Genomic DNA, 72,089 nt, shown 5'->3' with positions numbered 1-72,089 from the left:
ATAAGCAGAGTTTTGTCTTTACCCTATAAGATTCAAAATTATTCTTAAGTAACACTCAGCAATATATTCTCAAGTAGCACTCAGGTATGCCGTCAGCGGGTTAGTTACGACGTCGGGAGCAGCTGGGAGAACAAAACGACACAGAGACTGTCCGGGTTGCTTTCCCAAAATCAACTCAAAGTTGTATTCCTTTGCGCAGCGGTATTTATAGACAGAAAGGTTCGTGTGTCAACAAGTTTCAAGTTAGAACCATATAAGGAAGGTCCCCCCCCCCCGCTCCGAAAGGGGCCTTCTACAATCGTATCTCAACATACCTTTAACAGGTCCGTTAAACACTTAGACAGTTAGAATCCTTTGTTCTACAATTGCAGTAAAATGCACTCTCAAGGCCTATAAATCTTATACAGAGATCTGCTACAACCTGAGTTCTGACACAATCCAGATGGTCTTTACATAAACATCCTCTGCAAGGGAGTGATAAGTAAAAGAGTGATTTGTTGGTGTTTTCCTTCCAACCTTAGTATCTACTTTCACACCATAAAATCTTCAGTTGACACAGCAAGAGGAGATGAGGTTCAAACAAAGGGCATTGCAGAAACAGGGTCCTTTGTATAATATCATCAAAAGAATACCCAGTACATGCTCCAATAATACTAAATTATCTAACAGACACCTTCTCTGCTTTTAAGATTAGGCTTCAAACCTTCCTTTTTGATAAAGCTTATAATTAGTGTTCAATAAGGTGATCCCGAATAATCACTTAGTTATGCTGGAATAAGCCCAGACTGTGGTATATCTCCATTCAGCTTCTTTCACCAAGTATGTATTTATGCACCACTTTCCTATTTTTGTGTCTATGTCTTTGTGAACCACTGACCTTTCAACAGGTAGACGACCTGCACAGCCACTTACTGTATATCATGTTTCTCTCTTTGTGTCCATCAGGTCACAAGGTGGTGTTTTTAAGTGGAACCTGTTCTGGTCACGTGGGGATAGAGCATGGCAGAGAAATCTACTGGCTCTCTGGGTCTAAAGAGACATGGAACCAAGAGTCTGCAGACACAGTGTGTCAGCAGATGCATTGTGGGAACGCTTCCAGGTTTTCTTTCAATTCTAGGGCTGATATGATTAATAAAGTTTGGAAAAACTCTTTTAGCTGCTCATCCAGAAAAAAGTCTCTTTTTGAGTGTAGCCGAACTACACCTCTGCCTCCTGACCACCATAATTCTACTGCCTATGTGAAATGTTCAGGTAATGTGAAATATGAATGAGTTAAAGTATAAAACTAAGAATAAGGTCATTATGGAATTGATTTATTGTGTCACAGAAGAGACAATTTATTTATAACAGACTTTACCTTTTAATGTCCATAGATGTACATTCACCTCCTTGTTTTCTCTCAATCAAATTTCTACTATTTTCTATTTTTTCTGAAACCTAGCTTGGTCTAAGAAGTTGTGAAATATCTGCTGATACTAGTTTCCTCTTAAATTTAACTTTTTCATGTCACAACAGGAAATATTAAGATGAGGTTGACGAACAGCTGCTGGGGAAAAGTCAGGATTCGTGTAGAAGAGAAGGAAGGAGATATGTGTGGAGACACCTGGACAGAAGACAAGTCTGTGAAGCTGTGTGAAAAGCTGAACTGTGGGACGCCCATAAAAGCCCACAACAGTCCCAAAGATGGTGATATCCTCTTTAAGAGTTTACACCCGACAAATCAGACTACTGACCTGACACAGAGCATCTTTGTCAAAAACCAGGACAATGATAAGTCCTGTAAACAAAAACCAGCCTATGTTGTTTGCTCAGGTAATTAATTGTTTTTAAAAAAAAACAACTATTTTTAGATTGCAAACATATAATAAATGTTGTGACTTTCCTTGGCAGAATGTTTCATTTTCAACTAATTTGCCTCCTTTGGAAAAAATTGCCAGTTTTATTGTTGCAGTTTATTGGATTGTTGAATTTTTGTCACTAAGTTACAGGATACCAGAATTTAAAAAACAAAAAGAGACTGATTTTTGCTTTAACATGAATCTGTTTTTAAATATTCCTTCAAATCCTTTTTGTGTTAAAGAAGCAAATTTGAATTTTTCTGAAGTTACCTTTTCATCTTTTCACTATGACTATGATGGATAATTAAAAATAAAGTGACAACATTACTAATTTGTTTCAGGTAGTGTCAAGCCCAGATTTAGCATTCCCAGTTACAAATGCTTTGGAAACGTAGAGGTGGAGTATGAGGGGAAGTGGATCCCTGTGTGCGAGGATGCTCTCAAAGACACTAACAATGGAAACACCATCTGTCAGGAGCTTAAATGTGGTGATGCTGTCGAGACTCTTCCCTACTTTGGACCTGCACCAGCAGATAAATTAGCCATTTCAAACCTAAACTGCATTGCAAATGCTAACAGTCCATTATCTGCATGCAGCAGTATTACTGCTTCTACAGCTGCCTGCAAACACAGTGGCCTCCGATGCTCTGGTGTGTATAATGATCTTTGTGTCAGCAGTTTCTGAATTATTCTTTGCTCCTTCAGCCTAATTTTAAAATAAAGGCTTTGAAACTGAATTGAAATTGAAACAAACTGAGACTAGTTTGTATTTCAGAAAAATGTTGAGATAAAAATAATGCTGCGTTCAAACTTTGACATGCTCACCTTGAAAGGTTACTTTTAGTGAAATAAAGGGTAGAATATTAACATCCTCACCTCCATTAATGATATTTGTTCTACTCAGTTTTACTCTTTTCTTTTCTGCTTGTTGTCCATGTCACCAGTACGGCTCTGCCACACAGTCTGACTCACTTAATGTCTGGAATCAGCTGGAAACAGCTGGCCTGTGCAGTCTGATGGTTATAGAAATATCGCTGTCATCAGTTGTCATCTCTTTGTTATCACTCTATAAAATCATTTTATTTACACAGCAGTCAGAAGGGTAGCTAAACTTCAAAAGTGTAAAACTTTAAGTTGATGCAGGATCATAATGTCATTTCTGTGTGCAGAGTGTGTTATTTATATCATTCAGATCCTGTTGGTTACATCATGTTTTGTGAACTTTTTATTTCTCTTGTCTGTCTCAGAATGGAGGACGATGGTACCTGACAAAAAGGCCTGTAGTGGAACAGTGTTGGTTCACTGGAGACAGGGACTCAGTGCTGTTTCCAGAGAAAACTTCAATGAAACTGAGAAGGAAAAGCTTTGCCAGGATATGGACTGTGGTGGATACCAATCAACAAATGAAATCCACCCCCAAACAATTGAAATAGATTCTTTTTGGAACAAAAGCTTCAGCTGTGGTGAAAATCCAGGAAGCATTTGGGAATGTGAAAATAAAACCACACCCTCAAGGAAGGAGCCTGTCTTTATTGAATGCAAAAGTAAGATTTATATCAGCAGGACTGATCTTAAATGATCACAGACATTTTACATTTGCACTGGAAACACTGAAGAGTGAAACAAGACACTCGGAGTGTGAAGGAGAATTATTCCAGATACACTGGATAAAGTAACAAACCAAAGCTAAAAGTGTTAAATGAACTATTTGATTATGGACTTGTGCTTCATATTTTGACTTTGCAGTGCAGAGAAGATTAACTGATCATTTCTACCTCAGTGCTTTATGTCTTTATCAATACTTGACTGCAGTGTTTATTGCTTTCCTTCCCAGAGGAGCCCAATGTCAGCCTTTCACAGGGCTGCCGTGGGGAAGTGAGGATAGATGACGTTCCAGTGTGTGCTAGTAACTGGGATCTATCCTATGCACACAAAGTTTGCCAAGAAAACCTTTGTGGCAATGCTGTCTTCATTGAATCCAAAGCTCCATCAAAGGGTTCAGGTAACATTTACCATGTCAGCTGTGAAAAGTGCCATTCCATCATTGGCCAGTGCAGGAGGACTAAAGGAAAGTGTGACAAAAATGTGGTGTTCATTACTTGTAGTGGTAAGTGTGAGTCCATACACCTCTCTTTCCATAAACTCATCCCTATATACAGTACATACATGTATGTCCTCTCTTAATTATGGTAGTATTTTAATTCATTATCTTTGAGTAATTTTTCTTTCTTTCTTTTTACAAAAGGAAAGTTGATTTTTTTTTTAAAAAATAAAATAAAAATGACATTTTCAAGTTGTTTATGCCACTGTTAAGGAACTTATTCCAGTTTCTGTAACAATGACCATTTGGCTGGTTCAGTAGAAAAGTCATCTCAGAAATTTTAAAAATGTACAAGTTATTTTTGTTCATTTTTTAAACACATTATGAACACAAGCAGACCATCTCTAACATCATATTTGCCAGACAGAAGTGGATGAGCTTGTTTCCTTCTTTAAACACAGTTTCTTTGCTTTTACAGAAAGTGTAAAGTTCCGCACGACTGAAAAACATGGAGGTGTCCTTTATGTCAATTATCGAGATAAGTGGGAAAGAGTATGTCCATTTAGGGCGGAAGAGAAAGAGTATGTCCAAAACTTAACGGCAAAGCTCTGTGAAGAAATTAATAATGAGACCCATAGCGGCTCTACGGAAGACAAACAGGTAAATCTTTACATTCTGTTTCTTGAAACCGGTCACTAATTTATCTCGTATGCTACAAACCAATATCATGGACAGTTTCCTGGCTCTGCGTTTCAGCTTATTTAAATCTAATAATGAAGAATGGAATGTGATTTTTATATTATTTAGGTTTATGAAATGGAAAGAAATCTATGGGAGGTTTAGCTGACTAAATACAAAATGCTCAAAGATTTTTAAGTTAAAAACTTACTGGACACTTTGCTGACACGTAATTTGCAGAAATATAAAATAAATTGAATGTCCCAATACTTTTGGTCACTTTAGTGACTTCTTTTGCTGTGTGTTGCTTTGATGCTTCAGTCAGGCCTGTTTTTCACTGCCAGAGAAATTTCAGTGTTTTCTATTCCGGCTGTATCACTAAATGTGAAAAAGTTTAAATTTGATTCAAGGTCAGCTTAGAAACAACACTGGAGTTCACTGATGTTACCATGGATGTCAAGCGCTCTGTCAAACAACGTTCCTGCGGAAACGTTTCTCCAGCTGAAATACTTTGTAAGACAAACCACAAATCCTTTCTCAATAAGTTCTATTGTTTTCAAAAATATTCATTCAACATGTTTTGCAGAGAAGAGATTTTTTAAAATGGGTAACTCTGAGCTTACTTACCTTGAGGTGGTGCAGATAAACAAGATGAGTCAAGTACAGCTCTCAGTGTGACTGAATCCAGAATAAATAAAGTGGTTGTTTTTGATTTCAGGCTACGAGCCACCCCCTACACCTCCACCACCTCCTTCTACACCAATAGCACCTATTATCGTGGGTGTGGGATTTCTTCTTGTTGTTGTGATCTTAATTTTGGTATTTTTACGATTCTATCTCAAGAGAGCCAGGAAGTCCAACGTTTCACGTGAGTATCTTTATTACATGACTTAAACACATGGCTTGTTTCACTTTTAATGAATTACTTTAAAAAGTGTAAAAAACCTGCCTGAACATGAGAACATAATCCAGAAAAAGGTGTTTGAGAGTTTTTTTTGCCACAAGAGGCACTATTTGAATTCAGAATTCAGTCAGTATGTTGGAGACTCAACATACTGACTGAATTCTGAATTCAAATAGTGCCATCGCTACTGCTGACAAAACAAGGAACGCATCATCTCATTCAAACATTGCTCACTTTAAAAACTTAGGGAAACATTGTGAAAACTACCCAAACTTGTGCTTGTGTCTTGTATTTCCTGCTCGCATACTCAGGACTGGACTGTTACAAAAAATCAGCCCTTAGTTTTTCTTTTTAATCTCCTTGCTAAAGTTGTTTTTGGGTTAGTTCTTAGTTGAACTGCACTACAGTATGTGACAATTAATAGCTAAACTTTATCTGTTGACAGTGGCTCATGGACAAAGTGGCCATTCATTTTACTTTTGTTGGGACTGCTGTCCCTCCCCCTGCACTTCTCCACGGCAGCCTCCTGTTACTGTGAGGGTTTGTTACTACAGCAGTTGTTGCTGGAACAGCAGCAGCCCCGATAACAAGTGGCCTAATATGATATATTTTGCTGCATTTATTTTTACGTTTCTTTTCCCTTTCTCAGCTTTTCAGCTCCACCTTTTTGCCACTTCGTCCATACTAAATTCTGTTCTGCAAGTTGTGTGAGCACACATGGAAAGTAGGGGAGGGCCTAGTTTAAAGATTTGAAAACAACAACCTGAAAGGAAAATGTAACCCTGTTTTTTCATAACAAAAAGTAATCTTATCTGAACAATAACACTGTTGCTTACATTCAAAGTGCCTGTATCAAAAATGAATAAATTGCCTGCTGACAGTGCTTTTATGGCTGATTCCAGATTAGCGCACCAGTCTTTTTCTGTACCCTGGTACATTGGTACATCACTGGTACATTAACACAGTGCACTGTTGTTATGTACTCTATGAGTAAATGTGTAACACTGTAACCTTTCAGCAAGAATGCTGCAAGACAAAGAAATGGAGTTTGAAAGTGGGGAATATGAAGATGTCATGAACAAAGAAAATGAGATGGAAGACTTAAGTCATGGCAGTGAGTCATTCATTTATTAATTTGTTTATTGATTGATTGATTATTTTTTTCATTCATTCATTCATGTTTTCTAAATACTTTATTGCTTCTGATCACAGTGCCCTTTAAATACTGTACACCATGTTTGTTTGTTGTAGGTCTTGCTACTTCTTATATTTCTATGTCCATGGTTATATTTTAAACAAATATTTCTTATCACTGCATATCAATATTCCATTTTTTCTGCTTTTGCAAGTTATTTCTGCTTAATCATACTGTGTCAAGAACAAAACCTTACCTCAGTTAAATCTGGATTTTACCCCGTCTGATGTCGTCTCTTTGTGCAGCCCTACTGCTCCCCCCTGCTGACTACTTGAAGGCGCACAATTTCAATTTCACCGTGGACTTGAACAGAGATATAAAACATATATGAAATGAAAAATTATCTTTCAAACTGACTTTCATGGCAGAGATCATTGGTAATAACAGTTAAGCCTCTGGATACAAAGAGCAGCAGTTTTTAGTGAAAGTCTATGGCTGTCAATCTTAAATTACATGGTAGGCCACTTACAGGAACCAGTAAAATCCCACTTTCTATCAGCCTAAAGAAATGTAACTACACATTTAAAATAATAATAAGGGCAATTTAAATAGTATTTCTTAGTTTTCTGCATGATAAAAAAAGAAATGCTGCCGTAGTAAATGTCAAATTTGAATTGCAATCATCAAATGTGTAATATTACAGAAAAATAGAAAGTTTCTATTAATTCACAGGAAATACCCTGATGGGGTTTTTTTTTTTTTCAATTTAGACCGACTGTAAAAAATGAAATAGTAAATCATAAAGACAGGAACTTCTCTATGATTTAATGGTTTATCTTTTGCAGTACTTAATTCATTTTGTGCGGTATAAACATCCTTGGGGGACCTATTTTTCAGCATGAGAAGCTGCAAAAATTAATTAATTAAATAATTGTTTTTCTAAAACAATTTGCCTGTCTTAGATTTATCTCAGATTGTTTCCAAGTGGGAGTTCTTTTTAAAAAGCCAACATGATGTAAGTGTTCTCTTGCTATTTTTCATTCAGGAACCAGATCAGAGGCTGAATTAATCTCAGAGAAGGATGGGCAGAATGTTTCCTCTTATGAGGATGTTGAAGCAGATGAGGCTCGACCCCTGACCTTTCAAGGCACTACTGTCATCAACATCAACACGCATGAAGGTGTCCATAATGAAAGCACTGGGGTTCTAAACTAGTTCGATCACAGTGTTTTCACATTTCAATAACAGTAAATGGCAATTTGGAAAATCAGTGAGTCTAATCTCTGTTTAACACATGTCATCTGTTTTTCTTTGTGACAGACGGGGTGACCTACGAAGTGGAAGATCCACAGGAGAATTATGACGACATCGATACAATCCCTGGAACCACACAGACTACAGCAGAGGTCCATGAAAGCCTTGAAACATCACATGACTTAAACTCAGCTGCCCCAGGATTGGTGGAGAGAGATGAGGACTACCTAGAGCCAGATGTGGATGGGTGAGCCGAATGTGGCTTTAGAAACTACTTTTAAAAATCAGTCTCAAAAAGTGGCTCATGTCCAAATTCACCTTCATTTCTCTCAAATAAATATCAAATGAAAAGCAATATTAAAATCTTTAAATTCAACATACATTTACTGAAATGGGTGAAGGAAACTTCCATTTGATGGAGGAACAGTGCAAAACGACTGAAAATCTATCTTTTGATACTGTATAGCAAAAAAACTTAAAATGTACAATGTTTTATAATGCCAGCCGCTTCTTCCTGCTTCTAGTCTATAGGCTTACCTAACTGTCTTGTTACTTTTATATTCAGCATAGAAATGTGTGTAATATCAATATTCTCATCAAACTCTGAGTATAAAAATACAAGTGTATTTCTCACAATATTAAGCTATTGTTCTAAATATAGTATATTCTTTAAAGCATAAATATAAAGAATTCAATATCTTGTGGTTGTCGTCTTTTTGTGATATTGTTTCATTTTAATGCAATGTGTCATTAAATGGTCCAACATGAAATACCAATGCAGTTGGTATTTCTTAACTGGTCTGTTAACAGCTTATCTTAACGATGCTCAACTTGACAAAAAAACTAAACAAAAAAACCCAACACCCAATTATTATTATTATTATTATTATTTTTGATTATTTCCCCCATGACTACAGCTTTTTTGTGGCTAATTTTCACATTCCTGACAACTGTTCACAGTGCACATTTTTCTATAACTCACCCAATTTGTGTATTGTTTGTATTGAGACTTAATTACGGCATGATTAAGGTTGTGATTGATGTGAATGACATGTTTCATCCTGTTTAGCTTCTCTGGGTAGGTACATTTTGTTTTGAAACTAGTCAACAGTAGCATGTGATTAGAAATCTCTGTGAATTATGGATGTACATTGCTAACAGAACTAACTAGCTAGCATGACCGTTAGCTACTAACTCATTATTTTGTTCTTACCATGAGTCACTGGAGTGATGAATAACACTGCTTTACTCACAGAGCTTTAAATTATTGACATTTTTAGGTTTAATAATTAAAGAATATCTAGTGAAGCCTCGGAGACTCTGGGATTTTGGAAATGGCTTAGATGTTGAGTATCAAACTGTATGTTATGTATGCTATATATAGTTTGATACACAGCACAATAAGCCGTTTTATCAATAAGACAACGCTTTAGAGTCTCTGAAGTTCTGAAACTTGTTACGTTCCATTCTTACAGGTTGTTGACTCTTTCACCAGTGTTTGGGTTGAAAATATTTTGAATACAGTTACATCATCATGCACTTTAATGTTCTCTATTGCAATTTATAATTTTCCCCAGTGGTTAAACTTGGAGCAACTGCTTGCTGCAAATGTTAACATGGGTAAGCTCATCATTGAGGTGCAGCTTTTAGGACATTGACAGATTTACTAAGGCCTCAGATGTTTGGTCAGAGCAAAGGGCCAGTGAGAAGAGAGCCAAAGGGACTAATTGTAAAGAGCATTCTGTCACAAGCAGCACTGATGTCAGATGCCTTGCTGAGGAGCCATGATGTAGGATTAAGTCTGCTGTGTAGCTGAAGTTGAAATAGATTCAGCATAGTTGTCTGCAAAGGTGGCAAATCCATTCTGGACTTAAATATTTGTGCAAAGCAAACTTAACCTTGTGTTATACAAATGCAATAAAATGTTATTAGTACATGATAATACAAACTTTTATAGAGTTTGTATGTAAGTTTTCATTTTAATCAATGTATTCAGTTTGAATTAGTTATATATAAACACGAGCAGAGAAAAGGAAGGAGAATTTTTAAAGATACCTTTATATTCTTTTCCCTACATCGCTCAGGGTGACTTTGCCTCTGTGGATTCCCATTCATTTCCTATGGCGGAACACCACAGATGTAACAAAGTTGATTAAAACACTCAAAATTCAATGAAAGAGGTGCTCATCGCTTTTAGATGTTCAAGTGCCTAGTGTGGAGGATGTCATAAGGCCTCGAGGCAATCGGATGTAACCCCCCCCCCCCAATATTTATGACTGTTTCATTTGTAAATTGGTCAGATTTGACCCGAATACAACGGGAAGGTAAGAGGGAGAATAAGCAGATGAATGCATTTTCCTTTTCATAGAATGATACAAATAACCATAATAACTATATAACATATAATCATTAATTGCAGTTAAAAAAGAGTGTGTTTATCCAACACACACAGCCTTCTTCAGTTCTTAGGTTTTACATATGACAACAAAAAAGAATCAATTGAGTTTCTGCAAGCTATAAAATTAGTTCAGAACATTATATAACATATTATTACACCATGCTACTGTTTATTTCACAAAAACTGAATATAAATATGAAAGCAGTGCATGAAAAACGTCATGACTCCACAGCTTGTAGAACTACCTCATAGCACCAGGAGTAACTTCAACTAATTGTTTTCTTTTTCAAATAATTTACAGTGAAAAGCATGATGAGTGCCCCCAAGTGTCCTTTTCTTGAGACATTTTTTTATTTATTTGTGTGTGCATGTGGAGTCCTGCCTGTGCCCCTCAACAATAACATTTAACTATTAATCACAATTTTGCTAAATAAAAGGATGTGCTTGCATCAGTCACATGATGACCATTAACCAATGCTCACCCTTGACATTAGAGCGCGCTGGCTAGTTAATTAATGATGTGACTGATGTTTTCTGAAGTGTTAGGAGACACACTGTCTGCTCAAATCCAGCTAAATACAGTCAAATTGATTGGGTGGCATTTTATTTCATAACATAGATGGACAGTCACCTTAATATACAGCCAAAGCAACCCAGCAGTTTATTAAAGCAAATATTCTTAAATGGGCAGTCAGTTATTTGATCTTAACCCAATTGAGCATGCATTTCACTTGTTGAAGACTAAACTTTGAACAGAAAAGCCCACTATGTCTAAATAAATAAATAGATCTGGGTAAATTCCTAGATGATTAAACATGCAACTATTATGCTGGTAATAACTGACTAATGACTAAAGAAAATCAACAGCCTATTTATGCAAGATAATTCATAATTTTATTGGGTGGGGGGGGGGGGGGGGGTTCATTGTAATTATTGTTATTTAACTCTGTCATGCATGAATTATGACAACCTCATTTTTTCTTAAGTATTTTTATTCATCTTTTCATGCCTAAAGATGAATAAAAATACTTGATTGAGGTTGTCATAATTCATACATGAAAGGTTTAGAAATGAAAATGTTATTTTTATTTATTACTTTTGAGCCCCTGAAATGAAGAGATTGAGTTAAAAAAATAGTTTCTCACATTTCGGGGAGGGGGGGTCGAAAACACATATAGATCTTGTGTGTTGCTCAGTAGCATTCAATATTTATTATTTACGGTTATTTATGCTTATCTTGGTTATTGCTGTGGTTTCCCTACTGTGTTGTTCTGTTCTTGCTTGTTTTCTTTTTTCCCAGCAGGTGATCTAGCAGATTTTTTGTGTCTTTTCTCACTGTCCCGCTTCCCCTCTGTTTTTCTTTCCCTCTCCTTTTCTTCAGCTTCTATTGTCTGTCTTTCCCTTTTCTATCCCCTGGTCATGTCTGTTCCGTTTGTAATAACTTAAAAGATAAAAATAAACAAACAAACAAACCAAATAATAAAGATCAATCAAGTGGGCCAGTCTGGCAAAGCCATAATGATAAAGTGTTTGTGAGTTTGTGATAAAGTCATACAATCTATTGTAAAATATTTTTTCCAGTATCTTAGACAACTGCGGTGGTAAAGAGATGGGCCAACAGTTTGTGAGAAGACGTTTATCTTCAGGTTTATATATTGGAAATAACCTTTGCAATTTTCATCTTATCAGATAATAAACCATTCTGTAATGACTGATTACAAATGTAGGTACATTTGTAATCACTGCCCCGGGGCAGTGGCCACCCTACCCATTAGCTCACAGCAACAAGGTCCCAGTTTTGAATCATCTGGCCTGCTGGGGACTTCTTATGTGGGGTTTGTGGTAGCTAATATTGTTTCTTTTTGTGCTGCAGTGTCTAATCTATTTGTTTTAGTTCCTGTTGAATATATTATGTTTTATGTTCTTTTTATAAATTTCCCGAATGTCCTTTCTATCCCTGCTGCTTAACTTATGAATGGAGGGCACTTGTACCACCAGTAATAAAAGTCAGTAAGACCTGTGGCGGACTAGTAGTCAGTTACTCAGGAGGAACAATAAAAACCTGTTTCCTAAAGTGCTAAAACTATGAATCCTTTCCCAGTCACTCATAATGGTTTTCAAAATATTCATTCACGTGTTTACCAAGGTGTGTATTCTGTAAATCTGAACTTGCTTACTTTGATTGATGTGATATAGATAAACAAAATAAATCAAGTCACAGACTCACAGTCACTGTGAGTGAATGTAGAAAAATTAAATAGGACTATGTTTGATTTCAGGCTATGTGATGACATTTCCACTACAACCAGTGCCCCTTTTCTATATTCATATCACCTGTTATTGTAGGTGTGAGACTTCTTATAGAGACACCGTTTTGTATATATAAAATTCTGAGTGTTCAAACACCCAAGAAGTCTAAAGTTTCACGTGAGTATATTGATTGCATCAGTTAGAATTAACTGACTAATAGCTTGTTTCAGTTTTAATGAATTGCCATGAAGTGTAAAAACCCTTACTGAGCAAAAAGTTTATCCTAATCATCCAAGTTTAAAGTAAAAGTGTGTTGTAGGCTTTTTGCCAGGAGAGGGCAGTCTTTCAACATACTGACTACTCCTCTGTACTCCTCAGCTTACAGCCATTTCTAATAATACCTTTACTGCTGATGACTGAACAAACAGCACAGGTCAGCCAATCATTTGTTTACTTGATTAAAAATGCAAAAACACAACTGGGAAAATGACCCAGACCTGTGCTTGTGTTTTTTATGTTCTTGTGCTGTGTACTGGTGCATTAGCACAGTGTATTAGTGAAACAGTTGTTATGTACTATATCAGTAAATGTGTAATACTGTAACCTTTCAGCAAGATCGCTGTCAGGGAAAGAATTGGAGTCTAAAAGTGGGGAATATGAAGATGTCTGAAGAAAGAAAATGAGATGCACAACTTCAGTCTGTCATGGCCTGTGGCTGCAGGGTGCGTGTTGTAGAGAATGAAGACCCAAATGCTGACAAGCAGAGGTTAACTTAACAAAAAGTGAGACATTTTGTTTATGTTAGCTGATTACAAACATAAACCAGACAAGAAAGCCAACACTTGGAAATACCTTGACAACATGGAGAAGGATTAACAAACTATCCAACAAAGGGCTGAGAAAGACAGAGACAATGTGCACACTGAAGAGTGACGAGGGAAGTGGAAACACATGGGAAAACAGCAAGAATGCATTAGAAATAACAAGACAAGGGAAGCAAAACTGAACACACTGAACACAGAACAAGTGAATGTCAAAATAAAACAGAAGTACGCAAACACGCAAACACTGACAGGAACACACAAGGGGAGAAACAAGGAAACATATAAGGGAGACGAAACACATACGTGACTAAGAGACTGAGTCCAAGGGAAGCGAGGAAAACAAACATGAGATGTAGAGGGAATAAACAGAGACGTGACTGGGGAAACATATACACAGAGGACATGACAGACTCTTACAGGAGACACAGCGATGACACAAAGACAAGAAAAAGAAATACAAAAAAACTCACAGACATAAAAGAACTAAACTCCAGGCTAAACTATATAAACGTGAACTTAGAACATCTGCATAATGCAACGGAAAGAATCATGTATACAAAATAAACTAAAAATGCTGAGTCAAAGACCAGTCGTGATTGAGCCAAACCTTGTTGTGATTTGACACTATATAAATAATACTGAATTGAATTTAAAGTGCTACTGCTCCTCCCTGTTGACCACTTGAAGGTACATAATTTCATTTTTGCCTCCATTTTACCTTGTGTCATAACAGAGAAACAGATATGACGTGTAAAATTGATCAATTTGTTCAGTTTTTCTAATCTGCATTTTTTTAAAATTTTTAAACATGTTATTGATCAAAGTCTGGAGCTTTGTATTATTTAAATACTGTACATTATATAGGTAATTATTATTACCTATATATCTATATATATTATTTAATGTGATAAGAATAGTGCTGTTAAAATTAACGTGTTAACATAGATGGATCGGGGTGGATCGTCTGGCTGAGTGGTGCGACAGAAACAACCTGCTGCTTAACACCGAGAAGACCAAGGAGCTCATCGTGGACTACAGGAGGAATGCTGACCCACATCCACCCATCCACATTAAGGGGACGGCTGTGGAGCGTGTGAGCAGCTTCAAGTTCCTGGGAGTCCACATCTCCGAGGATCTCACCTGGACGACCAACTGCTCCAAGCTGGTCAAGAAGGCTCACCAGCGCCTCTTCTTCTTGAGGACTCTGAGGAAGAACCACCTGTCCTCAGACATCCTGGTGAACTTCTATCGCTGCACCATCGAGAGCATCCTGACCAACTGTATAACAGTCTGGTACGGGAACTGCTCTGCCTCGGACCAGAAGGCGTTGCAGAGGGTCGTGAAAACTGCCCAGCGCATCGCCGGAGCACCACTTCCTGCCATAAAAGACATCTACAGGAAGCGGCGTCTGAAAAGGGCTGGGAAAATCATCAAAGACCCCAGTCACCCATCACATGGACTCTTCACCCTCCTGCCCTCTGGGAGGCGCCACAGGAGCCTCCGGACTAAGACCACCAGGTACCGGAACAGCTTCTTCCCCACAGCTGTCAGACTCCTGAACTCTGCCTCCTGACATCTGACCCACGTTAAACTCATGGACTGAACATACACACACCCACAATGGACAACTGTACCCTCAAACACAATAATAACATGGACTGAGCCACCACTCACAACCACTAGCACTTTATATAGCCTCTGTAGAAACTATCTACACCCTCACTTATCTTAACTGCACTACTGTATAGCTCTGTGTAAATAATCATTCTGTACATTCGATATTCTTTAATCCTACAACTGTTTACAACTTGCATAGTTCCCATTTCTGTATAGCTGTATATCCCAGATTCTGTAAAGTTATTTATTTCATATTCTGTATAGTTTTTCATATTTATATCCTGTTCATATCCTGTACATAGCTTGTACTCACTACAGCCTGTACATACTTATAGTTATAGAATATTCACAACATACTTCATACCGTGTACATTATAACATACCATAATAGACCCATTTCTGTAATATACTCACATATCTATATTATTGCTAATATATATTGTAATATATCTATATCACTAAAGCACTTCTGGATGGATGCAAACTGCATTTCGTTGCCCTGTACCTGTGCATGTGCAATGACAATAAAGTTGAATTCTATTCTATTCTATTCTATTCTAGATTAAGCGTCATCACAATTAACGCGATAAAAAAAATGAACGCTATCAACGCATCTGGAGTGCAGCATGACTCAAAATCCCTGAAATGTTTCTGTCAACGCATTTCGGGCAGTTTGCCCAAGTAGTTACCTTCTCACGGAGCATCGGGGGCTCAGTAAGAACACACACTTTACATAGCTTTGGTTCCTCGTCTCAATGACTTGAAGTGCCTCCCCAAGAGTGACAGAGAGAGAGTGGATAAATGTTTACAGAGCTTTTTTGAATGTTCAAAATGTTCAGTGTTTTTACTCTGTCTGTTTGCTCATGCAAAATGAAATGTTATTAATATAGAATAAAAATGAATGATATTTATTCGTGATTAATCAAAATTAATCCACAGTAACTGTGTGATGAATCTCATTTAAAATTGTAATTGTTTGAGAGCACTAATATATATATTATATATTAGTCTATGCTTACCTACTAGTATGTAGGTTTTTTAAAAAGTTGTATTTCACAGGAGAGAACCTGTGCAAAAAGAAAACTATTCAAATTCTCTTGGAATTTAAGCACACATTCCTTGTGTTTATTCTCCATTTAATTCGTTATATTGTATAAATGTCTGTTACAAGCTTAAATATAAAGTTGAAGTGTAATTGCAGCCAGGCTATTGATCAAGTAATAGTGATTAATCGTGATTAATTACAGAAAATTGTGAGATTAATTTGTTATTTTTTTTAATCTATTGACAGCATTAGGTAAGAAGTAAAATCTTTGACACTGTTTAATTTGACATTGAAAATATGCCATAAACTGCTGTCAGTGTTGGGTCATTTCTACAAGGAGGAACAGGATGAGCACTGCTAGAGCTGCAAAATTACGTCCATCAAGTCACTGGTGTGAAAGTCCCTGACCAAACAATCAAAACTTAAGTTCAAAGGGATTTGTGTCTCCTGGTGGGATCAAACTAGAAATCTTTTTAGGCAAATACTACGCTATGAAGCCACTGGACCATAATATTTCTTATTTATAATTATTCCTTGACAGTTCTTTCATTTTTATTGTTTTAATTTGATGTTTTATTGTTATATAGAGAGACATATGGAAAAGGGTTAGGGCCACTGGGGAAAAAATTCTGAATTCTGAGAAAAAAAGTCAAATTCTGACTATTTTCTCAAAAAAAAAAAACCCAAACTAAAGCTGTCTCCAGTTTGTTTGTTTCTTCCAGTGGCCCTAATCTTCTTCCAAAGAAAAATACTGAGATGTTTATGTTTTCAGAAAGTTTGAAACCTGCTTCTAGACTGAAGTCTCTCAAGTTATCAGTGGTGGGCTCCAGACTGATGATGTTATTGATTAGTTTGGTGTCTGTTCAGTGGAACAAACTGCCTACATGACCTGAAAGCTTCCACATCTGCATCTGCATTCTAGAACATTTCTCAGTGTTATCGTTACTTACACTGTGTTTGCGTGTGTGTGTGTTGAGGGGGGGTTCATGCTTGGGTTAGATGTGGTTTCTGGGTAAATGTTTTTAAATGCATTTATCTGAATGCAAAGCACGTTAAGATGACTTGAGATAAAACGTGCTGCATAACAAAACTGACTTGTTGTTTAAACAGTGGTTCCTGAACTTCAGATGTAAACTCACAACCAAACCTGGCAGATGTTCCCCTTCATCAACAGGAATGCTTAACAAACATGTTTTTTTTTAAATTTAATATTATTTAACCAATCACAAAATCTCATTTAAGCTGAATCACAAGTTAATTGTAATTAACAGTAACATTTTTAATGGTTAGCTCACCACAGTGATTATACTGTTAAAACACGTACATGTAGGTCGGCACACACTCAGCTTTAACATCATTCTGCGCTCCTGGCTGTCTTTGTATAAGCATGCTGTCTGTGCAGATGCTTGCATGAAGAGCCGAAGTTGTGTTAGGTGTATAATTCAGCTGTATCTTTCGTGGATGTAGTTGGCACTTCAGGTGAAAGAAAATGTGTCTTTTATCCTTGTGTGCAGATAACTGAAGAACCTTTGCAATCCAAGTAACGGCACAATTGTGACTGGAATTTAATTAATTTAGTACAGAAATTAATTAATTTTAGTAATTAATTTAGTGTGATATTACTAAATTAATGACACTGTAAACTACTAAAAAGTCATTTAATGCTACAGTAAATAACAGAAAAGTATTGTTGTACTTTTCTGTTATTTACAGTGTCCTTATTAATTCATTTTCTACTATCTTTATGATAATGCCATTTTTTTTAAGTTTGTCATGGACTGATTTGTTTAGATGATGGTGATTTGTTCTTGTCTTGGGAAATTTGAGGTAACTTATGTAGTTATCCATTATCCTTTTAATTTACAGAACTTCTATGTGGAGTTCTTCAAGGCTCCATGCTGGGACTTATTCTGTTCTTTCTTGAGGCCAGATGATACAGCAGTTTCCTGATGTTTCTTATCATCTTTTTGCTGATGATATTCAGCTATACTACTCAGCCTTCTGAAATTCATAAAAGAATTTGTGTAAAACTTTCCAGACCAATAGATGTAATATCTTTGTTTCTCAGTTCATCTTGAGTTTCTTTAGATTGTGGAATGATGTGTTGACTTTTGAGATTGTTCACCTTGCTACACTTTTTAAGACAGGTTTTATTTAACTGAACTTGTTTGGCAGTAATCAGGCCAGGGTGTGGCTGGTACAAGAGAAAATGCATTTTTAAAACATTATTATGATTTTTGTGCATGTTGTAAAAGAGGATGTCTGAGTAACTTCTGAAGTGACTCTATCAAGGTTTGCACAGATATATACATCATCACTGCACTAATTAATTTTTGTCTTTTCATGTGATTTTTTTTTTCATTTTTAAATACTTGAAACCAAGCAATGTATTAGTCCCTGGCAGTTGCTACAGTTTGTGGTAATGTATGGTATGTGTAAAAGTCACACAGTTTTGTTTAACACTGTGTGTATCTGTAGTGTGTTGGGGGCTGTGCACACAGAGAGTCTTGTTTGCTGGTTAGCGTGCCCTTTAATATTGTATTCAATGTCATACAAACATACGAATATTGAACGAATATTTACAGTAAATGTTTAAAGCAAATTAAAACCCAATATAGGATCTATTTAAAAAAACAACAACTTTTAAACACAGGTACAGTAGGAGTTGATACTTTCATATTTTTCTGAGAATATATCTGAAGCAGAAGCGTATGTGATCACAGTTTCCTGCCTAGATAGTCGTTCTGGTTTCAAAAATACAACCCAGAGGTTTGTGGCTTCATTTCTGTTAAGCTACCTCCAAACTAGAGCTCATGGTTGTGTCAGTTATGCTTCATTTCTGATCACGTCACTGGTAAATGTGGTCAAGACACCTCTGTGTGAGTCTTACGCTTAGATGTAGGATCAAACAGATTTTCCCACCAACAATTTATTAAAAAAGAAATAAATAAATAAAAAAAGGCAACCTTTCTTTTAGGGGGCATGCATATTTGAAAAAGTCACCCACTGATGTCAAAACTTTATGTTGCATTAACATTAGTGTCTTAATTTTTAGACACTAGCAAAATAATGTAAAGGAAGATATAGTATTTGTATTAACTCCTCCGAACCTTGACATCACTTTTTTGATTTGTTAAACTACCTGTAAATCATTTAAGCTCAAAAAAGGCACCTAACTCAAAGGATGAACGACTGTGCCCACACGTAACATACAAGTGAGCATAAAAATGCATATTTAGACACCATGTTACTGTGTTTCCATTTCTTTGGCTGCATTTAATTAAATTTGACAAATATAGCAGTTTATTAGACATCAAGCAATATTTCTGCAGCAACACTCTAAGTCCCAGAGAACTTTTTGGTGAGAAGAAGTTTCAGGCCTAAATAATTATTTATTGTAGATGAATAGTATCTGAAACACATGTCATCAAGAGACAGGAAAAAATCCAGGAAAGACCTGATATCTGTGACCTGACTGATGCATCTGCCACTTCAGTTGTTCTTTTTACTGTTTACCAAAGTTTAATCAGTGGAAGGGTGACTGTCAGGAAGCCATAAGGAAACAGGGAGAAAACTGTTGAGGTATGCCAAAGTACACAAGAACTAGAGTAAAAATCAGTGGCAAAAGGGGGTTATAGAGCCATAAACCAATATGAAGAGCTTGGTTCGAATCAAAGAAAAACTTTGTATGTCCTTCAAAAAGCTTGGAAAACTATTTCTCTACACTAAATATTCAAACTACAAGTTCATAATTTGTTGAAGACTAAAGGTGGACATATCAAATATTGACCTTCAAGCTTTTGAGAATTCTACATGCTCTCTTTTTGCCTCTTTATACCGTATCTCCATCTTGTCATGTTTCATGCACCCATTTTCCAAGCAAAATAAAGACTTTTACACAGCAGTGTAGTAACATTAGAGACAGACTTGATAGGTGTGTGTAATGTGTTCCTCCTTGTGTTCTACAGTTTCTGAAAAAAGTAGAAATAATCTTAATGACAGCTGGGATAGGCTCCAGCGCCCCCCGCGACTCTGAAAAGGAGAAGCGGAAGCGAATGGATGGATGGATGAATCTTAATGCTAAAAGTATATCAGTTAGCAGTTGCTAACAGCAGTAACCATTCTAGCACATGCAGCATATGGCACAATGACAGTGATTGCATCCATACACATGCTGCATTAAGGGCAAGCATAAGTCTTGTTCTACTATTATTACTCCTGCCGCCACACTAATATCTTCCAATTAATCCTAACATTATCCTCCAATTTTACACAAAAGGCAGTTAAACAACTACTTGGTGGCCAGGACTCCAGAGTGGATGAGGTTTACTAGTTTATAATGAAGGTTACTGCAGCCACATTAGTTACAACTTCCAACTTTATCCAGAATCCTGTACATTTCGTATGTTTGGCACGGTATAAAAAGTATGACATGTTTTGATCCTTTGAGACAGCTAGCATCAAGCAGATAATTCTTAAAAAACAGATAACTCCTTTAATGACTTATTTCTTTTCTGTCTAATGGCACCAGTAGCACCTGGATTTTTGTTGCCCTGGTGGTGAATGTAGTTTAGCAAGTTACTAAAGTGCACTTGAGAATATTTTTTGCAGTTAGTCACAGCTCTGAGAAGTCTCTAGCCACAAACCCACAGCCCTGTGCAGTTCTCTCATACTTTCAGTTTACACCTGGGACCACAGTTTAAGCAAATTCAAATGTAAAACTTGTAAACATCAGAATGGATATTATCATTAGAGTAACTGTACTCACAGCTTATCATGATATGCATGGATAGCTATTTACTTCTCCTAAGGCTACATATATAAGGCTACATAAGTCATTTTCTTTCAACATTTTTACACAAATTTTCTGCATTTTGTGCAGAAGAGACAAATTTGGACAATTTCCAAAAGTTATGTAGCAGAATTTCCCAAGTACAGTAAAATGAAGCACTTAGAATACTTTTTAATATTAAATTCTAAGTCTCATTTAGTAGGATGAATGTGACACGTGTAACACAAAAACAAAAATATTAATGGATTACCCCCCCCCCCCCAATTTTGGAGTTTTCAGATGGTACACTTGTTTAACTCAGAAAATAATTGACTAACTTGAATGTATGCAAATTTACATTTTAATATTTTCTTCTCTGCCACCTCCGATTATTTAAAAAAATAAATAAATATGGTTCAAAGTTTGAATATACAGTCTGTGTAAATTACTGTTAATTTTAGCTTCATATATAAAATACCTTTTTACACATCTATTTTTTAAAAGACCTGTTGACCCTCATTCATGGCATTTTTCTTGCACATTGAAATCGAACGTAATGTTTACTGAATATTAAAGACAAAGATCTGTATCTGTATTTGGGTATTGCCTGTGTATTAGCTAATTAAATTATACATATATATAATAATAATAATAATAATAATGATTGCATTTATATAGCGCTTTCGGGACCCCTCAAAGCGCTTTACAATTCCACTATTCATTCACTCTCACATTCACACACTGGTGGAGGCAGCTACAGTTGTAGCCACAGCTGCCCTGGGGCAGACTGACAGAGGCGAGGCTGCCATATCGCGCCATCGGCCCCTCTGGCCAACACCAGTAGGTGGTAGGTGAAGTGTCTTGCCCAAGGACACAACGACCGAGACTGTCCGAGCTGGGGCTCGAACCGGCAACCTTCCGATTACAAGACGAACATTATTTATATATTAAAAAAGAAATAATTCAAGCAGTTTCGTATTTGAAAACACATGAATAAAATACAACTTCACACAATTTTGAACAGTATAAAGTTATATTTCATGATAATGCTAAAACAGAATATTTTTTAACATTTAATAGTCACAATATCAAAGGCTGCACCACATGCAAACAAAAAATGAATAAATAAATTAGTACATAGTCTAACCTGAATTTTCCAGTTAATATTCAAAATCATATTCTGTTAATTATGTGTATATTTTTCATTTTCAAAACCTATTCTGCCTACCTACAATACTGCCTACTACTGCCATCAAGATAATTTAGACTAAGAGGCAAATATTCATATATTTAGCAAAATATTTCCTCAGTTACATCGAGAATAGTTGTAACAATGTGTGAAGAAATGGACCGAAAGGGGTTTTTTGTGTTTGTTTTGTATTTATGTTTTTTTAAATATGTATCTTGGAAAGTATAAAAGCTAAAAAATTAACAGTAATCATTATGTATGTTCAACAGTTGACATAAAAACTGTCGAAGGTTTAACAGAAGATGTTCTAAAAAATTTCATAATTTGAGACAAGTGACCCAGGTCTCCATAACAAAAAATACGCTAATTTGTACCAGAAACTGATTCATGCTGAGTGTAAGAAAAACCAGTGAAAATTGTAGGCTTTTCTCTAAAAGACTTTTTCATCTTCAAACATGGTTTCAGATTTCGATGTTCCAAACAATGGCCTGAAAGGGGCTCAGTGTATAAAGGAAAATTTCACAGCACTTGTTTTACATGTTCAAACTTTGTGCAATAGAATGTTTATGTGAAATGGACAAGTTGAAGGAGAAATTTGGCTGATGTGAGATGGAATGACCCGCTTCTAAAAAATCTGATATTTCTCTAAGATGATGTTTGGTTTTCCTGATGATTACTGTATTTGCTGTTCCCTAAAGCAGCCTTTGTATTTAAGGACATAATGCTCTTACATATCAGAATTACTGAAAAAGGTTGATATTCAACTTTATTGAATTTATGTTTTATCAATAGTTGACCAATTTCACATTCTTATGGACGGTATGTTCTACCGTTGATATGTTTAAACATTTTTTCAATTTCGCAGCATCATAGTGAGTTTAAATTGAAAAGGGTATTGTATATGAAATCAGAGCACTTTTGTGTTAGTTTTCTTTTAGCCTAAGATAATATTTGTAACTTTGGCGCGTATGCTGCTCATTTCCTTTTTGGTGGGCGAAGCCACGGCTATATAAAGCCCAGCACATCGTTTGTCTGTCTCACTCTCAAGTCATGAGCTGTGGTGATGATGTGGTTCCTGCTCCTGTTTCTTCACATCGCTCACGTTGAGCTGGTGATCTCACAAGGTAAGTTTAGTTTCTTTAATTCTGGATGTTATTAATAGTAATAAATATTATTATGAATTTGAATTACGAATGAGTCTTTAAAATGTCTTTGAAATTTACGGGAAAAAAACTATAGAAATTAATAATTAATAAATTAATTAATTGATAATTAGTATACAATATTAATACTTTAAAAGAGTTAGAATGTAGATTTCAAACAAAGAAAACAATCAGTGTTATTTGTTTACACTCGCTACAATATCTTTCAAAGCTTAATGTAAAAATTGGTCTTTTTTGTGGGGCTAAACATAAAATACAGAATGGCAAAAATTCACAACCGCTAAAAGCTTCCATTGCTAAATCTATGTATGTTTCTATTTATAAAGACGTATAAACAAACATAGTGGGAAGCATGGCGGTGAAAGAAAATACCGGGTTCCAATCTAGTCTGGCGTCCACTTTAAGCTTTTTTTTTTATTGTGATTTTTGCATAATCCTTTCTGTGTGGAGCTGGCACAGCCACCTGTGTCTGCATGGGTTATCTCTGGGTACTCTGACTTCCTCTCACAGTCCAAACACATACATGCAGTAGGTTAATTGGTAAATCTAAATTAACTGTGTGTGTAATGTAAACACGAGTTTCTCCATATGTTAACAGATTGGTGACCTGTCCAGGGTGTTATCTGCCTCTTTCCCCATGACAGCTGGATTCCGACCGCCCAGAAATTTTATAAGCAGAATTGTTTGGATTAAGACTTAATGGATTCATAATAATAATAATAATAATAATAATAATAATAATAATAATAATAATAATAATAATAATAATGATACACAAAAACAATGTGTTTAGAAATATCTTGCTAAATATATTACAATAATAAAGTAAAACGTAAAGGCATACAAAACAAAAAATTATTATTATTATTATTTTTACTTGTATTCAGATGTTATGGCACAAACAAAGGTTTAAAATTTTATCCTTTGCAGTTCCCAAAAGTAAGTCATGAAACAAATCATAATTCTTATAATAATACTTTGCTGTATAAACCTTGTATGTTCCTAGCTGAGGACAAACTGATTCTAAAAAACAAAGAAGGCTACCCATGTGAAGGCTACCTTGAAGTCTACCATAACAACATATGGGGTTATGTTGGGGATACACACTGGAGCAACAACACTGAAAAAGTGGTTTGTAAGAGCACTCACTGTGGGGAACCTGTGGAGAACTCAGTAATAGATACTGTTAAGCCTTCTGAAGACAGACTGATCTGGCTCAATGAACTGAAGTGTGAAGGACACGAGAGCGCTCTGTGGAAATGTAAACATCCTGGTTGGAACTACAGCCATTACCCAAAGCTCACAGTGAAAAAAATTACATGTTCAAGTAAGTTTTTCAGATTTTTGTTTCTGTTGTTTTTTTGTTGTTGTTGGTGGGCTTTTTTAGTGAGCTCAGTGACAATGACTCTTAGCTAAAGGTTGTTAAGGTACATTAACTATATTGGAAATGACTTGATAAGATCGATTGTGATGTTTGTTGGTTTTTTGTCTGTGTTTGTATTTGGCTGGTTTATGATTGTGCTCTTCAAGGTAATATCACAATAAGCCTGAATGGACCCAAATGTGCTGGAGCTGTCCAGTACTCCATTGATGGCAAATCGGGTTACTTTTGTAAAGACAGATTGGGTAAGAGTGTGATTCATTCATGTATACATTTGTAGGTTCTTTTCTAAATGTTAACTGTACATAACTTCAGAGGAGAAACAAAGATAACTTTTTCTCAGTAAAATGCAAATGCAGTAAACAATACACAGCAACTTAGAGACAGCGTTTAAGATCAGCGTAATGCAATTATGGTTAAATAAATTCTAAACTAATGTCAGATAGTTTTAAATTTTAATTGACTCATATTTTCCAATAATGGTTGTAATTAAGTTACTTATTAAAATATCATTCAGTGAAGATTTTCACTAAGACAAATAATGATGATATATTTAATGTATAATCCCAATCGAAAATAAAAATGAAGATACTTAAGGAAAGTTACTTTTCACCATTGATACTTTTATATTCAAACACTATAGTCGCAGAATTAGAAGCTTCAACATTGTCTTGTTAAGCCTGAAATACTAAAGTATCACACTAAAGACAATCTCTTTGTGCTAAATTATCAGATTCATGCTACTATCAAATATCTTCTGTGTTTCAAAGGACAGAAGAGTTCCACTACTGTGAAAGATTCTTCTTGTTATTTAATGGTGTACTACTTCGATCACATTTTAAAATGTTGTACACTATTTTTGATTAACAAAGAATATATAATTCCTCTCTCTTAAAGAAAAAAAAGAAGCCGATCTTCTGTGTAAATATCTCGGGTGTGGTGAATTCAAAGAAATTCTTACCTTAAAATGGATGGATAGTGAAAGAAGCTCATCAAAGATGGAGCTCGATTGTTCAGCCTTTCAAAATGCAGACCCAGATCATCTGTGGCAGTGTGTGAATGGCAAACAGGACAATTCAGCATCATGCAAACCTGTTTCTGTCATATGTGAAGGTAACACACAGACACACACACACACTTACACATTATGTAAACCGATTTTAAAGCTGTGATAAAAACTGTTAAATATTAAATATGGTGGTGAATTCAGAAAGTGTTTTTATGAACAGGTCATACGAGATTGCAGCTCAAAGGAAATCTGTCAAATGTGTGTTCTGGGCAGCTGGAGAAAGAAGAAAATAACAACTGGGTACCTGTTCAACAGGACAACTTTGATTTTGATGTGTGCCAGCAAATGCACTGCGGTAACTCTCTCAGCCCAAACAACAGCACAAACAAAAACCTTAATGTGACATGCACAGGTAATTCAACACATCTATATTCCAACACAAACAACTTCCAAGCAAACACTTCACACTGTGAAACTGCTCTCTCTCTCTCTCTCTCTCTCTCTCTCTCTCTCTCTCTCTCTCTCTCAGATAAAGTTAAAGTAGTTCTGAAGCACTCTGGCAAAGACAGCAAGTGCTATGGTACAGTTAATATTGAAGTGAATGATTCAGTTAATCCTGTGTGTGCCTCCACCTGGACTAAAACTGAAGCTGAATTGGTCTGCAAGGAGCTTGGATGTGGGGAAGTGAGTGTTCAAGTTTAGTCACCATAAGTTACCTGTTGTTCTGATACATGGATACTGAGCGTTCATGTATCAGAAACTGTCCATACAGCAGTGCTACTGGATTTATTGTGATAAGTGTACTAACGTGCACCATTAATACTGGATGATTATCAATGAAATAACATAAACTCATAAATGCTTTGTTCTAGCTGATTTATACTGAAGAACATCAGAATTCAGGAGGGATAATGGACCATGTGAGCTGCAAAGGCAGCGAGTCCTCACTGTGGCACTGTCAGGCTCAGCATGGCAAGAACATCCAGTGTTCAAAACAACCTTATGTGGTGTGTTCAGGTGAGATACAGCAGTGGAAATGTACAGAGTGGCTGCTGATGGCCTTTGTCTGCTTTTATAATGAGATTTTAAATCCTGCAATAAATTCTATGTCGAGAGAGAAAATGAGTTACTTCATTCAGTGAATTTTCATAAATTTTCCCAAAATGTGTTCAGTAAGAGTTTAATTTAATGTATTTATTCTTTTTGTGTTTCGTGGCTGATAAATCTCTTATTGTCGTGGTACAGGCAGTGTGGAGGTGAAACTGGCAGATGGTCCTGGAAGATGTGCTGGAAGATTGGAGATAAAGCATGAGGGCCAGTGGAAGAAAGTTCCTGTAAAAGGATGGACAGACGCTCAATCAGCAGCTGTCTGCAAACAACTGCAATGTGGGGAAAAAGGCAAAACTGAAAAATTCAGTCAGGGTTCTGGTAGCTTCCTGTCAATAACGTGTCCAAGAAATAAGAAGATATCAAAGATATCTGAGTGTTTAACAGAAAACTCAAACAACCAATTTTCGGATCGGGAAACGGAAGCAGCTGGAATCACCTGTGAGGGTGAGTGTTATTTTTTTTATTTCTCTGCCCTTCAGTGACATCAACCAGAAAAACAATTTCCTTCCTTAAAGGAAGGCTTTATGTCTATATCTTTGGTCTTTTAGTTGCTGAACAAGTCACAGATGATATTGGTGAAGATGGATCAAGACAGGAAAAGCTGCAGACACACTAAAATATGATAAATTGTTAAAACCAGGAAAACAACATTTTCGTTCATCAATGTCAGTCAGAAGAAAAGCTCAGCTTAGTTAACTTCACTTTTTATTCCTACAGCTCCTTCAGGCTCAAAAGTCCTTCCATGCCTACAATTTAATTTTCATTGTTCATTCCATTTTAACATTTTTTTTCTTTAAAATACTTGACTGTTTACACAAATATTTAATTAAAAGATTATTTTGGCACAGTTACATGCTTAGTAATGAAAGTCTTACAGACAATGCTAATTTTTACCTATAAATAGAGATAAAACTAAGCACATTTTAACCTTATAAATGTTAAATTGGCCAAAAATTAAATTCGCCAGTAAAAAACAGTTGATTCAGAATGCTGCAGCACAAGTACTGACATGGACTAACAGTAGAGAGCAGATTTGTGATTTATTGGCTTCTCTTCATTGGATCCCTAGAACAAATTCCCTCTCAGACTACAGACTACTTATGGTTCCTAAAAGTGGAATAGAAGGCAGAGCTTTCAGCTTTCAGGCCCCTCTTCCTCTGGAATTACTTCCCAGTTTGGATTTGGTAGGCAGGCACCTTGTCTACATTTAAGATTAGGCTTCAAACCTTCCTTTTTGATAAAGCTTATAATTAGTGCTCAATAAGGTGACCCCGAATAATCACTTAGTTATGCTGGAATAAGCCCAGACTGTGGTATATCTCCATTCAGCTTCTTTCACCAAGTATGTATTTATGCACCACTTTCCTATTTTTGTGTCTATGTCTTTGTGAACCACTGACCTTTCAACAGGTAGACGACCTGCACAGCCACTTACTGTATATCATGTTTCTCTCTTTGTGTCCATCAGGTCACAAGGTGGTGTTTTTAAGTGGAACCTGTTCTGGTCATGTGGGGATAGAGCATGGCAGAGAAATCTACTGGCTCTCTGGGTCTAAAGAGACATGGAACCAAGAGTCTGCAGACACAGTGTGTCAGCAGATGCATTGTGGGAACGCTTCCAGGTTTTCTTTCAATTCTAGGGCTGATATGATTAATAAAGTTTGGAAAAACTCTTTTAGCTGCTCATCCAGAAAAAAGTCTCTTTTTGAGTGTAACCAAACTACACCTCTGCCTCCTGACCACCATAATTCTACTGCTTATGTGAAATGTTCAGGTAATGTGAAATATGAAGGAGTTAAAGTATAAAACTAAGAATAAGGTCATTATGGAATTGATTTATTGTGTCACTAGTTGTAATGTGATCCACTCAGAGGACACAATTTATTTATAACAGACTTTACCTTTTAATGTCCATAGATGTACATTCACCTCCTTGTTTTCTCTCAATCAAATTTCTACTATTTTCTATTTTTTCTGAAACCTAGCTTGGTCTAAGAAGTTGTGAAATATCTGCTGATACTAGTTTCCTCTTAAATTTAACTTTTTCATGTCACAACAGGAAATATTGAGATGAGGTTGACGAACAGCTGCTGGGGAAAAGTCAGGATTCGTGTAGAAGAGAAGGAAGGAGATATGTGTGGAGACACCTGGACAGAAGACAAGTCTGTGAAGCTGTGTGAAAAGCTGAACTGTGGGACGCCCATAAAAGCCCACAACAGTCCCAAAGATGGTGATATCCTCTTTAAGAGTTTACACCCGACAAATCAGACTACTGACCTGACACAGAGCATCTTTGTCAAAAACCAGGACAATGACAAGTCCTGTAAACAAAAACCAGCCTATGTTGTTTGCTCAGGTAATTAATTGTTTTTTTTTTTTTTAATATTTTTAGATTGCAAACATATAATAAATGTTGTGACTTTCCTTGGCAGAATGTTTCATTTTCAACTAATTTGCCTCCTTTGGAAAAAATTGCCAGTTTTATTGTTGCAGTTTATTGGATTGTTGAATTTTTGTCACTAAGTTACAGGATACCAGAATTTAAAAAACAAAAAGAGACTGATTTTTGCTTTAACATGAATCTGTTTTTAAATATTCCTTCAAATCCTTTTTGTGTTAAAGAAGCAAATTTGAATTTTTCTGAAGTTACCTTTTCATCTTTTCACTACGACTATGATGGATAATTAAAAATAAAGTGACAACATTACTAATTTGTTTCAGGTAGTGTCAAGCCCAGATTTAGCATTCCCAGTTACAAATGCTTTGGAAACGTAGAGGTGGAGTATGAGGGGAAGTGGATCCCTGTGTGCGAGGATGCTCTCAAAGACACTAACAATGGAAACACCATCTGTCAGGAGCTTAAATGTGGTGATGCTGTCGAGACTCTTCCCTACTTTGGACCTGCACCAGCAGATAAATTAGCCATTTCAAACCTAAACTGCATTGCAAATGCTAACAGTCCATTATCTGCATGCAGCAGTATTACTGCTTCTACAGCTGCCTGCAAACACAGTGGCCTCCGATGCTCTGGTGTGTATAATGATCTTTGTGTCAGCAGTTTCTGAATTATTCTTTGCTCCTTCAGCCTAATTTTAAAATAAAGGCTTTGAAACTGAATTGAAATTGAAACAAACTGAGACTAGTTTGTATTTCAGAAAAATGTTGAGATAAAAATAATGCTGCTTTCAAACTTTGACATGCTCGCCTTCAAAGGTTACTTTTAGTGAAATAAAGGGTAGAATATTAACATCCTCACCTCCATTAATGATATTTGTTCTACTCAGTTTTACTCTTTTCTTTTCTGCTTGTTGTCCATGTCACCAGTACGGCTCTGCCACACAGTCTGACTCACTTAATGTCTGGAATCAGCTGGAAACAGCTGGCCTGTGCAGTCTGATGGTTATAGAAATATCGCTGCCATCAGTTGTCATCTCTTTGTTATCACTCTATAAAATCATTTTATTTACACAGCAGTCAGAAGGGTAGCTAAACTTCAAAAGTGTAAAACTTTAAGTTGATGCAGGATCATAATGTCATTTCTGTGTGCAGAGTGTGTTATTTATATCATTCAGATCCTGTTGGTTACATCATGTTTTGTGAACTTTTTATTTCTCTTGTCTGTCTCAGAATGGAGGACGATGGTACCTGACAAAAAGGCCTGTAGTGGAACAGTGTTGGTTCACTGGAGACAGGGACTCAGTGCTGTTTCCAGAGAAAACTTCAATGAAACTGAGAAGGAAAAGCTTTGCCAGGATATGGACTGTGGTGGATACCAATCAACAAATAAAATCCACCCCCAAACAATTGAAATAGATTCTTTTTGGAACAAAAGCTTCAGCTGTGGTGAAAATCCAGGAAGCATTTGGGAATGTGAAAATAAATCCACACCCTCAAGGAAGGAGCCTGTCTTTATTGAATGCAAAAGTAAGATTTATATCAGCAGGACTGATCTTAAATGATCACAGACTTTTTACATTTGCACTGGAAACACTGAAGAGTGAAACAAGACACTCGGAGTGTGAAGGAGAATTATTCCAGATACACTGGATAAAGTAACAAACCAAAGCTAAAAGTGTTAAATGAACTATTTGATTATGGACTTGTGCTTCATATTTTGACTTTGCAGTGCAGAGAAGATTAACTGATCATTTCTACCTCAGCACTTTATGTCTTTATCAATACTTGACTGCAGTGTTTATTGCTTTCCTTCCCAGAGGAGCCCAGTGTCAGCATTTCACAGGGCTGCCGTGGGGAAGTGAGGATAGATGGCGTTCCAGTGTGTGCTAGTAACTGGGATCTATCCTACGCACACAAAGTTTGCCAAGAAAAGCTTTGTGGCAATGCTGTCTTGATTGAATCCAAAGCTTCATCAAAGGGTTCAGGTAACATTTACCATGTCAGCTGTGAAAAGTACCATTCCATCATTGGCCAGTGCAGGAGGACTAAAGGAAAGTGTGACAAAAATGTGGTGTTCATTACTTGTAGTGGTAAGTGTGAGTCCATACACCTCTCTTTCCATAAACTCATCCCTATATACAGTACATACATGTATGTCCTCTCTTAATTATGGTAGTATTTTAATTCATTATCTTGGGGTAATTGTTACAGGTTTTTGTTTTTTGCAAAAGGAAACATGACAACGACATTCTCAAATTGCTTATGCCACTGTTAAGGAACTTATTCCAGTTTCTGTAACAATGACCATTTGGCTTGTTCATTAGAAAAGTCATCTCAGAAATTTAAAAAATGTACAAATTATTTTTGTTCATTTTTTAAACACATTATGAACGCAAGCAGATCATCTCTAACATCATATTTGCCAGACAGAAGTGGATGAGCTTGTTTCCTTCTTTAAACACAGTTTCTTTGCTTTTACAGAAAGTGTAAAGTTCCGCACCGCTGAAAAACATGGAGGTGTCCTTTATGTCATTTATCGAGATAAGTGGGAAAGAGTATGTCCATTTAATCGTTCCGCAGTGTTAGAGAGAAAGCTCTGTGAAGAGATTAAGAAAGAAAACCATAGCATCTCTACGGAAGACAAACAGGTAAATCTTTACATTCTGTTTCTTGAAACCGGTCACTAATCTTTCTCGTATGCTACAAACCAAAATCATGGACAGTTTCCTGGCTCTGTGTCTCAGTTTATTTAAATCTAATAATGAAGAATGGAATGTGATTTTTATATTATTTAGGTTTATGAAATGGAAAGAAATGTATGGGAGGTTTAGCTGACTAAATACAAAATGCTCCAAGATTTTTAAGTTAAAAACTTACTGGACACTTTGCTGACACAAAGTTGCAGAAACGTAAAAGAAATGGACTGTCCTACCTTTGGTTTGGACTTCTAGTGACTTCTTTTGCTGTGTGTTGCTTTGATGCTTCAGTCAGGCCTGCTTTTTACTGCCAGAGATATTTTAGTGTTTTTTGTTCTGGCTGTATCACTAAATGTGAAAAAGTTTAAATTTGATTCAAGATAAACTTAGAAACAACACTGGAGTTCACTGATGTTACCATGGACATCAAGCGCTCTGTCAAACAACGTTCCTGTGAAAAAGTTTCTCCAGCTACAATCATTTGTCCCGGTAAGAGAATTCATGAATCCTTTCTTAATATCTTCTATTGGTTTCAGAAATATTCCTTCACATGTTTTGCAGAGAAGAGACTTTTTTAAAATCTGTAACTCTGAGCTTACTTACCTTGAGGTGGTGCAGATAAACATGATGAACCAACTACAGCTCTCACTGTGACTGGATCCAGAAACACCTAAGTGGCTTTGCTTTATTTCAGGCTATGTGAAACCAACTCCCACGCCAACATCACCCTCACCACCCCCACCACCCTCACCAACCTCACCACCTCCTTCTACATCCATAGCACCTATTATCGTGGGTGTGGGATTTCTTCTTGTTGTAATAATTTTGATTTCTGTATTTATACGATTTTGTGTCAAGAGAGCCAGGAAGTCCAAAGTTTCATGTGAGTATATTTATTACATGGCTTGTTTCTCTTTTAACAAATTACCTTAGAACGTATCAAAAACTAAACTGAACATGAGATCCATCCTCATCATCCAAGTTTAAAGAAAAAGGCGTTGGAGGCTTTTTGCCACAAGAGGGCAGTCTTTCAGCATACTGACTGAATTCTGACTTCAGACAGCATTTTAAATAACACAGTCACTGTTGCTGACTGAACAAGCAGCACATTAGCAAAGTCGAAGATTGCTTACTTGATTGAAAATGTACATACAAAACGTGTAGAATTACCCAAACCTGTGCGTGTGTTGCGATTTTCCTTGTCTTGTGTTGTACCCTGGTACACTGGTACATCACTGGTTCAATAGCACAGTGCATTGGTTAGACAGCTGTAGTTATGTACTCTATCAGTAAATGTGTAATACATTAATCTTTCAGCAAAAATGCTGCCTGGGAAAGAACTGGAGTTTGAAAGTGGGGAATATGAGGATGTCATAGACAAAGAAAATGAGATGGAAGACCTCAGTCATGGTAGTGTGTCATTTATTCATTCATTTGTTTATTGATTGATTGATTATTTTGTTCATTCATTCAGTTTTTTCATATTCGTGTTATTAATCCTAATCAAAGTCTAGATTTTAGTGTCATTTAAACATAACTAAAACTCATTATTTGTATTGTGGTAATGATGTGGTAATTTAAGAAGCAGTAATACCTAAAACACTGTTATACTTTACACTGATAATATTAATCATTATTACATATTAATACACCAATTGAAGTTATGTCTACTTAATTGCACTATATCATCAACTTGAGAGGTTCTGTCTATAGAAATGAAAACCTTACCTGAATTAAATTTGGCTTTACTTTTTGATGTTGTCTTCTTGCCTTGAGCTACTGCTTCTCCCTGATGTCCACTTAAAGGTGCACAATTTCCCTTTCAGCGTGGGCCTAAACAGAGATATAAAACAGATTTCAAATTACTGCACTAGTCAAGGTTCCGTTTTCATTAAAAATATGCACATATCTGAGATGTGGGCGTTTTGGGGGAAACTTTTTTTGTGTTCTCATGTTATTTTTCATTCAGGAGTCAGATCAGAGGCGGAAATGATCTCAGAGAAAGATGGGCAAAGTGTTTCCTCTTTACCTTATGAGGATATTGAAGCAGATGAGGCTCGACCCCTGACCTTCTCAGGCACGACTGCTCCTGCTGCCCGAGACATCAACGTTCATGAAGGTGTCCATAATGAAAGTACTAGCACTATCACAGTGTTTTGACTAATCAATGTTTAACATTTGCAATCTGATTTTCTTTGTGACAGATGGGGTGACTTACGAAGAGGAAGATTCACAGGAAAGTTATGACGACATTGGTATGATTACTGAAACTGCACAGACTACACCAGAGGTTCACAACAGCTCCCAAACAATTGATGACTTAAACACAGCAGCCCCAGGATTGGTGGAGAGAGATGAGGACTACCTAGAGCCAGATGTGGATGGGTGAGCCAAATATGGCTTTAGCACCTACTTAAAAAATCAGATCATGTAAAATTTGCCTTCCTTAAATGATATTATTTTAAATGGCTAAAAGAAAATTCAATTTGACCCAAAACCTCAGTGTAAAAAGTAGCAAAATCTGTCTTTTGATAAAGTTTGGCAAAAAACTTGAAATGTATAATATATAAAAAGAATGTTAAGTACTAGTATTCTATCTTTCTATTTTTTTGTTTGTTTGTAAACCTATAATTGAATGTAAGGTTTTTATAAACATCCTTACAGTGTTTCATATGTAACATTTATTATAATTAAATCTTTTATAATTATTACATTTTTAGGTTTGAACCTTTAAGTACTTCTAGTGATGCCTCAGAGACTCAGGAATTTGGGAAATGGTTTAGATGTTGAGTATCAAACTGTATGTTATGTATGCTATATATAGTTTGATACACAGCACAATAAGCCGTTTTATCCATAAGATGTCGGTTTTAGAGTCTCTGAAGTTCTAAAACTGAAAATAAAATGTCCCATTCTTTTAGGTTGTTGACTTGTTTGTTTGTTTGTTTCTTTCTTTGTTTCTTTCTTTCTTTTTTAAAATCAATGCTTCGATTCAGAGTGTTTTGAATAAAAATTCATTATCACACAATTTAATGTTCTATGTAATAACTTAATAATTTCTCCTGGTGATCAAAGCTAGAGTCATTGCTTGCTACCAATGTTAACATGAATAAGGTCATTGCTAAGGCACTGACAGACCAGCTAGCGCAGCTATTAGAAGACCACTGAGAAGAGAGACAGCGATACAAGCAAGGGGACTAATTTGTAAGCAGTGCCCCTCATATCTCGTGTAAACATCACATATAGCATCCCTGTCAGAGGCCTTGTTGAGGGATCATGGTGTAGCTGAAGCTGAAATAGATACAGCCTTCTCCAGACCTTCTCCAGAAAGTGATGCATATCTGTCTAATATGAAGAAATATGATAATATGATAAACCTTTACTGCAGTCTATAAAGAGTCTATAAAGTCTATAAAGGGTTTAGAGTAGTTATAAAACAGCTACCCGATCACCTGCAGAGGAATGGTTTATTCAGCCAGATTTAAAAGTCATCACAGTACAGAAAAAGCATCAGTGAAGGTCACAAATTATCAGATAGTTGACTATTATCTGTGCTTGTTCTAGTTGGCCTCAGTACTGTTGATCATAATATTTCATTACAGAGATTAGATCATGCTGTAGGTATTAAAAGTAGTGAACTGCAGTGGTTTGAATGATACCCATCTAATAGACTTTAATGTGTTCATTTCAATGGGGGAGTCTTCTTCATGCATAGTGGTTAATTATGAAGTTCCAAAAGTTTCTATGCTAGGACCCATTCTGGTTACATTATACATACTTCCCCAAGGCAGTTTTATTAGAGGGCATAGCATAAATTTTTATTGCTATGCAGATTGTCACTCCACCCTTTGGAGAAAGCTCATTTCCACCACTTGTATCCACAATCTTGTTCTTTCAGTCACTACCCAAAGCTTGTGACCATAGGTGACGGTAGGTACGTAGACTGACCGGTATATTGAAAGATTCGCTTTACGCTCAGCTCTCTCTTCACCACGATGGACCTGTGTGGTGTCAGCATCACTGAAGCCGCAGCACGAATCTGTCTGACCATCTCCTGCTTGCTTCTCCCCTCATCTGTGAACAAGACCCTGAGATCCTCCACTTGGGGCCGTAACTCTTCCCTTACCCGGCGTGGGCACTCCACCCTTTTCTGGTTGGGGACCATGGCCTCAGATTTGGAGGTGCTGATTCTCATTCCTACTGCTTCACACTCAGCTGCGATGGTGAGTGTGAAGTGGTCTGCCAATTCAGAGGTACCCCCCCCCCCCATCTCCAGGAAACATTGTAGAGGCATGTCAACCAAGACAGCCATACACATCCAGAGTCTTCAGGAATTTAGGGCAAACTTCGTCCGGATGATCTGATATCCTCGTATCGGTGTTGTTCCCACATCATCATAATAAATGTTGTTCCAGATTCAACATTGCAAGTGACCAGTCACATTGTTGTGACGTCCCCCTTTTGTGCCTTTGAAAAATACCGCCTTAAAAAAATCTAATTCACTTGCGAGAAGAGAAACCGCTTCTGTCCGCAGATCCAGGAACTTGAATTCTTTGCATTTCAGGATACTTTTCTTTAATAAACAGTAAGCATTATACATCCTTACAGAGGCGGTTTCTCTTCTCGCAAGTGAAGTAGATTTGTTTTTTTTCGAGGTCGCGGATGATGTCAGGAGAAGGTGATTGGTCACTTGCAATGTTGAACCTGGAACAACATTATTTATGATGACGAGGAAACAACACCAACACGAGGATATCAGATCGTCCAACTTCGTCCACCTAAGTGGCCCTGCCACCAAGGAGTTGTTTAGCTGCCTCAGTAACCTCCCTCCCAGAGATTGATGAGTTTCCTCCTCATCCCCAAACTCTGCTTTCTCTATGGAAAACGTGAGTGGGATTAAGAAGGTCCTCAAAGTATTCCTTCCTCAGTTGAGGTCAGCAGTGCTCCCTTCGTACTATACATAGTGCAGGTATAGCACCACTTTCCCCTCCTGAGTCACCTGATAGTTTGCCAGAATCTCTTCGAGGCAGTCCAAAAGTCTTTTCTATGGCCTTTCTGAACTCCTCCCAAATTGAGCCACTGCCAGAGCTCGTGCCAGGTCTGTCCAGCATCCTCCCCTACCTGATTACTCAACACTAGATGGTGATCAGTTGACAGCTCAGCACCTCTCTTCAATCGAGTGTCCAGAACATATGGCAGCAGATCTTGATGATATAATTACAAAATAGATCATCCACCTGCAGCCTAGAGTATCCTGTTGCCATGTATACATATGGACACCCTTATGTCGAACATGCTGTTCATTTTGGAAAAACTGTGGTTTGCATAGAAGTCAAGTAACAGAACACCATTCAGGTTCAGATCTGGAAGGCCATTCTTCCCAATCATGATTCCCATGATGCACTTAGCATTTCTCTTTCTCTCACCTCTTTTCACCCACAATACGTTTATACTCTAAACCTAATTATCAGTTATTGTTAACCTCTGGGTCTCTTCCACAGCATGTTTTTTGTCCTGTCACCCCCAACCAAGAGGACTGCCCCTCCCTGACCAGGGCTGGACTGGGACAAAAAATCATTCCAGGCATTTTGACTAGAGACCGGCCCACCAGGTATTATAGGAAAAACCATAAAGCCTTTGAATGAAAACAAACGTTGTTGTGACAGTGATGTACACTGTCTTGTTGGTACATATGTATCAATCTAATAAACTTAAACCTACACCATCCTCCCTATTCTGGTATTCTAAACAGTACTTAGCCGAAACCCAAAGACTGCTTGGTTGAGTTAACTTCCTGAACTATCTACAACATATGGTGGAAACCTGAAATTAAGACAGAGAAGACTAGAGGTGAGACATGATCATTACTGAATATTAAAAATAATAAATGACAGATTTAGTGATATTTTCATAAACTATTTATTTACCACATCAATAAACAGCATGGCAGGGCAAAATATTTTTTCTAACATGGCAACCTTTTAAAAGTGAAAGGAGACAGAAAGACAGGTGAGAAAGAATAAAACTTAACTGACTTTTTGATGGCATTTTACACAAAGTACTAATACAGTATCTAGAAAATGTGGGAAAATACTGGCATCATGTACAGTACTTTCTTCTGAAGAAATTATGTTGGGACCCTGAAAAAAACTTACTATGTACAATAATGGATTTCTATAAATTTGACATCAGATGAAAACTTTGGTTGTAAGATTCAGATAATTATTTGTTAAAAGCTAGAAATTTTAAATGAGAATAAGAAAGAAAAGTATTTCTTTGTGCCCCCTTTCCCTGTTAATGCTCTACCTGGCCCCCTGGCAAAACTTTGCTAGACCCGCCCCTGCACAGTTACCAGCTGTCAGCTACATAGAAAAGGATCCTGGTGTAAGTTGTCTCTCAGAAACAGTTCATAGCTTTCCTTCAACCCATTCATGTCACCTAAAAGGTAAACCTGTTTCTCCATCACCTGTTCAGCTCTGATGATTCAGTAAGAACATCTCCTGGTTTCATCTTCATGTTTCCCTCTCACCAGATAACCAAACAAACATCAGCTGATACTAGAAAGTAATATTAAATAAATTCTAACAACAGCTTATTAAGTTTAAAGGCGCTGCTGCTGTTTAACGCGACCTCTGCTAGTTTCCTCTTTCTAGCGCAAAGCGGGAGATAAACAAGCAAGAGAGACGGGACTTGTGGCAGAAACGCCAATCAGCCGATCATTGATCAGTTTCATGATTGAAGTAGCAGCAGGAGAGGGAGGTTTGAGAATGAGAGAAGAAGAGGCAGCTGACAGCGTAAAAGACAGAATAACTCCAGCTTTTTGTCTTTTTTTTTATTGTAGCTGAAGTACGGGACTAATCCCGTTTATTTTCAGCTCAATACGAAACGCATAATATTAACTCTGAATACCAGAGGATTCTGTTTTTTGCTGGACGGTAGGCAACTCTACTAACTAACCATATGAATAAAATGAAGTTCACCAGTAACATCATAGCACCCACCCAACTGTATAGAAACTCCGTCATGCTAGAGTACACAGTACGAGTTATTGTAACTGACTGTAAAAAGTCAGCACAACGAAAATAAACTCCACCTAAACTTGGTTTATATCTGACCCAGATAGACTGCAGGTCATAACTTCTTACCTGAAGCTCATTTCACCTGACAGTCGGACCTGCGGCCGCCTTGGGTCTCTCCACCTCCGCCTCCCCTTTCCCCCATCCACCTGCTGGCCTCCACCACTTGCTAAGTTTACTGAATCTGTGAAAGCTCCACCATAGCCACTACCAAACAATTGAGTTATTTTTACACGTCTGCCAGCATCTATCCAATCCGCCACCTTTCACTGTTTACACGGTTACGGAAAAAAAGACAACAACAAAACATTGGTCCATTTAAAACGAAAAATTACCATGCCCGATGGCCAGTCCAGCTATGTCGCTGACCCTGGTTCTGCCAGAGGTTTCTTTCTGTTAAAAAAGAATTTTTCCTTCCCACCGTAACCAAAGTGCTTGCTTTTAGGGGATCGTTTGATTGTTGGGGTTTTCTCTGTGTAATTGTTGGGTCCTTATCTTTCAATATTAATGTGAAATATGCTGAGCGACATTCAAACGATGGACTGATGTCTTCTTCATGTCACGGGGCCAAGTGGCCTGTACTGAACAGGACTCAGGTGCAGAAACCCAGAGCAGAGACAGCAGATGATGTAACAATTTATTAGGCTAAAGTGCAAAAAAGAAAACGTAGCAAAGACAAAAAAAACAATAAGACGTGGAGTTTGACGAGGTGTGGCCCGGGGAACGTGGCTAGGGCGAGGGAATGAGGCCTGAGATGCGGAGTGGAGCTGAGCAGGGAACAGTCACACTGAAGAGAGAAGATAGAGGAGTTAGCGAGGTAGTGGAGGCAGCTCTGAAGTGGCCAGTTGTAAGAGTAGCAATTCTTACTTGCAGTAGGGGACAGGGAGTGTTGAGAGGGGGGGTGATGAGAATCCAGGGGAGGCTGAGTGGCGTGGAAAGGCTGGCCTGAGATCCGGGGCTTCAGATGGAGTGTGATGGCAGGTAGTGATGGGACGTTCTGTATCGAGGCTTCGGAGCGTGTGTCGAGTAATGGAGGGGGCGTTTCCGCGAAGCGCGTATCGAGGCTTGCTTCATTTATGGGAGGAGCTGAAAATGATGACGTCCGAAGCCTCGCTGCCCGGCTGTACCACGTGACTGGTTCATGAAGTGGTTCGAACTTTGCCGCGAGATATGACAGCGATATAAACCCCTCAGACTACATTCAAAAATGTGGGTGTTTGATGGAGAGTTGCGGTTAGTGAGAGTTTGGAGACCGTTTGGAGGTTTATGAGAGTGAGGAGAGAAAGTCAGGAGAGAATGGAGCCAGCTAAGAAGAGGAGGATGTCCTCCCCTGTGTGGGAACATTTTGATCTTATTCCTCCCAACAAGGTAAATTTCTACAGAAGATGTATTTCCATGATACTGATGGTGCAATACAATTTATGTTGAGCTGTCTTGACTTTTGTACAAGGTGAAGTGTTTGCTATGTGCCAGGGAGCTGGGATATAACAACAACACCTCATCCATGCTTAGGCACTACAGAGCTTTGCATGAGAATAAGGGGGACACCGATTGTGGAGCAAGACCAGGTGAGCCATCAAATGCAATGATAATATAGGATGCAGTAATGTTACTAAATGATATAACAATATTATACAACTGTTATAAGTTACGTGTGTGATATTTATATTTGTGCTTTATCTTTATTGTCTTTCCTCAGGAGAACAATCTCAAATGAAGACCTGGTCAGCATGGTGATTGAGGACTCCCAGCCATTTAGCATTGTGGAGGACAAAGGATTCAAAAGATTTGTTAAATCATTAAATCCTAGCTATGTTCTCCCCACTAAAAAGGTCGTAAAAGCAGTGAAAATTTAGTTTTTACAGAATAAAATGTGAACAGGCACACTGTAAACCCGAATAAGTTACCAGAACTCAAAAAAATTGAGGCAATCGATTGCCTCAATTTTTTTGAGTTGATCAACTCAAAAGTCAAATTTTTCCAGAACATAAAAGTTTGGATTACATGGTACTTGTATCTTTTGAGAACGGTCAACTCAAATATTTGCAGTTAATATGACTTAAAGTTTCAAGTTTACAAATTCAAAGAAATAAGTTCACAGAACTTATAAAAAATAAGTACACAACTACAACATTTTTATGTTAACAAAACTCAAATGTTTATTAGTTTGTGTTGTCATTATTTTAAGTACACGTTAGTCAAATATGTTGACTACTTGATACTTAAAAACATGTGACCCAAAACTTAAAATTTTTGAGGCAATTGATTGCCTCAATTACACTGAGTATCGGTAACTTAATATGCAAAAGTCATAAACATCTGCCATTGAACAGTATCTTGACTGCTCCCTTTTAGCACTATGTTGAAATTAAATACATTTAAAAAAAAAAATTTAAATAAATTAAAAATAATTAACAAAAACATTTATAAATTAAAATAAGTAGACCAAAAATTGTTTAGTCAGGAAAACTGTCAGAGTAATGAAACATAATGCCAAATAATAATATCAAAATGTGCTTTTGGCTCTCTGGCTAATATCTGAATAAGACAACAAGGCAGCAATTTGAGTGAATTACAATGCTATTTGTTTTACATTAACCAGTATCAAACAGTGAAATTTAGGTCATCTTGCGCAGCCCACAATGTTTTGGAAATAGTATTACGAAAAACATTAAAACATACAAAACATTAGTGTTGCTTTGCATTATGTTAATGAGAACAAAGGCACGTTGTATAGTTTGGACCTATTGGCTGAACACCTGTAGAGTAATGCAATAATGTTTTGAGGCATTATTTAGATGAAAGGAGAGAACTTTGAACCAGTCTTTTATAATGCTTCACCCTGCATCCTTCTTTCAGATGAGTTCCTACATAACCAAGTCATTCTTGAGGATCTGTAACCTGGGTGACAGTTTACCACTTTCTAGACCAAATAAAATCTTTTGAGTAAATTCTAAAGTGTTGGTCAGGCCTTTGGGGTAGCTGAGGTGAAGTGCATAGATCAGTCCAAACATTACCAGGAAGTAGAGCTGGGCGATATGAGATTTTTTCATATCACGATATGTTTTTTTCATTTCAGGCGATAACGATATCTATCACGATATAAGCCAAATAACTATATTTGTAAGATTTAAATGTGCCGTTGCTCACAAGTAAAATGTGAAATAATCAGCAGCTTGTTTTTAAATATTTATTTCCCATAATAAGTTCAACAGGGTAGATGTACTTAAGGAACATGAGACTTTTTCAGATAAATAAAGGCAAATATTGCAAACTACACAAAAAGCAGCCGCTAAAGCGTTTAAGTTTCAAAATAGAACAAATGAAACAGACTAAATTGTCAATTCCACTTAGAAACAAAATATTAATTCTAAAAATAAATCTTAGTTTGTTTTACAGAAGAACAGACAAAACTGACTAACTTTTGTCAATATCAAATAAACTGAGAACTAAAAGGAAATTCTCAATCTCTCCTTGTTGTATAGCTGAGCTTTTCAAACAGTTTTAACAGTTACTTTAGTCTGACAAAAGCCGAATGACGAATTAGCGCTTCCAGTCAGAGACTGAGGCTACGTCCACACGTACACGGGTATTTTTGAAAACTGAGATTTTCCGTTTTCGTTTTAAAAAATAATCCCGTCCACACATAAAGGCAGAAATGAAGGAAAACGCTGCTATGAACATGCCAAAGCAGCAGGTGGCGCTAGATTCCTAACCGTGCAGAAATGTTGGCCAATCAGAAGTCTAGAAGCCTCGGTGGGAAAAAGTAAACAAAGCTGGGGCATAGAAGCAGAACCGAGTCGTATGTGTGGAGGGACAGTAACTGTGTGTATATGTAAGCATTTAAACACTGCAGAGAGTAGAATTAACAGTATTGTAGAAATTCATTTCACCGAAACAATAACGTGGCGCACAGTGTGACGCATGCACCAGTTTATTGTATTTCCAGACTTGCTTTCGGCACAATTTACAGTGCACGCTACTCTGTTTTTTGTCAGACTTGAAATAGCCGAAATACCTTCAAACTACGGAACTTCTATGGCTCTTCCGTTCGACAATCTCTCCGGCATTGGAACCATCATCTGTTTTCTCTTCGGTCACGCTCGGTTGATTTTTCTAGTCGGCACACTCATTTCCTCCATTACGCGCTGGCTCCATTACCCGCTGGCTGCTTCCCAAACAAACACACGTGCGGCTTGGCACTTGTGCTGTACGTAACAAGTCACGCGACGTGACGCTGCGGCTGTGATTGGTTCGGCTCTGCACTACTGAATTTGGATCGGCTGACCTTTTTTTTTTTTTTTTTTAAGAGAACAAGAGCGGCGAGGTCTATCGCGATAGCTTAATTTCTCTATCGAGTAAAAGTTATATCGCGATACATATCGTTATCGTTCTATCGCCCAGCTCTACCAGGAAGGCTTCACCAAATCTGGGGAGACTGAACACGGCATCACTTTCAATGACGACAGAGATTTTCACAGGTTGGTAGTGAACTGGACTTGTTGTGTCATGGTCACTGATGACAGTGAAGAGGGCCACTTCAACACCATCAAGCTCCAACTCATCAGATTCGTCCTGAATTAATGAAAAAGAGATACTAATCACAATCTAAACCAAGAAATACAACAGACGACATATAATTTCTCATTTTACCAACTCCCACTGAGATCCAATACCTCTTTTACAAGGGAGACCTGAGTCTCACTGTAAGAGGTGAAAAACAGAAGATCCATGTTCTGCACACATAAATCAGCTAATTCACCAGAGAATCAAGTGGTGTGAGATAGACTGAAACTAAGCTAAAGGAAATACACAGGAAAATGTTTTACTAAACATCTTATCACTTTCAACAAAACACCAATTCAGTTCATTCGTAGTGAGGAGACAGAAAAGACCATACATGGAAACCATATGGGTAGACTAAACAAAGGTAAGTCCAAACAGTGCATCAAAATACATGTTTGTACTTTGATGCACTGTTTATATACACAGTAGTATCTGTTAGATACTTAAGGACACTCACAGTGCAGGTTCTGAAAAATCCAGAGACATCCTCACGCAGATAGACAGGAAGGGCGTGGAGAACGGTAGTGCGCTTGGTGTGGATATCATGGATTTCCTATTTCCAGATAAAAACAGAATTGTATATACTGGTGAGTTTACTGAACAACAACAAAAACAACAGTCAAATCAGAACATATGTCCACAAATAACCTGTTCACATCTTTAATACAGTCAGACAAATAGCAAACACAAAGTGGAGTAATAGCAAAATTCAAAAAGCTCATTTAAATCATTGAACCTGTCCAATGTTCCACTGGTTCAACCTATGAAAATGTGTAACAATCTATTATTACCTGTTCATTGTGAATTCTTAGAATTTCAGCCAGGGCATCTGCTGTCTGCTGTTAAAAATTTAGAGAGATTAAAATACTTTGTTTCATACTAGGCGACCGGGCGCCACCTCTAGAACAAGTAGTATCTAACTTTTTAAACAGCCTGCGACCCTCATTACAACAACTTAATGCTAGCTCTGCAAGCGCAAAGTTTCCTTCGGGGAGAGCAGCAAAGCACATAAAAAACACGGACCGACATTTCTGCTATTCTTTTCGACACGCACCCAAAATACAACTAAATATTCGTATTTTAACAATAAACTAATATCAACATTGAAAACTTACTGTAAGTCCAGTGATGCTAGTTGCTGCCGTTAGGTCCAACTTTCTCCAGTCGTCCGTGTTGCCTCTTTGGTGCTGTTCCCGCCCATATACCTTTACTTCTTCTGTGTTTCGTATTAATGCTCATTAGCGCCGCCTTCCGCTTCGGAGGGTGAATCAGAGATTAACTCGGAATAAAAATTGATTCCTGCAGCTGCTCAACACTTACGGAAAAAATTAAAAATATATATGTAGGACACATTGATAAAACAATGAATATTAAATGTCTGTGAAGGTTCTCAGTCATCCAGGTCATCGTAGTCAAAGGAACTTAAAGAAGTCCAGACGCTTTTCTTTGCAAGCTCCTTTGACAATGAATATTAAAATAAATACATTTTGTCTTTCACTAATGCATTTAAGACAATTTGATTTTACTTATTTGGTGAAACACTTTGAGATTTTATTGTATTTTAGCATGTGCTACATAAATTAAGTTTATTATTAAATCCTACTTGAAACAACAAAAATAACAGGACTTTACCATTCTTATATGTCCTAACTTAACTGTGTTACGTTGTGCTTAAGTTATGATTTTAAGTGATGCTTACTTAATATAGAAATAGTTAAATTCAATCAAATATTATTAGTTTCATTTACTCAAAAAGAAGAACATGTTATACGAACTTGACATATTTAAGTTAACAGAACTTTTTAAAGACTTTGAGTATACACTACTTAATCTGTTTAATTACTTTGAACATTCGGGTTTACAGTGCAGGACTGAGGCTCAAAGCCTCAGTGTGTAGCTGTCCATACCTCAACGTTACAAAAGCACAACTACTGTCCACACCCCAACCACACCTCACCTCACAGTAAATGATCATTTCCATTTCAAGCATTTCCAAATAATCATTTCCCATACTGCCACTATAAATATACACAGTATACTGCCATCACTACAATATACATGTTTTACACACTCCTTTTGTTGTTGACATTTACAGGCTGTGTGCAAAATGCCACACTCTTCAAATTCATGCCAGCTATTATTTTTACGTCCAGTAGGTGTCCTGCTAGAGCAAATGAAGCTTCATGAAGCTTCGCGTTGGGGTGAACCAATTGGATGAAAAGCTTCAGTGCTTCATGAAGCTTCATCTGCCCATCACTAATGGCAGGAGGGCAGGCAGGTGAGGCATAGAGAGATTTTCAGAATGATTGCTTGGTATCCTGAGTCCGGAGGTGGAGCATGAGCCAAGATGAATCCAGCAACTGCAGCACAAGAGAGTTAACAAGTAGATCACAGCAAGAACTTGAGGTATAAGGCCTGTTACCAACATGTGTTGATGACGAACTGGCAGTGAATGAACATCAACGTGTGGTTTAAATCCCTCTGGCTTGATTGCCTGCAATAGGCTCCAGGTGTGCAGGAGCTGGAGTTGGCCCTGCCCAGGGGCGGATCCCAGGTCAGTTCAGGAGCCTTATGGAAATTCCAGCCACCCACCGCAGACCATGACACTTCAATTTTAAACCAACATTTAGTAAGTTAATATTAATGTAACCAAATGACAGATGTATTACTTGTTAAACAAATGTGTAAGCTACTACACTATGGTGCCACTGGACCAATATATATTTAGGTTTTTTTTTCAAACTTGTTTTGTTTTTCTTGTTGTAATCTCATGAGTTCCTATATTAACTGAGATCTTAAACATCTGCATCCACATTCAAAACCACATAAAAAACCAAAATATTTCTCAGCCTTCTCATTGGTTACTCTGTGTGTACGTGTGTTCCTGTGTGCGTAAGTTGGGTACATTTTGTGCACTGGAGGAGGGGAAGACATTATGTGTCTGTGGTTTACGTGTTTGGGGTGGATGTGGGTTCTGAGTAAACATTTTCACATGCATTTAGTGGAATCCAAAGCATGCTCAGATGACTTGAGGTAAAATTTGTTACATAAAAAAGACCAAATAAACCTCTTGTTTTAACTGTGTTTCTCAAACCTTTTCATCAAGTGTAAACCCACATCCAACCCTGCCAGATATTCTCCTTCATCAACACAACCAGGAATGTTTCAAATATATACGTTTTTGTAAACCCAATATTATTTAGCCGTCATTGACTAAGTGTGCATGAAATCTCTTTACAGACAGTTTCAAGTGTTTATAGTAGTTCATTTAAGTTGCAATGCACGCCATGCACACATAACCTTAGTCTGAAATTGTGGTCATAAATTTTTTGTACTTGTAAATCAAATGTTGAATTTGTGTACTGAGTTTTGTAACCTTGTAAACCAAAATTTCTGAAAGTTTTATGTTTATGTTTTATGTTTGTGCATCTACAGATGAGAATTTGTGTGTGTAAAAAAAGTTATGTGTTTGTAAAAAATATTTACACGAGTTACAATTTTTTTTGTTAAGGTCTGGTTGCAGATACAAAGCAAAAAACTATGTGCACTCAGGTTCCCTAATCCTAAAGTAATAATGCTATTTCTAACCACTGATATACCAAAACTTTATCCTTTCAGCAGCTACTGAAAGTTAGTGGACCTAGCTTCTATGGGATATTTATATAGAGATTTATATAGAGATCTTCCAGCTTCAAACTGTATTACCCTTCCAGGACCTGAAGCTCCGTAGAGGACCCCTCCAACAGCCAAACCCATCTGTTCTCTGATTGGATTGTTAAATTTGTGATTGACATTACATTGACCAATCAGCTTAAAGGAAGAAAAATCGGGTCAAAATTTGTACTTGTAAGTTGAAATCCACATGCAGTGAGGAAACCTGAGCGCAAAGTTTTACACGTAGTTTTTTGCTTTGTATCTGTAACCAGACTTTAACAAAAAAAAATTGAAACTCGTGTAAATGTTTTTTTGCAAAAACAAATCTTTTTTACACACAGACAAGTTCCCATCTGTAGATGCACAAACATAAAACTTTCAGATATACTACTTAGATAGGTATACCAAACAACCTGAATCTGAGCGCATGTGACTCCATCTATATCCAATTACAAGTTCTCTGCCTACATTGCTGATCACTTGCTGAGGCTCCAAAGGGGTCCTGTCTTCTTTGTCACTGGCCTTCAGAGGGTCCCCCGGCCAATGTCACTCCCCAGCCAAGCTACAGGGGTGTCCTGGCACCTCTGCCAACACAAGCCTCCATAGAATGTCCTCCAGACATGCTGACCTCAGTGTAGTGGTAACACTACACCAAAGGTGCGTAGTGTGTACAAACACACTACACACCTTTGGAGTGGAAATCGCAAGTTCAATTTCCAGCACAGTGTCCTGGCTAGACCTCCCATGCTAAAAATCAATCCTTGGAATGGCGTGACTATACCTGCAGCTGTGTATGATTGTCTAGGTGACAAATAAAGCTCGGTTTTTGTTGTTGTTTTTCACAAGGCACCAGAGGATCTCCACCACTGATGTTGACCTCCAGCTAAGTAAAGCTGAGCTGTCCCATGTCCTTCTAATTTGTCTTGCCTCCACTACTGGTTTCCTGGCCAAATTCCAAATGTTTTTGTAAAGGTTAAATTACATCATGGGCGTTATCATTTAATATTTTCCAAACTTCATCTTATGAAATGTGTTTTTTTTTTCATATATATATCTTAATTTTTTTTGCAAATATGTTGTCATGTTTTTGCATCTAGTTTAAGATCTTGGCTGTCTTTTCTGGATGTGGTTGAAGAGTCCTGGTGTCTGTAATGCTGTTTAACACGATTTTGCACACAGTTTTGCTGCCATCATTATTTAGCAAAAAACAAAAACAAACCAAAAAAAAAAATCATTGTCTGCTATCCTGGCTGCAGGGCATGCTCATGTGTTAATTACATATAGAATTGCTATGAAATCTGACACATTACTGAATAATAATATAACATTTTTTGAGCCACCCATAAGTTGACTCGCTGGTGTGTTTCACATGCCCCGATGCATAACCCATTGCATTTGTCTTCTTCTGAGTTCTTGAAAAAGTCGCACAGTCTTGTGGAACAGTGTGTGTTTCCATAGTGTGCATTGACCTACAACAGGGTTTGTTTGTGCACCCCGAGAGTCTTGTTTGGTGGGTAGCATGCCCTTTAATTTTGTATTCAGTTTGATACAGTAAAATTCATGAATTTACTGTTTAAGTAAATATTTAAAACACATGAAAGCATACATCTATTTTTTTTTAAATACACACCTTTAAACACAGTTGGGAGCTGATTTTCTCCTGAGAATATATCTGAAGCAGAAGCATATGTGATCACTGTTTCCTGCCTAGATAAACGATCTGGTTTCAGAAATGCAACCCAGAGGTTTGTGGCTTTATTTCTTTTAAGCTAGTCTGGAGTTGATGGTGATACTTATGCTTCATTTCTGATCAGGTCCCTGATAAATGTGGTCAAGTTGCCTCTGTGTGAATCTTATACTTAGATGTGAGTAGAGATGGACCGATCCGATATTACGTATCGGTATCGGTCCGATACTGACCTAAATTACTGGATCGGATATCGGAGAAAAATAAAAAATGTAATCCGATCCATTAAATATCACGAAAGCACCTCATAAAACTTGCAACACGCGTAACTCACCTCAGAACGTTAGCACGTCGGAGCAGTATGCATCACGTGATAGAGCGGCTGTGGCATTTGTGACCTGTCGGTGGTCTGGATAGCATGTGGAGCTTCGCTAGCAACCCGGCATTTCATCTCCGACAAAGTTATCCCCGAGAGAAGTAAAGCAAGTGTGTAAGTCCATCTCTGAATGTTTGTAAAGCATTCCTGCGTAAAGCTTAACAAGCGACTGCCTCTTCTTGCTGCTACTTCAATCATGAAACTGCTTAATGATCAGCTGATCGGCTTTTCTGTCGCGACTCCGTCTCTCTGGTTTGTTTTTGGCCCACTTTGCACCAGAAAGAGGAAACCAGCGGCTGAACAACAGCAGCGCTTGATAAGCTGTTGTTAGAATGTATTTATTATTACTTTCTACTCGAGGATCTTTTGTAGCTGACGGCTGGTAACTGTGCAGGGGCGGATCTAGCAAAGTTTAGCCAGGGTTGCCGATAGGGCATTAACAGGGAAAAGAGGGCACAAAGACATACTTTTCTTTCTTATTCTCATTTAAAATGTCGAGCTTTTAGTAAATAATTATCTGACACCCAAAGTTTTAATTTGATGTAAAATGAATAGAAGTCAATTACTGTATATAGTAACTATTAAGTCTAATATAGTACTTTTTCCTTTGGGAAGGTACCATCTGTGCAGTCTGCAATTTTGTTGAAGAAAGATGTTGAATCTATTTAATATTTCTTGAAAAATAATTGATTTCTGTGCATTTTTTTTTTCACACTGCATCAAATTAAGGTTGATTACGTCGATTAAGCATCATGAGGTGGAGCGTGAGGGGTGGTTCCCTATTTTTTATTTATTTATTTTTGTTGTTGCTGGGAGTTGGAACCCTATTAGTTAGGTTGCTTAATATTTACGCTAAGTACTCTTTAAAATACCAGAATAGGGAGGATGGTGTAGGTTTAAGTTTATTAGATTGATCAGTATTGCTGAACTATGAAATTTTTTTTTTTTTGCATACAGGTATAACAGAATAGCTTTAGTGTAGTTGTTGTTTTAAACTTGAGTATGAACTTATACAAAATGCAGCAAGATATTTAAAAAAAAAACAGTTTTGTTGATTAAAAAACACTATATCGGATTCATATCGGTATCGGCAGATATCCAAATTTATGATATCGGAATCGGTATCGGACATAAAAAAGTGGTATCGTGCCATCTCTAGATGTGAGAATAAATTCTCAGAATGTTCTCCTGTAATAATCAGATTTTCACAAAAACTATTACAAAACAACTTTTTTTCAGGGACCATGCATTGAAAAAGTCACCAACTGAGGTCCAACATTTTATTACTTTACCATTAGTTTATTTATATTCAGATTTTTATTACATTTTCTTTTAAGTTTGGTTAGTGTGTCTTAGTGACAGGAATTAAGAGAGGCCACAGACACATGTAAAATAATTTAGAGTGAGTTATAATATGTAAGCTTGACAATGCTCCTTTGCTGTATTAAACCACTTAACCTTGACGTATAAATCATTCAAACATAACCAATGCACCTAACTCAAAGAATGAACGACTGTCGGATCAACATATAACAGAAAGGTTGGTACCTTTAGACAGGATGTTAGTAGCAGCATGTGGCAAAAACATGTGTTCTGTTCCTATTTCTTTATCTGCATGTAAAATAAAGTAGGAAAATGACACAGGGGAAAAAATTTTTATTTTTGCAGCAACAAAGAGATTCTGATGATGATGATGCAGGCCTAAAAATGATTTACTGTGTTCCCAAGAAATAGGAAAAAATGCAGCACAGCGCAAATATCAGTGACAAATTGTAATTAGTATGTACAGACGAGATCAAGAGGGAACAGCAGTGAGTGTCCAAAGCCATTTATAAAAATAGTGGATGCTCTGTCGTAGCTTGGGGCTGCATTTCAGCTTGTGGTGTTGCAGAATTGTCACAAATAACGGAATTATGAATGCAGGAAATGACTGCTTGGAACAGTGCTGGGTCAGGCATCCTATCAGCAGTTGAACTGGAGTTAAATCAGTCTGTTAGCATTTCTTTTAAAATTATTAATTTAAAAAAACAGCTATTGAATCAGCTATTAAAGGTTGAATTTACAGTTTATCAGTAAATTAAATTTCACATTCTCATAAAATCAGTAGTGTGATTTACTGTTGATATGTTTACACATTTTCTCAGTGTTACAGCATCAGAGTGAGTTTAAGTTTAACATAAAAAGGTGCTGTATAAGAAATTAGAGCACTTGTGTTTTCTTTCAATCTAAGTTAACATTTGTGAGTCTAACTTTGGCGCATATTCTGCTCATTTCCTTTTTTGTGGGTGAAGCCACGGGAATATAAGGTTGAACATATCATTTGTCTGCCTCACTCTCAAGTCATAAGCTGTGGTGATGATGTGGTTCCTGCTCCCCCTTCTCCGCCTCACTCACATTGAGCTGGTGATCTCACAAGGCAAGTTAATTTAGTTTCTTTAACTTTGAATAGTAGTAATATTATTAATTAATAGCATTATTTTAAATTAAAAATCTTTAAAATATCTTTGAAATCTTTAAAATGTTTAAAGTGAAATCTCCCTGTGTGTGTGTGTGTGTGTGTGTGTGTGTGTGTGTGTGTGTGTGTGTGTGTGTTCAGGTGAGTTACAGCAGTGATAAAAACTGTTAAATATTAAATATGGTGGTGAATTCAGAAAGTGTTTTTATGAACAGGTTATACGAGACTGCAGCTCAAAGGAAACCAGTCAAATGTGTGTTCTGGGCAGCTGGAAAAAGAAGAAAATAACAACTGGGTACCTGTTCAACAGGACAACTTTGATTTTGATGTGTGCCAGCAAATGCACTGCGGTAACTCTCTCAGCCGAAACAAAAACCTTAATGTGACATGCACAGGTAATTCAACACATCTATATTCCAACACAAACAACTTCCAAGCAAACACTTCACACTGTGAAACTGCTCTCTCTCTCTCTCTCTCTCTCTCTCTCTCTCTCTCTCTCAGATGAAGTTAAAGTAGTTCTGAAGCACTCTGGCAAAGACAGCAAGTGCTATGGTACAGTTAATATTGAAGTGAATGATTCAGTTAATCCTGTGTGTGCCTCCTCCTGGACTAAAACTGAAGCTGAATTGGTCTGCAAGGAGCTTGGATGTGGGGAAGTGAGTGTTCAAGTTTAGTCACCATAAGTTACCTGTTGTTCTGATACATGGATACTGAGCGTTCATGTATCAGAAACTGTCCATACAGCAGTGCTACTGGATTTATTGTGATAAGTGTACTAACGTGCACCATTAATACTGGATGATTATCAATGAAATAACATAAACTCATAAATGCTTTGTTCTAGCTGATTTACACTGAAGAACATCAGAATTCAGGAGGGATAATGGACCATGTGAGCTGCAAAGGCAGTGAGTCCTCACTGTGGCACTGTCAGGCTCAGCATGGCAAGAACATCCAGTGTTCAAAACAACCTTATGTGGTGTGTTCAGGTGAGATACAGCAGTGGAAATGTACAGAGTGGCTGCTGATGGCCTTTGTCTGCTTTTATAATGGGATTTTAAATCCTGCAATAAATTCTATGTCGAGAGAGAAAATGAGTTACTTCATTCAGTGAAATTGTGACATTGTTAAATTCTGATTATATTTTTCCCAAAATGTGTTCAGTAAGAGTTTAATTTAATGTATTTATTCTTTTTGTGTTTCGTGGCTGATAAATCTCTTATTGTCGTGGTACAGACAGTGTGGAGGTGAAACTGGCAGATGGTCCTGGAAGATGTGCTGGAAGATTGGAGATAAAGCATGAGGGCCAGTGGAAGAAAGTTCTTGCAAAAGAATGGACAGAGGCTCAATCAGCAGCTGTCTGCAAACAACTGCAAAACTGAAAAATTCAGTCAGGGTTCTGGTAGCTTCCTGTCAATAACGTGTCCGAGAAATAAGAAGATATCAAAGATATCTGAGTGTTTAACAGAAAACTCAAACAACCAATTTTCGGATCGGGAAGCGGAAGCAGCTGGAATCACCTGTGAGGGTGAGTGTCACGTGCCCTTTGACCTTGTTGCTGTGTATAACTGTTATAAGTAATTACACATGTGTCACAAATGATAGTGCTTTCCCAAAGTAAACATACTGAAATATAATAAAATGCTAGAACCAGGAAAAAGACATTTTCATTCATCGATGTCAGTCAGAAGAAAAAAGTGTTTTTTCCCTCTGCTTAGTTACATGCTTCTATTTATTAAATCATCAAGTCTAAGGTCTAAATACACTTACCTGTGAAAATCCAACTAGAAACCCAAATAAACAATTTGTCTTTTTGCAGTGTTGGTCCACGGTATAATTGGCCATTTTTGACTACTTTTGATGTTTCCTCTACATTTCACCTTAAAAACTATTTACTTTGCCTTGTTTGGTATCATTGTTTTCAGCACAGCCTCACGTGTCTGAATTTACAGTTATGTTTTCATTTTGACATGCTGTATTAACACAATTGATCTAAAATCAGACAAAAAAACATAAAATCAGAGTAGAAAAAGTTATATTTTTTACTGTAACAACCACAAACATGTTTAATGAATCATATTTCATAACTTTAAATGCAAATATAAATTGTCAATTTTAAAATTCTATGCACAAGTTTTGCAAACAACAAAGTTATTTGCATCCATTTACCTTGACTTTTTAAATAACAATTTCAAACTATTTACATAACAATCAGCTGTTCTGCCTTCAATAAGATGCCACACAAATTATTTGTGCCACTCCAAATATTTCTGTCCACTATAAAGGAGAACATCACAGCCTGATACCTGCAGGTCTGACAGCAGCAGGTGTATCACTCCTGTTTCTACCTGGAGACAGCAGTCGCCTCATTGTTCTGACACACAACACAAAACTACCCACAACACTACACACTAACTACACAAGACAACACATTAACTACACACTCCAAACACACTAAATGTCACAAATCTCTCTCTCTCGCCGTCACTCCTAAAACCTGTTTTTGTTTTTTTGTTTTTGTTTTTGCTCATAAGCAGAGAGTGCTTGCTAACGCTGTCCTTAGACAGTAAACGTGACAAAACTATTCAGGAAAAAACGCCACGTATATATTGTTTATCATGACTCTGGTTTTACGTGGCCTATCAACACAATTTAAAAACTGGTATATATCACCTTGTTGCTTTGTCTTTAAGTGGTCATGTGATTGGCTTACCACGACTACTTTATTCTTCCTCAGTCAAACAGCAGCACTCATGTGATTGTTTTGCCCCCTTAGCTCCAGGTGTTGTGCTAGACAGCGATCGTGATTACCGTCCGCGGGAGCGCGCGCAGCTGCTTAAAGCTGTAGCGTCCAGATTACTTACAGCTACTTCCATGCAACTGATATAAGATGCGGTAAGCTGAAGACAGCTTCAACCGTCTGTTTGTTGAAAAATAGTAACGGACCGCGTTTTCTTCTTAGTAACTGTAACGGCGTTGTAACGATTGGAATAGTAATTAGTTAGATTACTTGTTACTGAAAAAAGTAACGCCGTTAGTAACGCCGTTACTTGTAACGCCTTTATTCCCATCACTGGTCTTTTGTGAAAAAGTCATTAGGCTTTTTTGGGTGCCAAATGTCTTTGTCAGTAGATTAGCAGACTAATTACAGACAAAACAATGTTTTCCCAATAGTGGAGTGTTTACCAGCCACTCACACCTTGGCCAATAGAATAGAATAGAATAGTCTTTTATTGTCATTGTAAATTTACCACAAAATTGTGGGGGCTCCTCGTCAAGTGTGCAGAAATAAAATATAAATAGTAAGACAACAGGAATAAATAACAAGCATTCTTCATTGCTTTTAATGTCTTTAAATTTCCTTCACCTTAATTCTAAAAAATCTGAGGTTGTCAGTTGTTACAGTAAAACCGAATCATCATTTAAGAGCCTTCGTATCATTTTTGGTACTGATTTGAAATTTGAATCTCACATCTCAACGCTCACCCAGTCTATTTCTCTCATTTAATTAGGAAACATCACAAATTTCAGACCCTTACTGACACTTAGCTTTGTGGAACTTTTATTGCACGCTTTAATTTTCTGTTGTCTTGAGTACTGTGACTCACTTGTCACATGCACCTCTCGGTCCTCTTTAGCTCGTGTTTAGCTGGTCCAGAATGCAGCACCTACACTGCAAACAAAAACTAGCTGGTGCTCATACATATATATAATGCTTTTCTACTCCTTTAGAGCACCCAGAGTGTGTTTTGCTGAAAGTAGTAGAGAATCATTATTCTGCTCAGCTATCAGCAAACACATTCAGCATTTTAAAGTCAAAGCGCTTTTTACTACAAGCCCAATTAACCCAGTCACAAGCACACATTCATGCAGTGCTTTAATCCTGTGTCTAAGGGCTTTGTCTAACATTCACACATGAACGAATGACCTTTCAACAGGTAGACGACCTGCACAGCCACTTACTGTATATCATGTTTCTCTCTTTGTGTCCATCAGGTCACAAGGTGGTGTTTTTAAGTGGAACCTGTTCTGGTCATGTGGGGATAGAGCATGGCAGAGAAATCTACTGGCTCTCTGGGTCTAAAGAGACATGGAACCAAGAGTCTGCAGACACAGTGTGTCAGCAGATGCATTGTGGGAACGCTGCAAACTTTTCTTTCAATTCTAGGGCTGATATGATTAATAAAGTTTGGAAAAACTCTTTTAGCTGCTCATCCAGAGAAAACTCTCTTTTTGAGTGTAACCAAACTACACCTCTGCCTCCTGACCACCATAATTCTACTGCCTATGTGAAATGTTCAGGTAATGTGAAATATGAATGAGTTAAAGTATAAAACTAAGACTGACGTCAATATGGAATTGATTTATTGTGTCACTAGTTGTAATGTGATCCACTCAGAAGAGACAATTTATTTATAACAGACTTTACCTTTTAATGTCCATAGATGTACATTCACCTCCTTGTTTTCTCTCAATCAAATTTCTACTATTTTCTATTTTTTCTGAAACCTAGCTTGGTCTAAGAAGTTGTGAAATATCTGCTGATACTAGTTTCCTCTTAAATTTAACTTTTTCATGTCACAACAGGAAATATTAAGATGAGGTTGACGAACAGCTGCTGGGGAAAAGTCAGGATTCGTGTAGAAGAGAAAGAAGGAGATATGTGTGGAGACACCTGGACAGAAGACAAGTCTGTGAAGCTGTGTGAAAAGCTGAACTGTGGGACGCCCATAAAAGCCCACAACAGTCCCAAAGATGGTGATATCCTCTTTAAGAGTTTACACCCGACAAATCAGACTACTGACCTGACACAGAGCATCTTTGTCAAAAACCAGGACAATGATAAGTCCTGTAAACAAAAACCAGCCTATGTTGTTTGCTCAGGTAATTGTTTTTTTAAAAGTAATTTTATATTACAAAAATATAATAAATGTCATAACTTGCTTTTTAAAAAGTTTCATTTTCAACTGATTTGGACCCTTTGGAAAAAAGTGCCAGTTTTATTGGTTTGTTGATTCTTCAGTAACTAAGTTACAGGATAACAGAATGTAAAAAACAAACAAAAAGACATAAGTCTGTTTTTAAATGTTCCTTCAAATGTTTTAAAAATATCTTTTTAAATACTGTTTTTATAATTAAGCTCATTTGTGTTAAAGAAGCAAATATAAATCTTTCTGAAGCTATCAGACTGAAATTCTTTACACTAAGATGATGATAGTTCTTGTTGCTTAAAATTCTAATTAAAAATAAAATAAGACTATTATAAATATATGGTATTATTATTTTTGTTTTGTTTTCTTGCAGGTAGGGTCAAGCCCAGATTTAGCATTCCCAGTTACAAATGCTTTGGAAACGTAGAGGTGGAGTATGAGGGGAAGTGGATCCCTGTGTGCGAGGATGCTCTCAAAGACACTAACAATGGAAACACCATCTGTCAGGAGCTTAAATGTGGTGATGCTGTGGAGACTCTTCCCTACTTTGGACCTGCACCAGCAGAGAAATTAGCCATTTCAAACCTAAACTGCATTGCAAATGCTAACAGTCCATTATCTGCATGCAGCAGTATTACTGCTTCTACAGCTGCCTGCAAACACAGTGGCCTCCGATGCTCTGGTGTGTATAATGATCTTTGTGTCAGCAGTTTCTGAATTATTCTTTGCTCCTTCAGCCTAATTTTAAAATAAAGGCTTTGAAACTGAATTGAAATTGAAACAAACTGAGATTAGTTTGTATTTCAGAAAAATGTTGAGATAAAAATAATGCTGCTTTCAAACTTTGACATGCTCGCCTTCAAAGGTTACTTTTAGTGAAATAAAGGGTAGAATGTTAACATCCTCACCTCCATTAATGATATTTGTTCTACTCAGTTTTACTCTTTTCTTTTCTGCTTGTTGTCCATGTCACCAGTACGGCTCTGCCACACAGTCTGACTCACTTAATGTCTGGAATCAGCTGGAAACAGCTGGCCTGTGCAGTCTGATGGTTATAGAAATATCGCTGTCATCAGTTGTCATCTCTTTGTTATCACTCTATAAAATCATTTTATTTACACAGCAGTCAGAAGGGTAGCTAAACTTCAAAAGTGTAAAACTTTAAGTTGATGCAGGATCATAATGTCATTTCTGTGTGCAGAGTGTGTTATTTATATCATTCAGATCCTGTTGGTTACATCATGTTTTGTGAACTTTTTATTTCTCTTGTCTGTCTCAGAATGGAGGACGATGGTACCTGACAAAAAGGCCTGTAGTGGAACAGTGTTGGTTCACTGGAGACAGGGACTCAGTGCTGTTTCCAGAGAAAACTTCAATGAAACTGAGAAGGAAAAGCTTTGCCAGAATATGGACTGTGGTGGATACAAATCAACAAATAAAATCCACCCCCAAACAATTGAAATAGATTCTTTTTGGAACAAAAGCTTCAGCTGTGGTGAAAATCCAGGAAGCATTTGGGAATGTGAAAATAAATCCACACCCTCAAGGAAGGAGCCTGTCTTTATTGAATGCAAAAGTAAGATTTATATCAGCAGGACTGATCTTAAATGATCACAGACTTTTTACATTTGCACTGGAAACACTGAAGAGTGAAACAAGACACTCGGAGTGTGAAGGAGAATTATTCCAGATACACTGGATAAAGTAACAAACCAAAGCTAAAAGTGTTAAATGAACTATTTGATTATGGACTTGTGCTTCATATTTTGACTTTGCAGTGCAGAGAAGATTAACTGATCATTTCTACCTCAGTGCTTTATGTCTTTATCAATACTTGACTGCAGTGTTTATTGCTTTCCTTCCCAGAGGAGCCCAGTGTCAGCATTTCACAGGGCTGCCGTGGGGAAGTGAGGATAGATGGCGTTCCAGTGTGTGCTAGTAACTGGGATCTATCCTATGCACACAAAGTTTGCCAAGAAAAGCTTTGTGGCAATGCTGTCTTTATTGAATCCAAAGCTCCATCAAAGGGTTCAGGTAACATTTACCATGTCAGCTGTGAAAAGTACCATTCCATCATTGGCCAGTGCAGGAGGACTAAAGGAAAGTGTGACACAAATGTGGTGTTCATTACTTGTAGTGGTAAGTGTGAGTCCATACACCTCTCTTTCCATAAACTCATCCCTATATACAGTACATACATGTATGTCCTCTCTTAATTCTGGTAGTATTTTAATTTATTATCTTGGGGTAATTTTTAGGTATTTATTTTATAAAACAGAAGATTATTTCTTTAAAATAAAAATGACATTGTCAAGCTCATTATAAGATATAAGAAATCTGAGTTATTTATTGAAAATCTTTTAAAAATATGTTGAACACATGTTTTACACTTCAACTTTAATAAATGCAGAGTGATGACAGGTGCTTGCTTTGCTCCTAGTGATTTTGCTAAAGCTAAGGTGACCATCTCTAACATCATATTTGTCAGACAGAAGTGGATGAGCTTGTTTTCTTCTTTAAACACAGTTTCTTTGCTTTTACAGAAAGTGTAAAGTTCCGCACGACTGAAAAACATGGAGGTGTCCTTTATGTCAATTATCGAGATAAGTGGGAAAGAGTATGTCCATTTAATCGTTCCCCAGTGTTAGAGACAAAGCTCTGTAAAGAAATTAATGAGACCCATAGCGGCTCTACGGAAATCAAACAGGTAAACCTCTCCATTTTACGTCTTGAATCGGTCACTGATTTGTCTCATATTCTACAAACCAAAATCATGGACAGTTTCCTGGCTCTGTGTCTCAGCTTAATCTAATAATGAAGACTGGAATCTCACATTTTAAATATTTAGGTTTATAAAATGGAAAGAAATGCATGAGACTTGTATCTGAATAAACACAAATTGACCAAATGTTTGAAGTTAAAAACTTTCTGGACACTTTGCTGACACAAAGTTTGCAGAAATATAAAAGAAATTGAATGTCCCAATACTTTTGGTCTGGACTTCTAGTGACTTCTGCTGTGTGTTGCTTCAGTCCGGCCTGTTTTTTACTGCCAGAGAAATTTCAGTGTCTTTTATTCTGGCTGTATCTCTAAATGTGAAAAAGTTTAAATTTGATTCAAGGTCAACTTAGAAACAACACTGGAGTTCACTGATGTTACCATGGACGTCAAGTACGCCGTCAAACAACGTTCCTGTGGAAAAGTTTCTTCAGCTACAATATTTTGTGAAGGTAAGATAAACCGTGAATCCATCAATCAATTACTTGTTTTTGACAGAAAGACACTTTTTGTATTCTGTAAATCTGAGCTGACTTACTTTGATCAGTGTGATACAGATAAATTATGACTGAAACTCACTGTGACTGAATCCAGAAAAAATAATAAACTGGCTGTGTGTGATTTCAGGCTATGAAAAATGGACTCCCACACCACCACCGCTGCCACCACTTTCCTCTATATCCATAGCACCTATTATCATGGGTGTGAGATTTCTTCTTGTAGTGATCTTGACTTTTGTATTTGTACGATTTTGTGTCAAGAGAGCCAGGAGCTCCAGAGCTTCATGTGAGTGTATTTATTACACAACTTACACACATGGCTTGTCTCACTTTTAATTGAAAACCTTAAAAAGTGTAAAGATCCCGATTGAACATGAGATCATACTTTATATTCCAAGTTTAAAACCAAAAAGGGTGTTGCAGACTGCCACAAGAGGGCAGTCTTTACAGGCATTTCAAATATCACCATCACTGCTGCTGACTGAACGAGCAGCCCATCAGCTCAACCAAACATTGCTTGATTGAAAATGTAAATACAGAAGAGAAAAATTAAGCACACCTGTTCTTGTGCTGTGTTTTTCCTGCTCTTGTGCTCCTTGTTACCTCACTGGTACATTAGCACTGTGCATTGGTGAGACAGCTGTTGTTATGTACTGTATGAGTAAATGTGAAATGCTGTAACCTTTCAGTAAGAATGCTGCCTGGGAAAGAACTGGAGTTTGAAGGTGGGAAACATGAAGATGTCATTGACAAAGAAAATGAGATGGAAGACTTCAGTTGTACTGGTGAGTCATTAAGTCTTTCATTCGTTTTTTCTTGTCTATTTTTCCCTAAACAAATCTTTAGCTTAGTGTCATTTACATACTGTACATCATTAAGATCATATTTTAGTTTGGAAATATAAAAAGCAGTAACACCTTTAACACTTTTTTACTTTACACTGATAATTTTACTTATCATTAGAGATATTATTTGAACAAATTATTATTATTATTTTTGCTTTTGTAAGTTATTTCTACCTAATTGATTTGCATCAAGAACTTCAGGCTCTCTGCTCATAAAAAACAAAACCTCACCTTCTGATGTTGTCTCCTTGTGCACTGCTACTGCTGCTCCCTGCTGACCGTTCGAAGACATACACTTTCAATTTAACCAAAATTTGAACAGAGCTGAACAGAGATATAAAACAGATGCAAATGCAAAATTCTCGTATCATTGGTGAGGAGAGTTAGGTGTCTGTCTGTAGTCCAGAGTGTCAAAACCCCAGAAATCGTCAGGAGCATGACCACGAACAGCGCTTATTTGATTAATTGAAAATATGTCAAAAGTGAAAACAATCTGCCAGCCAATCAGCCACCATGTTTCCACTCACAGTCCAGTGAAAATGCAAATATTTTTAAGCTGTAAACACACAGCTTTCCCTCGCCAGATGTGCCTCATTGCAAAGCAGCACTTTTTAACATAATGCAGTCTAAGTCTGTGATAATAATCTTAAAGTAGTCATTTATTATCTTTTGTGTTTATTTCTTCTCATGGTTGTAGCTTTTTTTTCTGCAGCTAATTTAGGGCTAATTTTCACAGTCATGACAACTGTTCACAGAACACATTTTTCTATAAGTCACCCAATTTGTTTATTTTTCTTAAACTTAAGAATAATTAAGGTTGTGACTGTTGTGAGTGTCAGGTGGGTGATCTTTCAGTCTGTTTAGCTACATTTTGTACATTTTGTTTTAAGACTAGCCTCTTGAGCCCCAGCACCTCCGGTGCCAGGGGCAAAAAGGGGTGAGATCTTGTTTATTTGGCTGTAACAAGAGCTTGGTAATAAAAGTCCCGTTAACCTCTGAATCTCAGCTAAGAGCTCATATTAACCATTTCTACAACCTCCAAACACAGTGAAAGCAGCAAACTAGTCAAAGCCTGGCACATTTGTCAAAAAAATCAACACACTGATTCAGAAACTGATTCAGAAAAGTTTGTTCACTCTCACCCCCGTTCTCTGTGACCTGCTGGAGCAGGGGGGCTAGGACTAGGAGGAGGAGTTGGCCGTCCGACTGCGGTCTGGAGTGTGGAGCCTTCCTGCTGCTGCGGAGTCGGGGCGGTCTGCCTCCCCCCACCGCAGGGAAAAGGGAAACACCACCTGGGTCTGGGTGCAGTTCCCCCCTCCAGGGGCGGGGGCACCTAGACCCGGTTTGTAGAGTACGCTTGGGGAGTGTGATCGTGTGTACAACGTCTCTTTATGTCTGTCTCCACGTTGGTTGAGTGTGGAGTAAGTGCATATGAGAGCATGAGGGTGGGAATGGATGTTTGTATCTGTGTGTGCCTGTATGTCTGTGTCTATATGTCAGGTTGGGTGTCAGGCGCCACCTCTCTGGGGACATCTCAGGCCCTCCAAGGTTTGGAGGTCTATCTCCCCCCACCACCACTTCCCCTGCCAGTGGCGGACCCCCTCAGACATCGGTGCGTTGGTGGTTCTTTGTGTCCGGGGATGGGCGTCCAGGTACACACCAGCTCACTCCTTGGCGGCCGCTTATCGGGGCCTGGAGCCTGGGGCTCGCTCGGGCCACTTCGGAGGTGGGGTGCCCCCGGCCTCTCGGCCTGGGGCTCGGTCACTCAGGCGCAGCTGGCTGCCGGCGGAGCTCACGGGCGCGTCACTGCAACTCCCCCTGGCTTCTGCTCCGCGGCTGCTGAGTGAGCCCTCATCTGGGACTCTCCTCAGCTCTTTCTGGGACAGTGGCGCGGCTGCCCCTCTGTTGGTCTTCCTTGGTCTCTTGTGTTCTGGGGGCCTCTGGATGTCTGGAGTTTTGATCTCCTCCATCCCTGCTTCATGCCCTGGAGGACAGGGCTGTGGCCCCCCACACCCTCTAGCAGATTATTACATGAAGGAACCTTTTAAAAAACAAAAAACAAGCGCGTCCATGCTCACAGGTGTACACACGGTTGATCACACCCACAAACTACACCCTTTTTGGCTCCTACCTCAAAGCACACTGTGTTCTGTTGATCTTATGTGCTGCACAATAATGTTTAATATTTAGTATTTACTGTCATATTCCCATATATCATTGTGATGTTGTTTATTCTATTACTCTTGTTCTCTTCTGCTTGTTTTCTTTTTTCTTTCTCAGCAGGTGACCCAGGTGATTGATATATGCATTTTTTTTTCTCTGCCCGTTCTGTTGGTTTTTGTCTTTTGCCCTTCTCCCCCGTCCCTCTTCTCAGCTGTTTCTCTTTCCCTCTTTCTTTCTCCCCTTCTTTCCCCCAGTCAAGTCTGTCCCGTATTCAGTAAGTGAAAATAAAATAAACCAATAAAAGGTGAATCAAATGGACCATTACGGCAAGGCTGGGATGATCAATTTGGTAAAGTAAATCCGTTGGGCATCTTTCTTTGCCTTTAGACAACAATTCTGATGGCAAAAGAGCCAAACGGGACAGGCCAAAAAAAAAAGTTTGTTCAAAAAACAAACATTTTAGGCATGTAAATAAAGTTAAATCATTTCTGCTGTTCAATAAATTTCAACTGACATATATTGCCAAAATGTAGCAAACTGCAAAAAGCCTGGCTTTCTATTCATTAAAAGTGCTGCAGTCTTTGACTGTTTCACTTCAGGAGCGTTAATCTCTTCACAGATAATGTCGATATGTTGATTCCTTTTTTTCTGGAGTTAAATGTGAACCGAAGCATATTTTCAAACTGTTTATGTGCAATAAAATCCAAAAATAAATTATACTTACTTTTTCTTTATTCCAGCCTCTGTAACTTTGATCTAGTAACATTTGCTGTAATATTTACACCTCTGATGAAATCTCACAAATATTAGCTTTATTTTGATACCAAGATTGTTTAAACAGAGTTTGTAATTGCAGAAAAATACAGGCTCAGAAAGCCACTTGGTGAATAACAGGCTAGTCAGCATTAGCATGCCATTTGAAATCAGGATGAATTATGGGTGTATTGCTGACTAAAACTTACTAGCCAATATTACTGTTGAGCTGACATTACATTTTGTTCTTACCATGGGAAACTGGATAGATGAATACCACTGACATAAAATGAGTGACATTTTTAGGTTTGCTCCTCTGTGTACATCTAATGCCTGAGAGATAAGCTGTTTCATCAACAAGACGTTTTGAGAGTCACTGGAGTTCTGAAACTGAAACAACGTTCTCTATTATGACTTAAGAATTTATGCCAATGGTCAAAATTAGAGCAGGTGCTTACTACAAATGTTAACCCGAGTCAGGCCATCGTTGAGGCACTGACAGACCGGCTAGTGCAGCTTTTATAAGACTGACAGACCTACTAAGGCCTCGGATGCTTGGTTAGGAGTTAGCCAAGGGCCACTGAGAAGAGAGCCAACGATACACCCAAAGGGACTAATTTGTAAGCAGTGACCCTCATGTCATATGTAAACATCACAGCCAGCATTGCTGTTAGAGGCCTTGCTGAGGGATCATGGTGTAGGATTAAGTCTGCTGTGTAGCTGAAGCTGAAATAGATACAGCAGAGACATAGTGGTCCTCAAGTGATCCCGATGACAATTACCGTACAGAGTCTCAAGTGTCATATGTCCAGAGAAGGAACCAGTTGGGACTTAGAAGCCATATACACAGTGTTGTTTATTTGGAAATATAAAATGAGAAATCATGTTTCTTAACAATAGAAATCATGTCTGTCCACAGCCTGTTTGTTTGTTTGTTTTTATTATTGTTGTTTGGTTTACACACTTGTTACCTCCAAATCATGCTTATTGTAGATGCTGTCCACACACACACACATGCACACACACACTTATTGGAATCAATGTTTTTAAAAATAGATAAACCAAATGTAACTTCTCATAAAATTTCCACTCTAAAAATCTAATATGTAGAAAGAACAATAAACATAATAAAAAGTTTACTGCAAGTTCTGAAGTCTGCAGAATCACGAACTTGGTGTGATGCCTTGTTACATAGAACACACATGAAAATATTATTTTAATCTTCTTTTCATGTATGTGAGAAGCAGCACATACATGTGAAAAAGTGTAAGCCTCCTTTCATATTACCTTAAGTTTTGAATATTTATCACAGTCACATGTTTCAGATCAGCAAAAAAATTTAAGATTAGACAAACATAACCAAAGTAAATATAAAATGCAGTTTTTAAATGACGATTTCATAGATTAATGCAGAAAGGTTATCCAAACCTCCCTGGTCCTGTGTGAAAAAATTATTGCCCCTCTTGTTAAAGAGTTATTCACAGATGAATTAACTGTGAATAACTACATTTTTTGGAAAGCTCAGTTCAGTTTGACACTCTGGCCTGATTACTGGCAGAATTGGTGAATCAAGTAATCAGTTAAATAGAACCTGACTGACAAAGTGAAACAGGCTAGAAGACCTCAAAAATCAACACATCATGCCACGATCTAAAATAACACCTGAGAAACAAAATCACTGACATCTGTTAGTCTGGAAAGGGTTACAAGCCATTTCTAAGGCTTTGGGACTCCAGCGATCCACGGTCAGGGTCATTATACACAAATAGGGAAAACCTGGAACAGTGGTGAGCTTCCCAGGAGTGACTAGCCGACCAAAATTACCTCAAGAGTGGAGCTAAAATTCATTCAGGAGGTCACAAAAGACCCCATTGTGGCTGAATTATGAAAATTCTCCAAAGATGAGTGGCCCAAAATTCCTTCACAGCGCTGTAAAAGACTCATTGCTAGTTGTTGCAAATGCTTGATTGCAGTTGTTTCTATTAACGGTGGCCCAACCAATTATTAACTAATAAACACATTTCATTTAAAATGTGGATCTGAAAAAATAGGAAATTAGGAAGGGGGCAAAAACACACCACTCTACAGTCAGTGAGCCAAATTCCTCCACTGGCTTTGCTACTAATACACTGCCTGTATTAGTTTTTGTATGACAGGCCTGGAAGTGCACTTGGGTCCCAGAGTGAATTGAAAGAAGACCCCAGTTTGTGTACTGTCCTAAAAATATAGTAAAGTTGGAGTAGAGTTGGAAAAACACATTAAAGACTCTGGTCAGTCTGGTTCTTCCATCCTCAGATCCTGAAACATTCCAATCAGAAAGCAACACTGGTGTCCCGTGTACGTGAACAGCAACAGCAAGACATCTATCAGTGGAGAACAAGCTGCATGAGATTATGCATGTAACCTTGTTAAAGAAAGGTCAATAAAGTATGGCAGATGGGGTACAAAAAATAACTCGTGAGGTCATGAATTTGATCTGTTTTATGTAACTGTGTGTATTTCAGCCGTGACCTGCAATCACAGCATTGTAAGATGGTGAAAGATGTCTATCTGTGAATGGTACTCATGACCAATCGTCACTGATCAGTGGTCATGACAATTTGCATATTAATGATCGTCAGTGGTGCTAGTTTCATTCATTATGCAGATTTACTGTGTATAAATTTGGGGAAACCTGCATTCAGCTGAGACTGAAGAAGAATGTTTCTCCCGCTGAAAACGCTGCGTCCAGATAAACAGAATCAACTTCTTGGGGTTTCCCTTTGTACATAAGACAGAAATAACCATATAACTACAGAACATATAATCATGAATTGTATATTTTTGCATGCTAGGTACACACACTTTTTTTTAAATGTTTAGTTTTTACATATAAGAACATAAAGAAAAATCATCTGGTCTTCATCATTATTACACCATGTCATTGTTTATTTCACAGAAACTAAGTGAAAATACAAAAGCAGTGTATGAAAAACTAGAAGCACTCTGCTGCAACTGCGTTAATTGTTTTCTGTATGTCAGTTTCTCATTGTTTCGGTTTCTCTGCAACCGTCTCTGTTCCCTCCTTTTTTTATTGTTTTGCATCTGTTTTCTCATTTTATGCTGTTTTTGCAGGAATCAAACATAAATTTCATAGATGAAGCTGTTGAGCAATTATTAGGTCATTTGTATTTCTGATGGACGTAAATTCAAATAAAATTCAACTCTGTCCCTGCAGGCACAGTCTATGTGTTATACTACTCAAAACCTCAAATATACTGTATGTACTAGTGGTGCACGGTTTTAAGTCACGGATCGGATTTTTGGATCAGCAAAAAAAGAAGACATAAATTTAACATTTACTTATTGAATTATTTTTTGTCTGTTAAAAACATTCAACTCAACACTCATTCCACTCAATTATTTAAAAAAATATGGTACAATATAGGGCAGTACAGGGCTTTGTATCTACCACTAAATTCAATTCAATTCAATTGTATTTATAAAGCACCAAATCACAACAACAGTTGCCTCAAGGTGCTTTATATTGTAAGTTAGACCCTACAATAATACATACCGCTCATTCTATCGCACTCTGCTGTGATATAATGAGCTGTCACGGTCACGTAGCTTTCCATTGCTACACCCATTTGTAGTAGTTAAGGCAACAGAAGATGCCTGGGACAGTTCAGCCATAACTTTAAACACTCCAATAGCTTTTGTAATAGCTTTTGTAATAGCTTTAGCCTGGTCAGATTGGGCAGCAAAGGGCTGCCTAAATACCGCAAACTCCTCTGCTCCGCCACTTGGACCTAAATACCGCAAACTCCTCTGCTCCGCCACTTGGACCTAAATACCGCAAATTCCTCTGCTCCGCCACTTGGACCGCTAAGCTGGCCATAACTATCGCTTGACAGATCCACCACGCGCACCCTACACATACTTTTTTTTCTTCTTTTTCGAATCTTCTGATCACGTGCATGCCGACCTGTGGAGTGGGATCAGTTCAGATTACGAATCAACCTTCACCACTAGTATGTACCATAAGGTACACGTATTTTAACATACAGTCTGTATCATCCCATATACAAAAAAGACATTACCTTAAAAATAATTAGGTTGTATTGTTAACTTTTATTTAACTTAAATTTCTTTAGTAAGAGTAGCCTGAGCCAAGATAGGCAACATGAATCAGGAACCTCAAAGACTTGAGGAAAGCCCAGAGAAGCACAGGGAGAACATGCAAACTCAAAACACAGGGCCATCTTCTCCTGAGGCACCTCTGCCAATCACCACGCACCAATTTACTGTTACTATATAATTTTTTTATTAGTTAAATGCAACAAATACATGCAGAAAACTCCCGTTTTATTTTTTGTCTGTTTTGCGTACTAGCAGCAAGATGGTGCTGCTTCCTCACAGCAAGAAAGTTCTGGATTCACAGAGTCCTTTACCTCCATATCTGGTGGGTTTCTTTAGTTTCCTTCCACAGTCTAACGATGTTCCTGGTAGTTTTATTGATGATTTTCAGTTCAAATGTGAGATGGATATTTTGAATGGTCAGTAAGACAAGACATTTGCTAGTCTTAGGATGCTTTTACACAAGGACAAAGGCATCAGAATGATATTAAAGATCACTGCAAACCACACGCTGGCTTTGAGCTACATCATATATTTTTATTGTTTTTAAGCAATAAGGAGCTACAAAATCCAGAGAAATGCTGCTTTCTTTTTTCCCTTTTCCCCCGACTTTTACTGCTGATCATTACCCGGTACCTTCTTCAGCCAGTCCTTCTCCACATATGCTCTCACATCTCCCACTGAACACCTTTTTCCTGCATCCAGAGCCAGGAGTTTACCAAACATCTCCATGGCTACTGGAGTGAACCTTTTCCACAAAGGAGGGATGTCCTCCTCAGCGTTAGATCGATTTTCCATTCTCCACCAATCTGCAAACTCTTCGTAGAAGTCATCCGAGTCCACACAGCGTTCCCAGGGGAAGTAGCCTGTGAGGATGCAGAAGATAACCACGCCAAATGCCCAGGTATCCAGACTTGGCTCCACACTCAGAGGTGGAGCAGTCACCTCTTTCTGGCCCTCGGGCAGAGCTACAGAACAAAGTTCAGGGGCCATATAGGGAAGGATTCCTGTGATAAAACGTATCAGGGTTCCTCTCTTCTGGGCAAGTCCAAAGTCCGCCAGCTTCACCTGGCAGCAGAGATTGTCCAGCAGAAGAATATTTTCAGGCTTCACATCACGGTGGACCAAGCCATGGGTGTGGATGAACTCCAAAGCACTGGCGATCTGAAGGACACAGCGTTTTACTGAGGATTCTGGGATACCCACCTAGAACAAATGAAATTGGAGATGGGCTTGTGACCCTAATATAGAAGCTGGATACAGTTGTTTTTAATATATTTCTAGTGCTCATCATTTCTTTCACCAAACATTAAACATCTAAATGTTTTCTTCTGATGAACGTGAGTTCAAGAAATTTGGAAAACCATTCATATTGGTTGTGAAAGGTTTAATTCAGTCAGCCTAAGTTCAAATTAACCCGGTCCGTTAGAATCTTTTAATTCTGTATATTTGATGGGTCTGCCTCTTAATGTTGTAAAATGTCCCAAGTTTATCTTAGGAAGATTTGAATACAGCCATGGCTTATGGACAGCGCTGAAGGGGTCGTCCCCAGATTTCCAGGGCCAACAGCAGAAATCTACTGATTTTCATTTTGATTGACTGTTTTTTTTTTTTGTTTTTTTTTTTTGAGATACAGTGAGATACATTTTCCTTTACATTCCTTTGGTGGCCAGAAGATACATCTTAAGTACATTATTGTATCAACTCTGTCCCTGCAGAGGGACTCAAACATCTTTAGAAAACACACAGAAACACAGGAAACACACATAAACCCGTCAAATGCAGGGCCCTTTTCTCCTGAGGCAACACTGCTAACCACTGAGCCAATATGTTGGCTTACGACAAAATACCTGCAAAACTAATAATATTGCCATCAAATTCAACTGCACTCTGTAGTTCAATTCACAGTTGACGTCTTAACACACTAAAGTCAGATGGTGCACATGTGACAGTAAATTCAAGTAAATGCTTACATTACATTACAATCTTACAAACCCACTATTATGGCTCTAGTTGTAGTCTTATTTTGCAATTGTTTGACTCACTTTTGGTTGAATGACAGCAAAAAGGTCCCTTCCAATGATCAGCTCCTGGGCAAAGCAGTAATGCTCATTAGACTGGAAGGCGATGCCAAAAAGACCCACAATGCAGGGGTGGCAGGACAGGTGCAAGGAGATGCAGTACTCTCGCAGAAAGCCCTGCAGCTTAGTTGAAGTTTTGGGCATCACTTTCAATGCCATGGGAGTCCCTGCAGATCATTCATGTTTTTGTAATTAGTATCCCAGTTCATACACATGTTTGTGTTACTTTGTTAAACAGATAAATCAAACTGATGACAGTTGAATATGATAATTATTTAAGACACAACAACAGAGTATTTCCAAAACGTAGGCTAGCGTGTATGGGTCACCCCCATACACGCTAGCTGTTTCCAAATTGAAAACCTCCAGGCCTCAAGCCAGCCACCCTTTGCAACCCCATGCTATGCATTCAGGCTGTCTACTTTGTCTCCACTGACACCTTTATTGCTCCGCTTTGATTTGACTCAATTGCACTGGGTCATTCAGGTTTCAAGATTTGCACAGAATCAGAAGACATCATACACCTTATGTTTTCTTCAAGTAGCAGTTTTCCCAAATTTTTAACCTGAGGTTTCTTCACTAAAGCATTCTCTCTCTCAGTAGCTTTTATTTTATTTCAACCCACAGAGATGTCTGGCATGACAAAAAGAACAACTTTGGTGACTTTTGGTAGACTATAAATGACTACGTGTTTTTGGTCTTAAGTCTGTTGAATATATACTTTTCAGAAACATTATATGTCATCATATATTGCATCCTTTTGTGATAATACAACAGCTAAGTGCAAATAAAAAACAATTTTCTGCCATGTATTAAGAAATTTTAAAACTCCTAACATTAAAGAAGGTAAATTCTGTAACTGATTTCTCCTGGGAAACAAAAGATTTTTATAACACATAGAAGGAAACCGGTTATACTCTTCTTTTGTCATGGTCCTGGGTCGGTGACCCAGTGTTTTTGGTTATGTACTTTTACTTTTGATAGTTTTGTATTTTCTAGCATTTAGTGGTGTTCCCTCTGGTTGATGTCTTCCCTGCTTGTGTATTTCCTTAGTGTAGTAAGTCTCTGTGTTTAGTCCGCGTCTTTGAGTCTGTGTCATTACGTGTATGTGTTTCCTGTTTTACTTTGAAGGGCTCTGTCTTATGTCAGTGTGTTCTGTTTACGTTTCCCCTGCCTTGTCAGTTATCATGTATTCCAGGTGTGTTCCCCTCCTGTTTCCCATCCCCTGATTCCTGGCATGTGTATTTATAGTGTGTGTTACCGTGTCCTCGTTGCTGGTTCGTCTGTGTTGTTTCCCCTCGGTCTCCCTGCATGTATTTCCCCGGACCTCCCTGCACCGTCATTCCTGGTTTGTGTGTTAGTTTACCCAGTTTAGGTTTCAGTTTCATGTTCCTAGCGCCTTTGTTGTTTGCATTTTTGTTGTTAATAAACACTCACCTGCACCAGAGCTGCCGCCTTTTGGTCCTATATATATTCCACACGGCTTGCCCCCGCAAACCGTGACAGAACGAACCAGCCACCATGGACCCAGCGGCTGTAAATCCGTCCGAGGAGCTCCAGGACGACATCACGTACAATGTGGAGATCCTTCTCAGCCTATGGCTGGAACATCCCCCGGAAGAGCTTCGCCGCGCAACAGAAGACCGGCTGCAACGGCTCTTTTCCGGCCTGCCATGGCTATTGAACTCGCTTCCTCCGACTATGCAGGCTTTTCTCCGGCTCACACCGCACCTTCTCTCGGCCACTCCTGCCTCGCTGCCCGACTCGCCGGATGTGATCTTGCCCGGCCCGTCGGAGCCGTCTGCGGGGAGGAGACGCCGATCGCGCCGTAAGCGCGCCACCCCACAGCTGGACGTTCGGACTTCTAATTCGCCGGCTGTGGTGAGTGAGGACTGTTTTTCATTTTCGGACTGCATGACTGTTCATTCAGGGGCTGCGTTTTGTGTGGCGGATATCAACGCGAGCTGCTTATCGCCTGTGCAGCTACCGGCAGCTAAGTTAGCTCCCCCGCAGCCACTCTCAGCTCAGTTTCCTGTGCTTCCTTCAGTTCAGTCTCCGGTGCCACCCTCAGTTCAGTCTCCGGTGCCACCCTCAGTTCAGTCTCCGGTGCCACCCTCAGTTCAGTCTCCGGTGCCACCCTCAGTTCAGTCTCCGGTGCCACCCTCAGTTCAGTCTCCTGTGCCGCCTGTAGCGCAGGCCCCAGTAGCTCCAGTGCCGCCTGTAGCGCAGGCCCCAGTAGCTCCAGTGCCGCCTGTAGCGCAGGCCCCAGTAGCTCCAGTGCCGCCTGTAGCGCAGGCCCCAGTAGCTCCAGTGCCGCCTGTAGCGCAGGCCCCAGTAGCTCCAGTGCCGCCTGTAGCGCAGGCCCCAGTATCATCGGCTTCACTCATTCACTCCGTGCAGGG

The 72,089-nt window shown here is 38.0% G+C and overlaps 3 protein-coding genes and 1 pseudogene across 5 annotated transcripts in view; 3 read left to right on the top strand and 1 right to left on the bottom strand.

Moving 5' to 3' along the window:
• LOC147305343 (scavenger receptor cysteine-rich type 1 protein M130-like) overlaps positions 1–8,540 on the top strand; it is an 11,937-nt gene extending 3,397 nt beyond the window's left edge. Inside the window, exons 8-18 of the mRNA XM_086278391.1 lie at positions 946–1,251; positions 1,516–1,812; positions 2,180–2,488; positions 3,086–3,382; positions 3,673–3,945; positions 4,358–4,539; positions 4,968–5,070; positions 5,276–5,425; positions 6,480–6,575; positions 7,642–7,776; positions 7,917–8,540. Of these exons, the coding sequence (XP_086134517.1) occupies positions 946–1,251; positions 1,516–1,812; positions 2,180–2,488; positions 3,086–3,382; positions 3,673–3,945; positions 4,358–4,539; positions 4,968–5,070; positions 5,276–5,425; positions 6,480–6,575; positions 7,642–7,776; positions 7,917–8,101 (2,333 nt within the window). The 3' untranslated portion in view covers positions 8,102–8,540. The remainder of the gene's footprint in view (positions 1–945; positions 1,252–1,515; positions 1,813–2,179; positions 2,489–3,085; positions 3,383–3,672; positions 3,946–4,357; positions 4,540–4,967; positions 5,071–5,275; positions 5,426–6,479; positions 6,576–7,641; positions 7,777–7,916) is intronic.
• A 14,467-nt stretch (positions 8,541–23,007) lies between these two features.
• Positions 23,008–34,089, top strand: LOC147305342 (scavenger receptor cysteine-rich type 1 protein M130-like). Of its 3 annotated transcripts, none has more exons than XM_086277648.1 (19): positions 23,008–23,068; positions 24,114–24,434; positions 24,638–24,733; positions 25,386–25,601; positions 25,718–25,909; positions 26,027–26,181; positions 26,370–26,514; positions 26,743–27,051; positions 28,076–28,381; positions 28,667–28,963; positions 29,329–29,637; positions 30,235–30,531; positions 30,822–31,094; positions 31,486–31,652; positions 32,081–32,189; positions 32,395–32,583; positions 33,018–33,110; positions 33,670–33,819; positions 33,905–34,089. In XM_086277648.1, the coding sequence occupies exons 1-19, from the start codon at positions 23,008–23,010 to the stop codon at positions 34,087–34,089; spliced, it is 3,870 nt and encodes a 1,289-aa protein (XP_086133774.1). The 3 variants fall into 3 exon arrangements, with proteins under 3 accessions (XP_086133774.1, XP_086133773.1, XP_086133775.1); XM_086277647.1 differs by having other exon boundaries at positions 33,018–33,113; XM_086277649.1 differs by lacking the exons at positions 23,008–23,068; positions 24,114–24,434; positions 24,638–24,733 and having other exon boundaries at positions 25,445–25,601; positions 32,081–32,183; positions 33,018–33,113.
• A 17,328-nt stretch (positions 34,090–51,417) lies between these two features.
• On the top strand, positions 51,418–60,016 carry LOC147305341 (scavenger receptor cysteine-rich type 1 protein M130-like; annotated as a pseudogene).
• A 7,673-nt stretch (positions 60,017–67,689) lies between these two features.
• Positions 67,690–72,089, bottom strand: part of LOC147305340 (serine/threonine-protein kinase SBK1) — a 7,765-nt gene continuing 3,365 nt past the window's right edge. Inside the window, exons 3-4 of the mRNA XM_086277544.1 lie at positions 69,652–69,854; positions 67,690–68,812 (exon numbers count right to left, since the gene is read on the bottom strand). Of these exons, the coding sequence (XP_086133670.1) occupies positions 68,219–68,812; positions 69,652–69,854 (797 nt within the window). The 3' untranslated portion in view covers positions 67,690–68,218. The remainder of the gene's footprint in view (positions 68,813–69,651; positions 69,855–72,089) is intronic.

This window comes from Aulonocara sp. 'chitande type north' Nkhata Bay, linkage group LG20 (assembly GCF_057382095.1).
Source record: "Aulonocara sp. 'chitande type north' Nkhata Bay isolate Kocher_YH1m ecotype deep benthic linkage group LG20, A_spYH_male_GT1.1, whole genome shotgun sequence".
NCBI lineage: Eukaryota > Metazoa > Chordata > Actinopteri > Cichliformes > Cichlidae > Aulonocara > Aulonocara sp. 'chitande type north' Nkhata Bay.
Note: the sequence above shows the minus strand (reverse complement) of the source record. Positions and strands in the feature narration are given on the sequence as shown.

Coding starts and splice junctions, on each gene's coding strand:
- LOC147305342 (XM_086277647.1), top strand. CDS start 23,008: ATGATGTGGTTCCTGCTCCTGTTTCTTCACATCGCTCACGTTGAGCTG. Junction 25,602..25,717: donor TGTTTCTGTCATATGTGAAG/GTAACACACAGA, acceptor TTTTATGAACAG/GTCATACGAGATTGCAGCTC. Junction 32,584..33,017: donor CAGGAAGTCCAAAGTTTCAT/GTGAGTATATTT, acceptor TTAATCTTTCAG/CAAAAATGCTGCCTGGGAAA.